This window comes from Megalops cyprinoides, chromosome 5, assembly GCF_013368585.1.
Source record: "Megalops cyprinoides isolate fMegCyp1 chromosome 5, fMegCyp1.pri, whole genome shotgun sequence".
Classification (NCBI taxonomy): domain Eukaryota; kingdom Metazoa; phylum Chordata; class Actinopteri; order Elopiformes; family Megalopidae; genus Megalops; species Megalops cyprinoides.
In genome coordinates, this window is record NC_050587.1 from 3,714,425 (window position 1) to 3,776,336 (window position 61,912).

General features: G+C 42.3%; 2 protein-coding genes across 7 annotated transcripts; one reads left to right on the forward strand and one right to left on the reverse strand.

The window, feature by feature from the left end:
• The first annotated feature begins 10,742 nt into the window (after positions 1-10,742).
• On the forward strand, positions 10,743-27,199 carry egfl7 (EGF-like-domain, multiple 7). 6 transcript variants are annotated; one of them, XM_036529153.1, is made up of 9 exons: positions 10,743-10,924; positions 17,630-17,858; positions 18,766-18,891; positions 19,501-19,613; positions 20,226-20,321; positions 21,134-21,325; positions 24,465-24,541; positions 25,375-25,537; positions 26,535-27,199. In XM_036529153.1, the coding sequence occupies exons 2-9, from the start codon at positions 17,776-17,778 to the stop codon at positions 26,552-26,554; spliced, it is 870 nt and encodes a 289-aa protein (XP_036385046.1). In that variant the 5' UTR covers positions 10,743-10,924; positions 17,630-17,775; the 3' UTR covers positions 26,555-27,199. The 6 variants fall into 6 exon arrangements, with proteins under 6 accessions (XP_036385046.1, XP_036385043.1, XP_036385045.1 ...); XM_036529150.1 differs by lacking the exon at positions 26,535-27,199 and adding an exon at positions 19,846-20,020 and having other exon boundaries at positions 25,375-25,513; XM_036529152.1 differs by lacking the exon at positions 26,535-27,199 and having other exon boundaries at positions 25,375-25,772.
• Positions 27,200-31,504: 4,305 nt separating this feature from the next.
• Positions 31,505-53,423, reverse strand: agpat2 (1-acylglycerol-3-phosphate O-acyltransferase 2 (lysophosphatidic acid acyltransferase, beta)). Its single transcript, XM_036529667.1, has 6 exons — positions 52,925-53,423; positions 43,689-43,822; positions 38,064-38,239; positions 37,234-37,329; positions 34,237-34,309; positions 31,505-31,728 (listed from the first exon to the last, which is right to left on the reverse strand). Exons 1-6 carry the CDS (start codon positions 53,098-53,100, stop codon positions 31,571-31,573), a joined length of 813 nt encoding a protein of 270 aa, XP_036385560.1. The 5' UTR covers positions 53,101-53,423; the 3' UTR covers positions 31,505-31,570.
• Between the last annotated feature and the right edge of the window lie 8,489 nt (positions 53,424-61,912).

The following is a 61,912-nucleotide window of genomic DNA, read 5'->3' on the forward strand; positions in this document are numbered from 1 at the left end:
TGTGTGTGAGAATGGGAACGCACCACACCCTGCACACATCCTGTCCCACCCTTGTCCTTTCCCTCTCTCTCTTTCTCGTCTGGGCTGTGAGACATGCCCTTGCCCCTGTGTCCCAGAGCACTCCAGCGAGGACCACCATCCCCCGGGCAGCGTGTGGCATCTCTTGGACACACATGGCTGGATAAAATCAAAACTGTGACTCAGGCTCTAATCAGAAACTTCAAACCAATCAGAGCTACTGGTTTATGTTTTGCCCAGACAATTTTTTTTTGCCACAGAGAATGTTTTTAAGCCACTAATCATACCATACGTATAATTAGCAATTACCACACAGGCCAGATTTTTTGATTTTTTTTTCATTTCTCTGCATGGCACACTCCTCTTTGCAAATGGTTACTTGGCATGGTTTACTAAAAAACTAAAAAAGTTACTGAAAGTTACATAAAGCTAAAAAATAACCTAATAGCTCATATCTTGTGTTCTCTCACTGATTGATTTTATAACTGAATAATTTTATGATGAAAACAGACTAAAGTTCATTTGTTATAATTGTGGATATAATTATAGAAAAATTATGGCTGCAACAGACAGTTTTTTGGGTCTTCTGTCAGGGTTTTAAACAGATATGTGCTTTCTCTTCTGCCGGATTTCCAGTAATCCTGTAGTTTTCTGTTGGACGACCTCAATCACAGTAATAACACAGTAGGAAACTGTTGTCAGCATGCTTCCAATTTGCATTCAGTTACAGCAATTTTCCGACAGGAACAATTACAGCCTGATGCTCACAGAGTAATTGAAAATGCATTGGATGAGTGCTACAGTTAGAGCAATTCCCCTCACGTTGTTACCCCCCACTTAACGCCTCCACCATGGAAAGCACTGTCAATTTAACCATTAGCGTGTGGCCGCAGCTGGGCTCGATGGTTGTTTTTCTTACCTGCAGTGTTCAGCTAGCCCCCAGTTTTATTGTTGGTGACCTCCAGGCCTACAGAAACAGACAGAACAATGCTGTTTCTTTTCAAACTTTGTTGACAGGCTGCCACTCACAGTGGATTACGATGATGCCATTACTGACTGTGACGAGTTTTAAGAGAGCAGTGTGGCTCGTAAATCAAGCCTGGCCGAACAGAAGGGGAGAGAGGGCGGAACAAAGAGGGCCATTTGTGAGTCTTGTTTTGCAGGCTTTTGCTACTGTGCACACATGTCCATACTCTCTTTAACAGACCTGCTCCCCTTTTGCCACTCTCTGTCTCTCTCTCTGTCAGAAGGTTTATGACTTTGTGGGAAGCAGTGAAGCACGGCCTGAGGTGAAGCATTTTGAACGCAGCAGCGATTTCCAGACACGTCCCATCTTTTTTGCACTGCCTGAAAGACCGACTCTGAGTCACAGACGCTGACTGTGCCGCATGCAGCCCTGCAGGCCACGAAGTGGAGGTCGTCACGTCTGCTGTTAGCCTGACGGGCAGGTTTATTGAAAATCTTCAAGAAGCCATCACATTCGATCTACATTTTGCTCAGAGGGCTTGGTGTAACTGTAACTGTAGCAGGTAATAGCATATATTCCAAAAAAAACAGGATGCGGGCGAAGCGAATCTTGCAGGCCCGACCCCGTGCCTTTTCTGTCAGTCAGAATTTTTCATATGCAGTTGTGGTCCCGGATATTTCGAGACGTTAGCTGGATCTGAGCGGTCACCGACACAGCTGTCTCACATTAGAGTCAGAGAAAAACTCCTTGTTGAAATGAGTGCCACGTTAACATGGGACAATGAGTGATCATACGCCATCAGAAGCAGCACGTGATAGCTACTCTGTGGCAGGCCATAGTGTTCCATGTCATGCAATCCTTATGAACTTAAATAAATCAACAGTGAAAGTCAGTCTGGATATTAAACTCTTGCAAAGATCAATGAGGCAGTGCATTCTTCACGGTTTGGTGAACTCTTCTGATTTCACTGTCTGCCGTGATTTGAAAACTACGATTAGCCCTGCATTGAATCATTCCAGCAAAAGTATAATGCCCGGCATAAAAAAATCTGATTCATGGGTAACGGAAGACAGGTTCATCCACACAGGGTCTAATGGGTCTTTGCTGAACTAAAATTTAAGACCTCTGATATACCAACTCAGAGCCATTCAAAAGTCTATACTTGCTCATCAAAACTTCTGTCTGAAAAATGTACATGTGTATCTGGAACCTTATAAAATGTGCAAGAATTAATTATATATCTAAGTACAAACCTAGTACTTTTAGCAGAATTTGAACTTATATGAGTCAAAAATGCTCATAAAAGCACTAGCCTTGATTTGCAAGAGATTGGTATCTGCAGATTAGAGCTGCAGTTGGGTCAGATTTTTAAATTAAATGTATGTCCTTGTTACAAGCAACTGATTTTTTGTTGTCATCTTGTGAGCTGCAAGTCCAAAGGCATAAAGCGTCTCTTTGCAAACTGAGAGTTTAAACCTCTGGATACACTTAGTGGAAACTGCTCACACACAGCAGAATGCCAGAGATTATTTCTGACATCCCTCTCCAGAAGTCAGAAAACCATGAATGTCTTTTACCTCAATTTAATTTCCTTCCATTCGGTGACGTTGCCCTCAGTGAAAAACCCCCAACCAGAAAAAATGTGGAGCGCAGAGTTGTGATAATAGAAATTTACTGTTAATTAAAACTGTGTACTAATTCATCTTCATACACTGCGGGATCATATGTCCGTGTTTGTGCCCATGTGTCTGTTGTACTGCGCCGCTTCAAACTGCACTCATGAAATTTGGCACAAACTTGCACGGCCGCCGTTCCAGTCCCAGGGCCCAGGGAGAGAGAATTTGATTACAATAGTAAATAAACCAATCACTGTCACATGTGTTTTTAGCTCTCAATATTCAATGGAATGTGAATAAGAGCGCTTACTCTACCCTTGATGACAGTTTCAGAGAAATATTCTTGGCAGAGAAAGAAGAAATCTTGACGATTGTCCACAAAAGACTCTTTGCACAATGTGCTCACATTATAAAAATGCACAGTTTGCAGCTAAATTGGTCAAGGGCTATTTTCATGGTTGCGGTGAGGCTTCGACCACTCTACTGCGTTGGCACAGGCTACGCTAAAAAAGCCTGCATTCAGCTCTATGCAGTGAAGGCTCAGACTGAAGTGGTGAACAAACAGCACTTTTCTGCAACTGTAAAATTAATCAACTAAACCTCCATCATGGATGGTAAACTCAGTCTGATGGAGGCCACTGCAAGGAATGTGTCCAATCCACCTGAGCACCACCTGATTCAAATACTTGTTGTATAAATTTAATTAATCTGGAGACTCTTAGAGTGAGGCTGATTTTAAGAGGACCAGGCTTTTTCTAGTACTGTGTCCCTCCTGTGCTTAGATTGTGTGACCCAATCTGTCAAAAAAAGATGCTAATATCTCTAAAAACACAGATTCAGTACTTTAGTGGACTGCAATGGTATTTAGTTAAGTGGTATTCTGAGGAGTAAATTGAAGGAGACACAATAATGTATTGCGCATAAAGAACTCAGAGACCAATAGCAGAGAAGGGAAGTGGAAAGGTGAAAAGGGTTTGGTTCTTTAGGGTGGAGTGTTCAGGCTTTTTTTCACACCATTGAATGAAATTACGTCTACCCACATAAGTGCGCAGACTGCGGGCTTGGGATGGGGGCAGTGGGACCTCCGCAGATTTGGGAGGGGGGGTGGGGAGGGGCTGGGGCTGGATCCGTAGTGTGACTGCATCATTCCCCTTGTGAGAGGTGTCTCGACGTTTCTGCAGAGGAAGGAGAGCACAGGCCTTGGGAGCCAGGACGTCCTGTTTGGCTCCTTGTGGGGGAAATCATGTCAGCACTATGGATTGGATGGGTTGGGGAGGGGGGGTGTTTGGGGCTCCAGAGAGTGGGGACACATCATTCCTTTTATCTGAGCGATGCAGATGAGGAAGCACGATGATGTGGCTAATATGTGCGCTTCCCTGTGTGTGCTGTCATCTTTATTATGATGGGGCAGTGGTTTGGAGTGGGGATTACCAGTCTGGACCCGCTGTAGTTTCAGAGGCTTTGTGAAAGGGCTGCACAATTTCAGACAAAGATTAATTGGCTATGTATGTAAAGCAAGTAATAGCTCAGAATAACAAAGCCTGCCATATCTAATATTATTATTCAGCCATATCTAATGGACTGAAGTGAGCTAGCCATCCACTCCCTGCCAAGTCCACTCCTCAGCCAGGGCTGAGAATGAGAATCTCCCTAATAAAGCCAAAGCGACTCATGTACGCTCATGTATCGACAGTCAGACAATTGTGTAACATACTTCCAGATTCCTTTGTCTGATATGACTTTGCAGACGGTGTACTGGTTACACGTTACTTGCTATTTTTCACATAGGTAGCTTAGCATTTTCCTGGAAAAATGCAAACTTGGTATTGAACCCATCACGGGGCGACAGTGGCTCAGGAGATAGAGCAGTCGACTGGGGATTGGAAAGTCCCTGGTTCGAATCTGGCTCATCCTGCCAGAGTGTCGAAGTGTCCTTGAGCAAGACACTGAACCCCCAACAGCTCCCAGTGGCCAGTTGGTAAGCCTGTATAGCAGCCTCTGCTACTGGTAGGTAGATGTGAGGCATATAACTGTAAAGTGCTTTGAGTACTCAAATGAGTAGAAAAGCGCTATATAAATGCAGTCCATTTATTTCAAGTCTTATGTCCTTAGTATTACTTCACACATAGTGACATACTTAATCTCAACAATGCCTTCTCTGCATGGCCAGGGAGAGGTGAATCATGCTCTACATGGAAACACAATACTTCACAGCATGTTTGTTAGTTTTCATGCAAAATATTTATATTTCTTGATTTCAACCCATACAAAAATGATGCATATCACAATATATTGAGAAATATGTTGTTCAGCCCAAGAATATATTTTAAATACATCTAAAATATATTAATGCAAAGCAGAAATATATTCCAATATACCAAAGTGATAATAATATACATATTTTCAACATATTGATTGAGCTAAAGAATACATTCTCAATGCATTATTTTTATATGGGAAGAGAGAAGAATCACTCTGGCTTGGACTGGATGTTTAAAGAGAAAGCAAACTTAAAATATGATTTGTTACCCTTTCTGACAAACATGAAGATATCACTGTCAGAGATTTGGGCTTGAAATTTAACACAAAGATTTTTTTAAAAACTATTCATCATTGTCACTTTTTTAGCCATTCATGATATCATACAACCCAGTCAGTGTCCATGTGTAGCAGAATTTGTTATTTTCAACATTGTCATTGACGTAATATCTCTTACTCAAATCTTTCTAAATAACTGATGTGTTCATTGAACAAAACGCTTGCACAAATAAAGCTCAATAAACACTTGTGCGTACTATTGTGTGGCTGGACAATGTACGAAAGTGTGCTCTGGGAACGCTCCGTTTTTCAGATTTGTTTCTCAGCAACAATAATATTTACAGTTTGCCCTCCCCGCACTTTTCCAAATCTCAGGCCTCCCCATTGATTGTAAATAATGTCAACCATCCACTGAACCACATTTTGAAACAGCAATTGTTCTGAGAGGAGAATTTTTTTTTTGATTAGCTGAGCAGAAGAAAGTGTGGTACTGAAGACTTCAGTGAAATGGTCACTTAAATACGCTTGTCTCCACAGGGTCACCGCTGCTGCCCTTTCCAAAATCTGTCAGGTCCTCTTTGACGCAGATCCGTTTCCTGCACAAGTGAGATTTTTATTGTTTTGAGGGACCAGACTCCAGAATCTCTCTCGGCCAGCCACTTCCTGCTTCCTCTCTGACAGGAAATGCTGCAGCAGCCTGCTGCTTTTTTTTCTGAGCCAAAATCTGGAAAACGGAGTTGAAAATTAATCTGGATCAGCCCAGCTTTGATTTCAAAGAATGAAAAGATTCAAAGATTCCTAAAAGAGAAAGGACCCCTCCAGGCACACACATACACACACCCACAAGGCCCCCTGCTCTCCCACTAGAGTAGCTTGTCACCTGCGACCCCAAGCTAATGTGTTCCCATGGTGCTGGATCACGTAGGCTGCCTCACTGTCACTATTATAATGAACAAGGGCAACAGGACATGAGGAACTAAGACGCCAGTGCAGATGTGGGAGTTATTATGAACCAGTGAGTACAATAAAATTTTAATACAGGTATATGTCAACAGGTATATGCAGTATTTCATATTGTGACAAAACAGACCATAAAAATCAGCATTACTCATCAATACTAAAACACTTTCACAAAGTACAGTATATCACGCTAGAGCAACTTTGGAATGGTCGTTGTATGTAATCACATTATTGTTTTCCTAGAAGCTCCACTGAAAGTCCCTCCACAGTCTTCACTTCAAAATGGAATCATGAATGCATTAGTTAATGTTTTGTGCTCTTTTAAGCTGTGCCATATTGAACTCTGACAATCAAAGAATTTTCTGTGCAAAAATATAAAATTGTTACCAGAGAAAAAGTGAACCATGCCTTTTGATTAATTCCATGCATTTCTAATACAGCACATTTTGACCCCGAGTCTCAGTAATGGCACTTAACTGTGATTACAAATCATTATTAAATTTGGAATTTGCAATACCCACATGGGCCAGGAGATATATAACGTGTCAGAAGGCAGCAAAGCAACCTCTTGGACAGAGATAAACAGAAAAGAAAAGTCAGACAGAAAGCACAGGAACCTACTGTCTGTCTGGAAACTTTGGAAATGCTTCACTTGATGAATGACACGTTGGTGAATAAAATGCAAATGGACGATATCTCATCTCATCTCTGGTTGGGGCAGGCCTCTCTTAAGGGTAGTCACTAATGTGCTTGGGCATCTGTGTATCAACTTTGAGAGCTGTTCCTGAAAGAGCTTCAGAGGAATCAATCTCCATAGCTGAGTGCGTTGTGAAGGTGTGTCAACAACAGACAGTAACGTCACCAGCTCGAGTTGTGATCAGAGCATGACCCATCAGTTCCCCATGGGAGGGTTCAGGACGAATCCCTTTGCACGAATGGCTAGTTTAGTCTCTTCTCGGGGACATGTGCCATGTGGTTTTGTGGGCTGTGAGTTCAGTCCCAGCCCAGACAAAACGGGTCACAAACACATCCTTCATGTGGGCTGGTAACTGTGAGAACACACACACCGGGAGGGGGACCCCAGCTCTCCTTCTCATCTCAGCACGGTGACACAAATCACACTTTTCCGGCATAGCCCCTAACGGCCAACGCTTCATAGTGTTCCTTTCAAAAGGCCGCTCAAACAACCATAAATAGATCACATCACCAGTTGTTTGAATAAGATGCAGTGGTGTATTTGTGGGCATTCAGTAGTATACACTGGAGTTCATCCACCTCTAATTAGGAAGATGTAGTGTTTCCTCACTGTTACAGGAGTCACATTCATAAATCACATTTTCAGCTGTATGACCCAAGATAATGAATTATGTAGCTAAGATAATACAAACAAGATGTGACTTTATTTCCATAGTAATTTACCAGCTGTGCTCTCCTTTTTTTCTAAATGAAAGATGGTGACATTGAGACACTAGGGCACAAGTCCCTGGTGTTCTTGTTCAAGACCGTGCTTTCCTCCCATAGCTTAAGTTCCCAAATTGTAGGCATAGGTTTTTCCTTTACAGATTTGTGGTGAACAATTGTTGGCCTAACTGAACAATGTTTCTCATCTTTAATGCAACAAAAATGTTTTCAGTCTATATGTAGACTGGAAAAGGATATGGCCACTATGTTGTTAGGCTTCCCATGAACAGAAATATGAAACAGAACAGCACAATAGACATAGTACAGTATAAAAATATACAGGAGCAGCATACACACACATCGCATCTAGAAACAACACTCAGCATGCCTGTGCCACGCACACGTGCATGTCGCACACACACACCCAGTCCTAACTGACTGTGATTGCTTTCCTGTAATGTTTTAAATCATATATTTGCTGATGTTTTACACTGAATTCACAGAGTAACAACTTCTATGCAAAACTATTCGCTATTGTTTAAACACAGTACATTCAAAGATAACAGATTTTCCTAAACATTTACCTGACTAATGAAAGTCTTAACAACAAAAAAGCCTTCAAAAGGGTCTCAAATGCACCAGTTTTACAAAACATTCTCCTCAAACCACTGACTTTCACCTTTTGGTACTGCTATGCATCCTCGGAGAGCCATTAATCATATTTCAAGTCAGAATAAATTTTATCATAATACATTAAAAGGGCTCGATTTAATTATAATTATATTCTGCAAAGTAAAATTCCATTGTGCTCAAAGGCCCAAGGCTTGCAATCTGACCTATCAAAACCAAATACTAAATACATGTGAGGCCTGGATAGTTGTAGAGTAAGATAAACATACCTTTAATAGATCTGCTGAGATGGCCTCAAGGGCTTTACAAAACATGTCACACACAAATAACTATAGTTTGGATGTTAGCGATTAGATGATTGTGGTTTTAATTAAAAAAAAAAAAATCCTATTTTAATCTTATTTGTGCATTGCCTGATAGATTTTTGGACAATATGTCAGAGAAGGTACAGAGACAAGGGAGGGAAAGAAAAGGGGAGTGACATGGTAATATTATTTAGAAATGGTGCCTGTGAGGGTTGTACTCTAATGTAGTATCCTGTGGAGAATATCTAGTGTTTGCCATTATCTTTGCAAATCCAGTTACAATCAAATGAAAACAATCTATTGGCCTTAAAAATACAAATTATGCTAACAGTAATGATGGAAGATGATATCAATAACAAAGAGAAGAATTTCTGTGTTTATGGGACACTGTGCTATTTTGACAATAATGTTATTGGCATGTAGGAGAACACTGAAGATGCCAGTTGAGTATGGGAGGGATGTCCATGTTCCTATTCCCCTGTACTTAATGAATTACCCATAGCATCTATAGAGAAACTGATAGAAGACACTACTAGTCTTGTATGATTTGCTGTGGTTCTTGTTAAATTTGGAATATTTAACAATAGTATAGAATAGTTGAAAATGTGCTTAACCACTTTAATGCCTGCAAGGGACCATAATTGCTCTTTCAGTTTCAGAATCTTGTTCAGTGTTGAGTTCTTCAGTGTTGACTTTCATAAACAGAGCTATCAGGAAGTGCTACCAAAAAATCAATGACAAATAAACAGCAACAACATTCTCCAGCATTTGTTTCTTAAAGACACAATGGCAGCAAGACACAAAATGCAAGGCAAACCATGTGCTGGGCAGAGGTGGAAGATAAGGAGCTTGAGCTTCAGTGAACATGAGAACATGAGTGTTTAGTTAATTCATCCCCAGAGACTACAACAGCCAACAGAAACATGTCAAGGTAAAATAAATAATGAGGTGGCTTATTTGACAGAGGTACAAAGTCATTTTTTATGCCTGAGAGTTATATTCTTTACTTGATAGGAGGCTGGCAAAAGCTAGCTCGCATGGCAAAATGCATGATTCTGATTTTATTTGCACCCTGCGGGAGTGACACATTCTACAGCTCTTACATTTCCAAAGATGGTTTAGCCTGTTAATCCCACCTGTAACTGTTAATCAGTAGCTAAATGGTACAGTGCATGAGATAGGCCTTCACCCTACAGTACAGATTGTTGCTTGAGATTTAGAAAACTCATATTGTGTTTTGTAGGCGTTACAACCATGTGGAGCTCCCAGGCATTGAATGCTATATGAAGAAATTAGATGCACTGCTGTGAAAATGTGAATGATATCAGTACGTAATTATTTTGGAGTTTCTAGTGGGATTGGACACAGTTTACCCAGGTAGGGAGTTTATACTCAGGATCTGGTCCTGGCAAATATCACTGTACATATTGTAAACATTACATGCAGTACTGCAAATATTGTAGGTGTGCCCTTGCAAAGACTAAAGATGTGCTTGAATGGGGGAATGTGAATATGAACATGCAGCATGTGTGGAATATTTCCTCTTTCTTTGCTTAGATGTACAAAAACAGATTTGGCTAGCCTATTAACCTCCTATTTGTTATTTATAGGAAAAAGGAAACAAGCTCAGCCACTCTCTAGCCTTAACAGGCATGAAAAAATTACAAAAATACGCAGGCACACACACACACACACACACGCACACACACACGCACGCACACACACACACACACACCCTCGATAGCAGTCACATAATTAGTGCACTTGGTCTTAAATGCTGTTGATAAACTGATCCTTTATGTTTACCTCTCTTCCAGTATTGGAAAGTGGAAAACTTCAACAATTACTTTCAAATTAACTAAATATTAATACTTTCATGAGGTGCTCGAGGTATTTATTTATTTTTCAGTAAGTAATCTATCTCTCCACATATCAGGTTGGAATTCAAATTTTATTCTGTTATCTGAAACATTTAATCATTTTCTTATACAATTTGAGAGGTTTAAGTCAAGCTGGTCTAGGAGGGAGCCCAAGGCCTTCTTTTTTGGGCTGAAAATAGCAGGACACTTTCTACAAGTATGTGTCCAACGTGGGCATGTAGGATAGGATATGCTGAAAAATGTGACTCATTAAGCAGTTTGAGCAGGATGGAGAGTGTTTGTTCTGTAAAAACCGTTTTATCAGTTCGAAACACACACAGGAATTCCGGTTTGGGATTGTCCGTCCAATTCCTGACTTCCACAGGAAGGCCAGCATAAAAAGCAACTGAAAAACGCCCAAAGGCATTTCATTTCTCTCCAGCCGGTTCACAGGGAGCATCGAGAAATTAACCGTGGGTTGTATCCTAATAAAAACTTTGGGATGAGTTTAAAAGAAATTGAAACTATGGAAGAGTTTGGTAAACCGCCCGTCAAGTGGTTGGGGCTAGTGTCTATGGCTGCAGCTCTTCATGAGACTTCAGGAGCCTCGTGCTACTTCAGAATCTGGGGGTAGGCACATTTTTTTCTGTCTAAGAAGCTGATAATACAGTATGTGCAAAAAACGTATTTATTGTACTTTTCATTAAGCGGAAGAGCATGGTAGGATATTTATAATTGTGATATTGTTATTGTTATCGTTACTTTAAATATCACTGTCAATCTCCTCCTGTTACGATGGCTACCTAACTCCGTGAGTCAATTAGCAATACTCTGTCAATAAATAGCGGTTTGTTACTATTTGTGGGACGCCGACAAACTCGAAAGGTGTCCTGCTGCTAACGTTAGCTGTTGTAGAACTGTTGTGATGTAAGGTCATAATTATATCCCCCATCTGACAGTCGTAACTAATCCCCTGTAGTTTTCTGTAAGAGTTTATTGGGTGTGTTGCATTGCAATCTCTTGCATTAGATTGAATACGCCTGTTCAGCTTTTACAATAAGCATATCTGCTTTTTGGTTTTCAGTTTTGTTATTAATATGCCTGAACCTGAACGCCCGCACCTCTCGGGGGCAGGTGCGACACTCCGTGCAGAGCAGGGAGGTCCACAGCGCCGGGAAGCTGCTACGCTCGTAGATACTGTACAAGCAGTACAGAACAGATACTGTACAAGTCCTCTCCGATGTTACAGAGAGGATTCGCTTTTGTTTAGCTATAAAAAAAACCGTACCCGAAGCTCCGTGGGCTACCCGTCGCCTATCATATAGCCTATAGCCAGTGAAGAGACATAAGACATGAGACATAAGAGAGCTGAAAAAAGAAATACTTTAAATAACTCACGTTTGCAGTTCATATTTTTGTGGAGTTGAGCTTTTTAGCTTTTTAACCTAAACTAACCTAAATATATTACATTATTGACAATGTTGACAGTGTTCACTGAGTATGCAATTATTACCGATTCTTGATGTGGTCTAACAACATGATACGCGCACCATAACCCTGTCTAGAGCGCTAATCAAAATACGGATAGTTTACCTTCGCTTGGGAATTGGCAAGTGAGACGTTACAGATGTCCAGATTTTTAAAAATATACCCTACGTTGCGATTATATCCGTAAAATAAGTGGTTTCTTCGGAACTTCAAACTCCGGGAACTACTGAAATCTTGATTTATAATGCTGGGGGAAGCACAAAATCAGGTGAAGTCCTGATTTTATTGCGTCACGATGGGTGTTTCCTTGACCTGTCGCTGTGGTCATGAGGCTTCCAGCTGGCTGGATGGTAGGAGGGCTGGATTCCCCCCCTGCGCGCTCTGACAGTTCTGCGAAAGCCGACAGAGAACAAACCTGCAACTTCGAAACAGCACAAAACGGGAGTACAAAAATCCAAAAGGAACATTAACTACAGTCGCTCCTTGGATTGAGTAGAAGGGAACACCGCATTTTAGGGTCATCTTTCCTTTGGAGCGGGTGACTTGAAAACATAAAGCATTTTTCTGGGAATTCCGCATTTTGGGTATATCGTGGGAGTCTATGTAGGCTACTTTGCCTCGCGTTGGAAACGTTGGTGAAATCAGAAAGATACTGCCAACATCACAACGCCGCTTTGGGCAAGTAAGTTTCTGAAGCATGTTTACATTGTGATTTGTCTGGCGGCATACTAACACATATATAGAGAGATGCGGTTGTGCATGGCCACACATCAGGTCAATTAAACAATCCCATGATGACGTGAAATGAGAAGGTCAAACATTACGAATACAGATACAGTTCCATAACTGTAATGATTTTGCCGCATATCAACAAAAAAAGTTGTCAGAAAAGATTTGCTGTACACAAATCTCTATTTTCGAAGAGCGTGTACTCCATTCATTCATTGTTGAATCCGGCATAGTACAACTAAAACTTACTCGCAAAAAGAGGATGGCGTATTTTAGGTATATATTTATTGTGAAATAGCGCTCTCTGTTGGCCACAGTTAGTCATGCACGCTTTCTTTTCCAGCACACGAGTTCCAGCAATGCACGCTGCTACGTAGCATACACGTAACAGTATAATTTGAAACGAGTTACTTTAAAACCGTAGATGTAACCGAATGTTTATGTAATGTAATGCTTGACGGAACCGTCTTGTACAGGACAATGGAGGGAAATTGTGGCTGTAGAAATACTGAGAAATTCCCAAACATTGAACATCTTGTAGTGAACAAGCGAGCGGCATTACATTGGGTTTGATTGACAGGGATAAACATAGCAGTTCCATATGTCAAAGTTTGAAGTGTTTATTATTTCATAGACTTCTCTGTTACCGATATTTTGAGCCAGAAGGATTAATCTTAGATTTAATCTAAGATTTAATGCTTAAAATAATTAATGAATGTCACACAGTGTTTCGTATTTTGCTTTATCGCTAGCCAAAAATAGCCTACTATTCCAAAGAAATGTGTTTTCTTGAAGTTTTATCATTGAGTTGAGGCAGCCGTGCTGTTAGTGTCATGACTGTTTCATCTGTTTCCATACTATGTTTAATGTTTTGAATAATCAGTGTTTTGTAATAATTGGATTGTGTTTACGATTTAATGCTGACAGTTCTTTGATAATGCAACAGTATTGGTTAGTTAACTTCTGTATCCAAGGGTGGATTGCAAATATCACTACTTTATTTATATCTCAAAGCTTTTTTATATTAAGATACTGGTTAATATATTAAGTACTAGAGAGGTCAGTGCTTTTGGTTTGTCTAGGCTTTATGCCTTTTCAGTCTTGCATCTTAGTCATTTTACAATGCCACTTAGAGCTGAGAATAAGTACTGTAATGTTCTGCTCTGATCTGCACTGCTTCAAGATATCTAATTGACTGACCCCTCCCACCCCGGGCTATGACCTCATCCTCTTGGTAACCCATGCATAGAAGTAGAGGTTACACGGGAGATTCTCTGCCTTCCACAGCAATCCTCACTACAGGAAGTGTAGGCTTTCACAAAAGGCTCCTCTTGGCTAATTTTATCCTCTTTCCCCTGCCTTTCGCACTGAACCCTGGAGAACGCACACGGCCAATTACCTCCGCCTTGTCAAAACAGCCACGACTTTTGTCCTCCCCTTGTCAGAGTACAAGTGTCCCCTGCTGAAAGAGGCCCTGAGACCGGGGGAGTCTGCCCGGCTTCACAAGCACGCATAATGGAACCCGATTCCACAGCCACCAGCAATTAGGCACAGATCCCCCGTGCCACACAGGGCTCTGTTCTCCAGCCCGTCCTGATAACTTTCCACAGACTTTACTCCACATAATTGCCTGTCAGCCTGGATATCTGTGTCTGATCTGGAGAGGGCTGTTTCCCTTGTGAGACACTCTCCTTTGGGAAAGGCTTTATTTGTTTGCAGTCCTTTCGGTGTGAGAGTCCTCTCCAACCGAAGGCAGAGGAACACTACCCAAGTCCTGGAACAATACCTGCTAATCCACTGCTCAATGGAGTAAAGGAGGTGGAGTGGAGGGCAGCCAAATCTTCCGTAATGGGTCAGGACTAAATTCAAATCAGAGACCACCTGCTCTACATTGTCAGCTAGTTTCGGGTCAGGATGGAGCCATCTATTTTTCTGTCTAAGCGAGAGGGAAAAGATGAGTAAGTTTATGGTGTAACATCATGCCTTTGATCCCGAGACACACCGTTATTGCATGTTCCCTGGCAGCTCATTCTCTGGGCCGTAAGGAGTATGATTCTGAATTCCCCCAAGGGCCGTCTGTATGTGTCAGCGGTAAAGCCGTCATTAGCTCCGCAGCCAGGTGTAATTAAAACAGGCATGAAAAGTCGGGCCTTTGCACAGGACGGCTATTAATCCCAATCTTGCTTTTGCTGTCGGAAAAGCGCGGCCCCGCTTGTTAAGAGTTAGCGGTGTTTCTAAACCTGCGCGTTTGCCTGGCGCTGTTCCAAGTTCCCCTTTCCCACCGACCCGCTGATGTTGAAAGCAGGAGGAGGAGAGGAGCACTGCGTTCACACTGGCTCATCCTGTGTGTGGGAGCCCATTCCTCTTCAGTCTTCACCTCCCACTCCCAGAGGAGCGGGGGGGGGGGGGGGGGGTGTGTTTTAAGAGCCCCGCCGCGTGGTGCTCAGCCACGGCCCCGCCGAGGCTGCCCCCAGCCAAGCCACAGAGCCGGTGCTGTGGTGATTTCTGAATGAACGCAAGCCGGAGGGGGGGCTGGGGGGAGGCTCCTGGTCGGCTCCAGGCAGCGGGCCAGCTGCAAATCAGAGAAACATGCAACCCGTCGGCCGGTGCTTGGCCTCGCCTTTGGGCTGAGGGGAGCGGGCGTGGGGTTCATGCAGGGGACTCCTGCAGCCTCCGACCTGGCTGCTTTTGGGGGCCCGGATTCTCTGCCCTGCCTTCATATGGTTCTGTTACTAGTCACAACAAGCAGACAGTGAGCCAGTGCACTTAGGATCTACCCTTTAGAGGAAGACACTGTAAACTGTTCCAGTGATGCAAGACTCCCCTTCATATGCATATTTTACAAGGCAGATAAATAAGATAGCAGCTGGAGAGATTTTTTCATTGAGAAACTGCTGTCTAGGGGTGGCAGTCAACCAAGTACTGTACCTCGCATGCTCCCAAGGGATGATCCCATGTCCTGAAAGCCCTTTATTTGAAAAAGCAACGGGGCACGTACTCCTTACAAATCAGTCATGTTTAATGACGAAGCAGCAGAGACCAACTATAACTTTATTTTGGAGTGCTCCCTTTGATCTAAAAAACACTCACCAGAAAGAAGAAAAAGTACATTTTCTTAGTGTCGGTTTACCCCCAGCTCTCTGGGGAGGTGAGACATGAATTCTGTAAATCTTATTTGCTGCATGGTCTTGGTGTTCGTTGTTTGTCCAGTGTTTTCATTTCTCAAATGACAGCGCTGTATGTGTGAGAAGGTTCTTGGCTTTAGGAGTGGTCATGTGTGAAACAGTACAGTTAGAACTGTAAAATATTTTCATGCTTCAGTGAAAGTTTTGTCCTTCTTCCATTTCAGATGTGAGGATGCAATTGTCTAGCACTGTGCAAAATCTGGCAACCCACAGTAGCAAATGTACACGTCAGTATTCCAGAGAGGGACATCAATGAACTGTAATGAACTGATAGCAACTCACAGACAGACAGCACAAGCGGAAGCACGCTGAAACGCAGCGGAGTAACTGTGTGAGCGAGTGAACTCAGGAGACGTTGTGAGCAGTTTGTGGGGGATGGGAGGACTTTTCATTTTCATTTTCCCTCTCCAGAGACAGTTTGATAGAGGGAGATCAATGTGCTCTCAACCATGAGCAATCGTGTCATTACACCTCTGCACGGAGCCAAAGCGGGTCAGGAGGTCAAATGAAATTGCCTGTAATCTCCGGGGACCTCTTCTCTAAACCTTGAGTAAACTGCCCATTAGCTCTGTGACGGTGCCACTTCCTGTGGCCCAGCGTAAGCCGGGCTCAGTGACTTATAAACGGCCCTCTAATGACTGACCATTACCCGAGAGCGGTTGGCTTTATGGCCGTCTGGATGGTGCTGGTTGTCAAGGCCTCTGCAGTGAGTTAATGTAGACCCTTCTGATGAGGTCAAGGCCTGTCTCTCCCTCCAAACAAACTGCACCGTCCGCCGTCTGAAACCAGCAGTGCATTTGTAGCAAGGGTAGTGAAAGGCAAGGAAAACAGACGGCCCCACCCCTCCAATCCCCTGCATCTTTACTGGGTCCTTTGTTTTGATTTTTACAGTTGCAAGTGCTCACCAGCCAATCTCATTCGAATCTGCATTTAACCTTTCATCACTTTGGAGTTGTTACAAGTAAATAAACAGATTAGTTAGTGTAAGCTGTTCAAGATGTGGGGCTGGTGGAAGGAGATGTTGACTTATGAGTCACTTTCCATAACAAAGTATGGTGCAAAATATACAGTGTATATATATATATAAATATATATATATATTTATACACACACACACACACACACACACACATACATATATATATATATATATATATATATATATTTATACACACATATGTGTATATATTCATTTCACTTCTCATTTCCAGTTGAGACTAATAGACGTCAGACTCCCACATTTTAAAAATATGAATGTCTCATTTGGTTTTTGCCTGGTGTCTGTTGCTTCTCTTGTCCTCTGGATGGATTGGCTGAGTTCTCTGTTATCCTCTGGGTTTTCACACAACTCTCTTGTGGCTCTTTTTCAGTTCAGCTCTTAAATGTGTTCTTTATCTCTGCCCCAGAGGTAATTACATACTTCTGGAATGTGGTGATACCATATGAGGGGAAAAAAGCTTTTTGGTTCAACTGGTCAGTTTGGAAAGTGTTGTATCCCTGACGCTTTCGTTAATGTATGCTCTCCCTGGATAAGGCGGTGAGAAACTGCTAGAGTACTCATCAGAGTCTTCCCTTTGACATGAGATGAGTGAGTCTCTGAGGATCCTGACTCTACTAAAGGCCTGGGCCAGTTTAGGTCAGGGAGTACCTGTCCCCCACAATGTCTCTCTGTTATACACTCGTTTGTTTCAATTGACCTGAGTCAATTGAATATAAACTCACTTGTAAGCACAACAGCACAGTGGTGATATCAGCATCACTAGCAGGTGAATCAGGTGACGTGTGGAGACATCAATAGCTGAGGTGATGAGTGCAGAGTATGAAATGAAAGGCAGAAAGCATCACGCCTGATGTCTGGGCTGCATGGTTCTTCTTGACGTCTTGGTCCTTCATTTTATTGACCCTCCATCTGTCTCTCCCTGCCTGGTTTCAGGTAGCCGAAGTCATCAGCTCCCAGTCCACGTGAGACGCAGGCCTGCCAGGGGGCGCAAACTCCGCTCTCCATCGCCCTGCCTGCCGCTCCCCCCTGTCTGCAGCGCGACCTGACCGAGACAGAGCGAGGGAACGAGTGAGGGAGAGATGTCCCGGCCGCTCCTCCTTCTCTGCTCCTCCCTGCTTGTTCTCCACGTGACGTGCACACCCCAGTACTACAGTCACCCCGGGTAACAGCCCCCGCCTCTGCTGCACACCACACCACACTGTGAGCCCCCCCACGCTAAGGGGCGCGTTCACAACCAGACCTCGCTTCCTTTCCTCGCTTCGCTTCCGTGGGAGCACGGCTCCATGTAAACCTTCCGCAATGGGTTGCAGAAATAAAAACTAATCCATGGCCAACATCGTCCACGGGGCTTGACACGTCCGGAAGTGATTGAACAAAATGGCTGACATGAATTGCCTTGTCAAATCGGGAGGATGCTCAGAGCGTTCTGTGCTCCCCCCACCCCTTATTCAGGTCCAGCTCTATGTGTCGGACTCCTTTCTGGCAATGTGTTTCAGATAAGTCAAATGGCTCCGTCTAGCCAGGTGAATGCTTGAAAGGTAATAAGGAGTAATTGCCATAATTTTCAGTCTGAAACCATGAGGGTTCCTGTCAGTTTAATTCCAATTGTGACCCCAGAAAATGGTTAATTTACTGCTGTTGGTTTTCCAGTGGTTAGGCATTTTTACTTGGCCTTGTGTGAGCGCATGCAGAACAAGCCTGTACAATGTAACAAGCACTGCTGAGTATTCACTTTATGCACATCAAAATGGGTAGGCTATAAAGTGAATGTTTACTCAACAGAGTTCAGAGGTTACTGTCTCAGTCACCCTAAAGCACCCTAAAGTGACGTTAAGTAAAAACTTTGACCCACCGCATAGTGACACATCCCGGATACTTAGTGCTGCTCGCCTGATGCTTGGGCTTTGATTCTACGTTTAACTAACACTGCCATTAGTTCTGGGTTAGAAATTGATGGTTAGTGAGGGGGTCCTGACGCCATCCTGCAGTGGAGTGCAGGAGATCACCTGGCTTGGATATGTAGGGTGTGTCCTAAACTGTGCTTCTGGGGGGGGCGGGTCTCGATGCAGGAGGCGGGTGTGTGGCAGAGATGTCCCCCATCACAGCAACGTCGTCCAATCAGAGTCCTTCATCCAGCCGATCCACAAGCCCTACATCACGCTCTGTCAGGGCCACCGCCTCTGCAGCACCTACAAGTAAGCACTCCCATCACCATGCGGTCAGCTGGTCAGACAGCATTGGGGCATGGGAGGATGGGGAAGAAGACAATGGGGTGGGCGTTCTCCCACAGGGATCTATAATTATAATGACATCATGGGTTTTGTAGGGGGATCTCGGCAGTGAGCGCTCTACGCAGAGACGGGAAGCCGTTTGTGACCACAGGCCTGTTTGTCTTGGCCAGCCCTCCATGTTTACAGCCCTTTGTGTTTATGATCCCCTGCCTCTCCCATGCACTGTGTGTCATACAGTGTAGCCATGCAGCAAACCCTTTCACCACACTGTGCAGTTCTCACTGCTTCGGGTCAGCCACTGACTGCGGGCTCCTGCCACTTTTGCCAGAATTTCTCAACCCTGGTGGACGGGGTTTCTGGGAAATCTCCTGCTGATGAATATGCCTGCTCATCCAAGAGGCTGCCAGGAAAAAAGTCAGTGGTACCTAGCCTGAGAAATCAGCAGAGCCTCTGAAAGAGCTTTTCACCATTCTGTATAACTTGCTCTCGCTCTCAGAGAGGCAGGGCAGAAACATGGCCCGCAGACCCGTCAGATTGTTGACAGTAGCACAACGTGCCTCTCTCTGTCGACAGGACGGTGTACAGAGTGTCCTACCGGCAGGTGAACCGAGTGGCCGCGGTATCACACTCATATCCAGAATGCTGTCCGGGGTGGAGGAGAGTCCACTCTCACAACTGTAACCAAGGTAAGGGCTTCCCTCACAGGTCCCAGAGCCTAAACAGGCCACAATGACTTTCAGACATTCACGAGGCACTGTGAAATGACAGATCATGCACGCTCAGGGCAGCATTCTTCTAAGGATCGAGCCAAAATGGCGAACACGGCAAACAGATGACAGGCACAGCTCATCCCTCTATCTTGCTCCTCATATCTTTCTCACCATCTTGATTCATTTACATTTACATTTTGTTGCTTAGCAGACTCCAGAAGTCAAGAACAAACAGCATCCAGCAAAATGACACAAAACGTTACACAAACAAGGAAACCATCGTCCACACACAAACAAGGCCAAGACCACAAATGCACACCTGGACCAACACAATATACCCAACAGGAGTGTACAATTCCAATACAATACCAGTGCATTCCCAGGTCTGTATGTTTGTATAACATTATACATACTCATACTGTTTGTTCACATACCCTGAACCTGACTCTGGTTCAGGTTTAAAACAATGGCAAAGAGATATTGATTTATGCATATTACAGGTTGTAGTTGTCTGGACACTGCTGTCCATTGTAGTCAGTTGGCAGGAGTAGTGTGTAGTGTGATTTTAACATCTCTCTCCACCTGCAGCGGTTTGTGCCCAGGCTTGTGTGAATGGAGGCACCTGCATGAGGCCCAATCACTGTGCCTGTCCCTTGGGCTGGATGGGACGACGCTGCCAAACAGGTAACCACCCTTTGCTGACAGACAGGAAAGATCAAATTCATTCTACTTCCCAGTTTACTGACCAAACTGAATTGAATCAATGATATCAGGGGTAGAAGAAGAATGTGCTTCACAACAGACATGTGTTATTCTATAAGAAGTGCTGGGCCCAAAAAAGTCATTCATCCAATAATAGCTGAAAAGGAAAAAAAGGTAGCACATTCCACAAATAAAGATGAAAATTATGGATTACTTACATTGTACTGCTCAGTCTTCATCAGAACATACTGTACATTTTCATCTTTATGTGCAGGATGCTCTACCTTGTTCTCTTTTGAGCTCTTTTGAGCTACCATTGGATAAATTTGGTCAATGCTTTCTTTCAGTGTGTATACGTGGATATGTTGTCTTTATTAGGACAGCCAAGGTAAACCACCAATGGCTGCATTCAGAAACAGTGTCCAATACTTTGGGCTAAACTGCTGCAAGATGAGACTTCTGACCAGTCCTCCATAGCATCAACTTGTGCTTACTATATTTTACTGTAAATATTGAAACCAAAGACCAGAGATTTAACCAAGTTACTGAGGTCTCTGAATTTCCAACATTAGCATATTTGTATAGACTTCTTTGTATTTGAACAGTGACTCAACTTACTAGCCGAAATGGGCAGCAGATGGAACAGATTGGTCTTGAGAATGTAATGTAAAGGGCTTTGGTTTTGCATGTCTGCTTTGCTGGGTAGTTGTCATGGTTCCCTTGGTGTCTGTTGAGATGTGTTTCCCTAGCGTGCTGTAACGCTCCCTCCCTCCTTCCCTCTGTCTGTCTCCCAGACATGGACGAGTGCAGTGGAGTGAACCACTGCTCCCAGTACTGCTTCAACACGGCGGGCAGCTACCGGTGCGGCTGCAGGGAGGGGTACCGCCTGGCTGGGGACGGGCGCTCCTGCGAGACCCTTCCGCCGCCTCCCACGCAGACCAGCCAGCCCAAACCAGCCGATCTCCCCCCCTCCCACAGCGATGCAGGTACAGAAGCCACCCCTCTGCCCTTTCAGTTGCAATAGCCGATGACAGAGTAGTTCACAGGCCATTCAGAGAATGAGTTTCCACAAAAGAGGAGCAGGGAGACACCCGAAATGTTTTCCGTGCTCTGTCGGAGCTGTCTCCTCATAAACCTCCAGGCTGCCCTGTCCAGACCGCAGGGGTTAGCCACTGACTGAATGATTGCTGTTAAGTGCCACTTATCTGAGGGACGGGGAGGAAGGAAAACCGCGAGGCTGCTATAAAGCGCCACTGAGCCCGTGCCAGCGAGCGCTGCAGTGTGTGAATACCAGGGCCAGGCCGGAGGGAGAGCTGCGTCCGTTTCCCAGCCTCTCTCTCTTCCCCTCCATGGGATCCCGCTGTGAGACAGCACGTTTGGCTGCGCTCTCCGGGGCTTTCCTGCTCGCATGACTGCCAGTGGCACACAGAGGGAAGCAGACGTGACCAGCATCCCCACCCAAGCATCCCCTGTGCCACCGGGTCTTCACGGCAATACCGTCTCGGGGCAGGTCACCTGGTCAACTACAGATTAAAATATCAATAATTGTTCAAATCTGAAACATGATCAAACACACGAGCGGTCCCTGCAGCTGTTGTTGTGACCCACAGGTTGGTGAGTGGGCTTTAGATACTCCCCAGGAGATCCGAGATCCCCAACCCTATAATGAGCCTTAAGAGATTATGATGGGGGGGGAATAGCCCCTTCTACAAAAGACATATGTAACTGAAAAAGCACACACCTGTCACCCATCACATCCGAGGGTCATTTACTGGGCAAAAACACACCTGGTTGTTCTAATGTCAACATGTTCTCCAATGACTGTTGTCAGGGCCTTGAAAAGAGAGAGGTTTTGTGTCTGTACGTGCTTGTGTGAGTGTTTTAGCTACAGCGCCCCCCGCTGGAGAGAAGAGGACATGACTGCCACCAGTTGCACGGTCCATTATTACTTTTGGTACGCGCTATGCCACTCACAACTCGTACCGTGAGTAATAATGCACTGTGGCTGGTAAAGTCAACAAAGGGATCACACAAGCTCAGGTACCCCAAAAATGAGCCACTCTATTCGTCTTGGGTGCTGGGCAGGGCTCCTTCACTCAGTGTCCTGTGGAGTCCTTCAGCACGTGTGTTCCTGAGAGCACATGTTTGCTGGCTCCCGTGTCTGCTAGTTCTTGGTGCTCTTGCTGGCCAAGGCATAGCTCAGGATGATGTCATCTTCATTTCTGCTCTTCAATAGCCTTAATCTACAGCAATTTTTCAAACTGAGAATTTGAACCTCGCAAATACTCTCCCAACTCCCATATACCTACTCTTTACTTTCAGTTAGAGGGATTTGGACAAAGCGTTTTCTCCCAGGGTCCTACTGTAGTCAGAACTTGAACCCACGACCCCCACCCCAACACCCCCCCATGTCAGTGCGATGCAGCAGCTTAACTGTTTCAGCTTGCCGCAAGTTATTTGTTAGATCCAGAGGTTTGGGAAGGTGCTCGCAGATATGACTGTTTAGCGTATCCTGGCAACAGGGGGAAAATAACCCCACAGTTCAGGGTGCTGGACGGAGCACAAGGAAATTCCTGCCTGAGTACTAGCATGAGCTCTCTCTCCGCTCCACACTGGAGCTGCGCTGACCCCACAGAGGTTTTCAGTTTCTCACACATGACAAACCCCTTAAGTCATACTGAGAGAGCTTTTTTCAGTCTGTCCCGGCCGCTTACTCAGGCTGTTTGCTGTATCAGCAGAAAAGCAGAAGATAATTAATCTCCTAATTTGTTTGTGAGACTGACATTGAATAGGTCTGTGAAGACACAGCTGTGGAGGGGACCATCATTGCAGAGTAACTAAAAATGAAAGGTTAGCGATTTGTTTGTGGATGTTTCTCTCACCATAAACATAGCAGAATTGCACTGTCTATAGCTACAGTATTTAAACATACTTCTATAAGTTCTAGGATGAGATTATGCAGTCTGTAATAAATCACACATGTGCTGTAAATGATACATATACAGTGTTCAATGCAGTCTACTTGATGCAATATGAGATTTAATTGTAAACACATTTTTAATTAATGGAGGAAATAAGATCATTTGAGCTGATGAGTTCTGCCTAAACACAGGAGCAAGAGTAACTACATTCAGACTGAGGTTTACTATAACAGTCTGAAGTGATCTGCCTCATTATACTGGATTGGTTGGACTGGTTCTGTTTTATCCTTGAATCTCATGTTCAGGTTTTAGGAGCAAACTGCTGTTTTGGTCAGTTCTCAGCTCTCAGCATTAGATCAGCAGATGCTTGTGGATGAAGGAAAACTCCATTGCGCATGACCATCATGCCTCCAAAAACACTGCTCTGTTTCGGATAGAGAACATGCAACAGTTCATTTCTGTAGCTAAGGAGACAATGACTCTATTTTTGTATGCCAGATGAAGCAGGTTGCTGTGTAAGGGAAGCTGGCGAGAGAGCGTAGTGAGATACTTCAGATATAAAAGCCCACTCTGGCCCTCTCCTCTGCGATTGGAAGGCTTTCTCTTGGCTGAGGAGCCTTGTTCCCATTCCAACCTCATCTGCTGGGGGTCAGCATGCCTCCCCCTAACTCCCCCCACCTCACTCACGTCTTACTAACAGCCAACATCTGGGAAAGATCTGAACACTGAGAACAGATTTCCATGACCTGCATTAGGGTCCACAACATGACCAAACACTGGCCCTGCAAGGCTGCACAGGGAGCGGGGACAGCCAGTGGCATGTGGGACCCAGCCAGAGGCCCTGCCTCAGACCTGACATGGGGCTGCGTGTTTAGAGAAAGTGTGATGGACTGTTTTTCTATTTATGACACTGTGCATTTGCCTTCTCTTTCCCATAATTCTGGGCGCTCTGTGGCCAGTGCCATGGAATATTTTGCCAGGGTTACCCTTGCGCTTTAAATTCCCCTGACTCCTCGGACGGAGGGCTTGGGGACTCCAGCTTGCCATTAATCATAGTGCGATGGAATGCTCGAGCAGCCATCTCGGGGCGATTCTCGAGTTCCGTCCTCCACACTTTTCCATGCCTCCCGTAGCTAAGCGGGAGACGCTGTCTGAGAATGCCATGGAGACTGACGAGGCTGTGCTGTGTGTTGTGTTTTACAAGGGGCACGACCGGGAGCCACAGAGAACATGACGGAGGAGGTTCAGAACCTGAAGAACCGAGTAGAGCTGTTAGAACAGGTACGTCTGAACTGGCTGTGGCTGCTCAGTACGCCTCCAAACAGAGTCTCACCACAGCACTCTCAGAGCCGGTGAAACGCCCCTACGCATTCTCATAAGCACTGCTGACATTTTATCAACAATTAACATCTGTTTCTAAAAAACAGTCCTGCTTTAAAATGTCACACACCTATAAGTTCTATTAGTTTTATGTAGTGTAAGTATAATTTCAATGTTTGTTTTTTTTTGACTGATTTATTTTGTGAGTAAAATGCAGGTACTGGAATGCTTTATGAATAATGGCCCATGTCCTGAGCATGGGGCATTTATTGCCTTGTGAAAAGTTATGTGGAGCTGTAAGCTGTAGAGGATTCCTTCCCCAGTGATAATTTTAAAGTGCAACTTTCCCTGCATGTTAGAAATGCAGAAATTCTGGTAGTGCTTCTCCCAGTTTTTAATAGTTTCACTGGTCCCATTTCAGTTTTGATAGGCTGGCAGCTGTGCTTATATGGGCATGCTCTCAGTCATATTCATGAGGGTCTGAGATAAGTCGAAGCATGTTTTCTGGAAGTTTCCGATGGAAGTGAGGCTTGTGTGTCTCATAGGTACCAAATGAGCACAGTTGTCCACACCTTGACACTCAGGCAGGCAGACAGAAAGACAGCCGCCTGTCAGATGGAAGCACAGGGCTTCTATGTTGTGAGAATATCCACCACAGTATCTGCTCTCTATAAATACACTATTGATTCAGCACGCTCAGTGGCGATCACAACACATCACCTTTCGGGTATCGACCTCAGATTTTGGGGTGCGAGGAGTCTCACCTTCACGCTGTGGCCTGTGTGTCCCTGCAGAAGCTGCAGTTGGCCCTAGCGCCCGTCAGCAGCCTCTTCCCGATGTCTCTGGATGAAGGCGTGGCCGAGAGGACGAGCTTCCTCACTCACTCCATCCAGCAGCTGGACCGCATCGACTCGCTGAGCGAGCAGGTCGGCTTCCTGGAGGAGCGCCTCGGGACCTGTGAGTGTCCGTCTGTGTGCCTGACTCCATCCTCTGTGAACATTTATCAGTCTGCTGTCTGAACATGTCTCTATCCCCCTTTTTTTTCCGCCAAGTGGCCGTCACGCACTCTCCGTGGACACCAATGTTTTTATGCCTTTACAAGCTGCGCCTGTTCTGCGCCATTTCTGTCCTCATCTTTTTTTTTTCTTGGAGGGGGGATTGACCTGACTTTTATACTGTCTGTCACACTGGGAGTGAAAGAAGCGTGTTGTTCCAGCTGCGTTTGCATAAGTTAAAAAGCATCTCGAGCAATAGCCAAAGTGGTTTTCAGAGAGCATCAAGAGCATTGTCTCCCTTCAAAGACTAAGGACTTTGTTCACACTGAAACTTGTGCAAGTACTGTTACAAACAGTTCTGCATAAGTGTCAGTCCGAATGACTTCCACTTAGCTGGAGAGGGAAGAGGGGGAGTTACATATTTGGCCATGTTAGAATGTCTGATACTGCCCTCTGTCAGCACAGCCATGACTCCCCCACTCTGTCTCTGTGTTTCCAAGCCCAGTCTGACAGTACTAGTCACAGAAGTCAGGTCTTAACCCCTTTCCCTTTACTAAATGAATTTGTCATTAAGTTTCCGAAAATAATAATCAGTGAAGCCCTTTTCCATTATCTGTGCAGGGCAGGCTATAGTTATTGAAACTTGACACAACCAGCAATTCGCTAAGATATACACTGTCTAACACTGTTGCATATCTGAGCCTGACAATAGTGGAGGGTGGTGGTATGTTTAAGTTAGGCACTAGCAGGGAGTGGTAGTTTTGATACTGGATCATGGGACTGAAGTTTGCAGGACTGAATTTTGGGAGATTTTGGCTGTTGTTCCCTACAGCAGGACGTTTTACCTACTGTAAATGGTCCAGTTAAAATGCAGCTGTTAAATGGGTCAGAGCACTGTACTTGGCTAAGAGAATAAATAATGTTCTATAGTGATGTCTTCTCTGCTGTTTTCACTCCAGGCTCCTGCAGAGACAATTAGACACACAAGACCAAGGTTGGGTTTCTGTCTGCATTCAGGTCTTTTCCAGCACGGATCGTCAAATCCGAGTCGCCTATCCCTGCAGTTTTACAACCCCTGATGGAAGACGTAAATTCCTAATACCACTCGTGTTTGTCAGAGAATGAATAATAAGAAGCAAGTCAAGGTCCTGTCTGAGCAAAATCTTAGCTTTTCCCCTCGAGCTGATTAAAACGGCCTGTAATCTGTATTTATTTTTTTTTTTGTTCAACATGCACTCGTTTTTTTTTTTTTTTAAAGATGGTGTTGATGATGATGCTGCAAATGTAACCCCGCCAGATTAGGAAAGTGACACCAGATCTGGTTTTGTCCTGTATTGTGAATTACCCCTCCCTAAGCTGTCCCGTGTGAATTGGACTTTTGTTTAGCAAGGTGGTGCGGGATGGGGGACCAGACTGGACCCAGTATTGCTCTCTGTTTCAGTGTCTTCAGTGTTTGTACTCTGCTATTTTTCTGCAGCTGGCTCTTTGTCCAAATCAAACATGGTCTTAAGAGCAAACCTGGATGTCTGTATTTATGTATTTAAGTTATAATTTCATGTGCTTGTGTAGACGTGATAGATGAATTGCGGCCGTCTTTTTGTAATAAAAACAAATTTGCCAGAAAAGCGCAAAACCTCCCCCTGTGAGTTCCTTTAATGAATTCCGTATTGGTTTAGACAGCTAAAGAAAAATCTGCCGCATTTAAAACAACACGGACATATAATAAGCCAAATGACTTACTGTACTGATATTTTAAGGTAATCCCAGCAGAGGATCATTTGAAGCACATTAGTCTTCTAATTAAAACAGCATGTGCAGGAAAAGAAGCAAACACAGAAAAAGTAGAACTCCACATTCCCATAGGAAAAATGAACTTTATTTTTTCAAGGCATTCTTAAACAGGTTTAGCCAGATTCTGTGAAATCAAGACCATTACATCTTCAATATAACCAGATACTACTATGGGTTTGATACATCACGTATGTGTGCTGTGTATGTACATGTACACATATTGGACCATACACACACAAGCCTCTGCTGTATTAGAAAAGCAGACATTTCTGACTGTTTGTCTAAAGCTACCACAAAGTCTACACTTTTAATAGCTTTGGTGAAATTCATAGAGTATTTTTGTAAATCTGACAAATTTCCAATACATTCTTTGTTTTCTTTTACTTTACCTCCCTATGAATAGAAAAAAAATGGAAAGTGCTTTTACTGTTTTTATTTTCCAGAAACAAACCACATTAAATCTAATTTTGCAGACAGCCAAGCTGACCTTTTAGTCTTTTGTGCACGGTCATATGATTTGTATTCAAATTTGTAGGCAAATGTGTCCATAGCAATGAGGTAGGCAAAACACTAATCACCGGAAGTTTCCAACAAGGAGTTGCACCACAGAGACAAGAACTTCTGCACATCACTGATTGTTTCAAGAACTAAATCAAGGACAGCCACTAGTAGCTAAAATGAATGATTTCGTAAGGGTTCACCAAGATTCAACCAGCTGAAATAGTTAAACGTTACTAATAAATAGCTACTTAATGACACCACAAATCATTTCCTCTTGTCTTCTAGGTAAAAATGACTAACTCCAGGACTTACGCTTTGGCAATGCAAATTTTTTTGTGTACTGAGCAAAATAAATACAAACAGCTAAATCTGATAGTTAGCCACATCTTTCACATGCCACACAAGCTAGTTACAGTATCTTAAGCTATATAATTACGTCTTACTCAGCCCAATTTACTCTGAAACAAACTACCTTACGGACAGACCAAAAGCACAATCAGGAACCCATCTTCAGCTTGATCATGTGTCTACTTTAATACACATGTGCATGGGTTTCGAATTCAGCCTTGAGTTAAGCCATCGCTAAAGACGGTAATAAAAATAGTAAATTAGATTCAAATACACATATTTATTTTATGAAACCAAAATAGAGGAATTTATTCAATATGGTCAATGACAAATCAACTCCTAATCTGAGGCAAAAAGAAAAAGTTACATTTTACTGAGCACAGCCATTCCTTGAGTAATACTTTCTCTGTGTTACATCACATAGAAAAATAAAGTGTCATATTCATGTTCCTGTGACTCAACTCGTGCTTAACGCTGATCAGTATGTTTTGCCCACTTTGATGGTAATGAAGATCTTAATCGCATCGAACAAACCCATGATATCCATCCAACACCTGGTGCCACAGCCTTCACTGGCATGCCAGAGCACATTGACACTATCATTGTCTCTCTAACAACAAGCTCTGGTTCACAACTCCTTCTGCTGCAGCAGGACAATGTTAGCTGTAAGCTCTCAAAAGCTAAACAAAACATAACCCTTTTTGGTGTGCGCAGAAATCGGAAAATACAATTACAGGTCATTCACTTCTTTCATCCCAAATATGTATAAATTAAAATATGTTATTATTGGTGAGTGTTGAAAGCATAGGTTACACTAAACTTCATTCAGTTTTATTACAGTTAGAACACAATACAGTTGTCGCAATTAACAATTCCAATTTCTGTGAGGAATCTGAAAACTTAAAAAAAGGTAGTTACCCCCACTTCACCAAATGGATTGTTGTAAAAATAAAAAACAAAAAAACAAAATAGGTTTAGTATTAAACTGCATTTAACAAAAGATGGCTTATGGTGTGTAGCTAAAATGTGTAAAAAGGCTCATTTGAAATGTCATAGACTTCCTTAAATTTTTAAAACTGAGAAACATTCATTTAAAGAGGATTTTTGTAAAGTGGTGTTTTTTCTATGACGAACATATTGCTAAAACTCCAAGAAACCTTCTAATTTGGATAGTAGTCAGAGTATTATAAATAATTTTTATTTTAAATAAATATTGAATTTTTTTCCCAACAGACTACCTTTCAAATGCACCATTATATTTGTTTGGTTATATTTCCTATTTTAGTTTTATAGTGTATTGACCACAATAAGACAGATAACCAAGTATCAAAAAGAACACATTTTGAAAACATTCCCTTGTGGCGGGTTGATCTCTTTCCCTCATTGCATAAAAGGTCACATCTCCTTTGTAACTTAAAACCTTTCTGCCATGTGTTTCTGTCTTTTACTTATTAATGGATTTGACTTATTTGGTGATGTGGTTCCTCTCACCTGTTCCTTTGATCAGGGCTGGGGTTCAGTAGCTGTAATGACATCTGATTAAACAGATCCAGTGCACAGGTCAAAAACGTTATGACCTATCGCCTTCGGTTTCTGACACCGGGTTGAAGAGAATTGAAATGAACTTCACTAAATGTTGGATTCCTTAATAGACGGGAATCTGTGCCAAGACCGCGAATGCATGGATAGTGTTGGCTTCTCTGTTAGCTCCACCCCCACAGCTCACACTCACAACACTTCCCAAAAGTATTGTTTTAATAGCAGGAAGGAACCGTTAGCGAAATGAACAGGGCTTATTGTCACTGCTGGAAACCCAAGTTTAACAGAGACAAAAAAGAATGATTTCCACAGCCCGGGGAAGCAGACTCTCACCTTTTCAGTCACTGGGGAAAAGCTAAACAGCAGTAACAAGACTGCTTTACTTTAACCAATGAAAACCAATAAATGAAAAGATCGTGCTTCAACCATTGTTGTTTTACACTGAAGCATCAGTATCTAAAGGCTAGACATGGCACAAGAGGAAGCTTGCACTTTGGAGTGGTAAGACTGGTACAGTGGACACTGCACTTATTGAACTTTCTTTTGACACTTGTAAGCGGGTTTATGGTTGGGGCTCTATTAAGGAGAGGGAAACAAAAGCATGACTAAGTTAAAAAAAAAAACACCAGATATATAAATAAATCTAGAAGTACACAGCCTGGAAACACTTGCTTTAAGTTACATGCAGAATCTTGCAAGATTGTTGGAAAACATCATTGTGGTACACAAACTATGCACAATATTGGAATAAACTAGCCCTGATAATGGTCGCTTTTTTCCAGTATGGTTTGGCTTAATATGTCCATATTGATCGTTCAGTTGGACTGCTTTCGTAACATAGAATGGATATAGCAGACTGACATGTCAAAAAGTTGCTGGTTGGCTTTTTTTCACCTTTAACCCCCCATACTTCACCCCCCCTCCTCTCTCTTCCTCCTATCGAACACACTCCTGTTCTCTGTTCAAAGTCAAGAAACTCTGGAATGTTGTCAGCTGTGGAGGGTGGGGCGCACTCAAGAGGATGGTGTGTGTGTGTGTGTGTGTGTGTGTGTGAGAATGTTGAGGGGACGACTGCATAAGGCGCAAAAAAGAAAGAAAACACAAATATACACTGACATTTACAACTCAAAACTAAGGCAGGGTAGATCTGGCTAGGAATGAGAACCTTGAACTATGATGGGGAAAAGCAAAAGCACGACCATTGACGGACCAAATAAAACAAACTTGGACCGAGCGGTCCAAAGGCATGCATGATGAACGCACATCCATAAAGAGTCCTGGAGTCAGGACAGGGGGCCCCCCCACCCGGCTGACCGGGGCCCGACAAGCAATAGGATTCCTCTGGAAAGGGTTTGTACAGGACAGGGCTGACTGGAGGACCGGACCCGACCAGGCTCACAGGGAGAGACAGTGGCTGAAATCTGGAGTGTGAGACCCAGTGCTTCAAACCTCCTCCCGATAACCCTGAACGTACCCCCACCCCCACCCCCACCCCCTCCAAACTCTCAGAGTCCACTGAAAGACCCAACAGGAATGGCTGAAGCGTGGCCTGTGTGTTTGCAGCTCTAGCAGGCCGGGGCCAGAGCCTGGGAACAGGAAGGATGAGAGCATTGGGGTGTTGCCGTTCTCTTCGTTACTGCCTCGTCTCGGGATTTTTGTTTGTTTTGGAGGAAGACCTACCACTGCTCTGCCCTGTGTGTCCTAGGAGCTGCTGGAGAGGGGCGGTGTGGCAGAGGGGGGGGGGGGGGGGGGGGGTGTGTGTGTTTGTGTGTGTGGGTGGGGTAGGGGTAGGGTTTGGGATGGGCAGGCAGAACGCTCAGTGACCCGACGGGCCGTTGCTCTGACTTCCTGGTGCTGAGATCTCCATGAACACAGAGCGCATGATGTTGTAGGATTTGTCGGCGAGAGCGGACACATCATCCGTCGTCATGCCCTTCGTCTCGATCTTCGGGAGGATCTTCAGAGTGATGGTGCCTGGGGCCGGGAGAGGAAACATGCAACACCGTCAGACTGCAATCCTTTATTACATACATTAATGGGGCTTTATATTACATCGTAACCCTAGAGGCCTTCCTATATTCAAATTATAATACCAGTAACACATTTATTGAAAATGCGCAAGATGAATTACTGCTGTGCATACGTATTTTTGGTTTGCAGAATTTTCTGTGTTTGATATACTGTGGATACTACTGATATTACTGACACGGACATAATTAATGAAGTAGACTGTGATTTTAATATAAGGCAAAATATATACACATACTCAGTATTTCCTTCTTTCAAAAACCACTTCTTTGTTTTTTCTTTCCATTGAAAGTCCTTACTCCACTTAAATTCCTTCACATCACAACCATTTGAGATGTTAACCTGTTCTTCTCGCTCTATATCTCCCCCTGCTGGTGGCTAATTTTAAAGAATGGCGGAACACCAGTAACATCATTCAGTTTTTGATTCCGGGTCACATGAGCACACAACGACTGTGCATATAAAGGCATTATCTGACAACTTTGTTGACTGGATTTGCAAGTGACGGAAACCATCATTGATATCTGAGTGACATTAATGTGAACGTCATTCATATAAAATCAGGAGAACTTAAATATTGGTTGGTGGTATCTATTTAGCAATATGATATATTCATATAGTAGGAACAACAACTGCTTTAAAATGGCACAGATGCAATCTCTTAGCTGTATTCCTGTAGTAAGCACGTGTGATACCATAGCAACATAACAGTTCACGTCAACCGTGACCTTTCACATCACGGCCACAATGATGAAGCAGACATTCCAGCACATGGGAATATTCACAGGCGTTTATTTTTCAGGCATTAAAAAGCTGCTGGGAATCACCATGAGACAGTGTGGTTTTGGATTTGGCAGAGAATAAATCAAGGCTTCTCAGAGAATGGGCTTATGCTGAATGAAATGACTGTACTAAAATTCCCCAGAGATGCTTGCATTTAGTATGCTTCTGTAAATGATTACTTGATTATTTTATTTTGAGAGAGTGAGAAAGGAGAGAAATGGCTAGTGTTCAAGAGTGCGCTCATATGTGAGACAATTACATCTCTCTACGCCAACTTGTTGCAAATTATTCTCTCAAATTATTATCTATTTATATCTAACTATTAATCTATGCCATCTAACTTTCCACAACATTCAGTAGCACAGAATAAACAAAGCAATATTTAAGCAGTCCCTTTTTGGAATATTGTTAAGAACTAACTTTTGCCATGTAAACTGACTGTATCTCAGAGTGAGTGGTATTTCATAATGTGTCATGTGTCATTTCAAATTCATTAAAGCACATTTTGAGCTAAATAATGCAACTTCTTATAAGCTAAATGCACTGTTTACAGCACATGGCTGTTGGAATTTGGGTTTTTATAACAAAGAGTTTTTATTACAATAGATTTACTCTGCCCATGTCACATGTCAATCAATCCTATTTTTAAACCTTGTGCACCGGCCTGTGTTAGCGATAGTAAGTGTTTAAAAAAATTTGAATTTCAAAGTAAACTGTAAACTACTCAGGCACCAGTGCAGGTAAGCACTAGATAGGCAGGGCCTATCTGGGAAAAGTATGCAAATTTTTGCAAAGGTTGAAAACGTAAGCAGTGCTGGTCACCCTGTGTGAGACACAAGTTAAATCACAGGGTTGTGTGGTGTAACTGCTGAGGAAAACACCCCTGCAAGGAGGCCTCCTTTTCTCGTGTGAAGGAGAGGAGGAAAGTACCCAAATCTTGTTATTTCCAAATGTGCCTGCACAGAAGAATGGCCCTACAGCGTTCAACCTCTGTCGAGAAACATTTCATTTATTCCCTCGTAAGTTCCCTCCGGCGGCTGCAGCTCCCAAACCACAAACCACCGTGAGCATGACGCCACGGCACCACAGCCTTTCCCTTTCTACTGTTGTTTCTGAGTGAGTGCCACTGTGCCCACAGATTTCGCACAGTCTGGCGAGGGGAACAGCCTCACTCATTTCAGGACCCTTTACTAACTGACGTGCTACACTGATAGAAAAGAAACTCAATTTAGCTGGTGGGGAAAATGAGAAACTACCAGATATTAAACACTCGAAAACAAGCTTTGCTATATGCATTTGTACTGGGGAAAATGTATTACAGCTACAGGGCGAAACGAGAATCTACTGTGGAAGTCAGCCAACACATACAGCATGAAATGCCCTAAACCGAGAGACTTTTTTAAATCTGAGTGCATGCTCAATATTATCTATCAGTTAATGGGAAACCTCATTAATGACAAGCCTTCAGAGGTTTGGTCTTGTTATTGCTTGCAAAATTGAGGTTTCACTGCAAATTACAGTATACATCAGTGTCGTCTGTTCTGAGATGCAATGAACACTGAAATTAATTTTTCTCTCTCAAAACCACAAGAAACTTAAACCCAAAAAAGAGGGGTTGTGAAGAGGACATCCTGGATGGTATTAGCAGGGGAAATAAAAGGAGATTCGTACCGGATTTAAACTGCTTTTCTTTCCGCAAGTAGAAGTTGCTGTAGGAGGAGAACACGATGGGTATGATGGGAGCCTGAAAGGAGAGAGAGGCAGAGAGAGGAGTCACATGGGGGCGCTTTCAGACACACACAGCCTGCCTTGTGGGCCAGGAGGCTGAGGGAGTCACACAGGAGCACTTTCAGAGACCCACACCGCCTGCCTCATAGAGGAACAACCCTGAGGAAAAGACCCAGCCCAAACTGATTTAAAGTAGGCTATCAGCTCTGCCACAGAACCACAACCACCAGACAACCTTGTCTGCACCCCCCCACCCCCCTTTAGCTCTAACTATATCAAGTTCTGTCTTGGGAAATAAAGACTGAAAAGCCATTCTTGGAAATTACAGACAGGAATTCCCAAGTTTAGCGGGATACATCTCCTCCATAGCTAATAATAGAGCTGGAAAAGTTCTCATGAGGACGGAGCGTCTCAGGGCTTGCTCGGCATAGCATGTGTCCCGCGGGGGGCGTCCTGCTCATAGCCAGCTCTTTGGAGATCAGCACACGTTAGTCTTGGCACGGCCCGGACTGCTTTTTGTGTGAGCTGCAGGGTTGGAGGGTTCACTTGGCCCGATTGCGTGCTGCTGCAGTCGATGATCTGTGCCGGTTGGTTCCCAAGCCCTGGGGTGAACGCACACGCTCAGACTAATGAACATCAGGGCCACTGCAGCGCTACGCTGACATTACCCCAATGTTATCCCAACACTTCGCTTCCCCCCTTTACGATCTTCAATCAGCCCTGCCGGGGCTAATGGAAACATAATGGAAGCCTAAATCACATGATCAAATGAGCAGCCGCAGGACATCACAGGCCCAGATAACCATCAGCATAGAGCCAAGAGAAACACGCCTGTCAGAAAAAAAGCCCTCCTCTCGTGCTTTGTAATGGCGACTGCTTGGTGGGCCTTACAGTTTACTGTAAAGGCGATGTCTGGAGTGGATTATGAATCAAGCAAGCACCCTTCAGCTAGAAGGTCTAAAAAGACCAACCAGATGCAAAAGTTTTTGTGAAACTGCAATGCAGCTTGCTTACTACATATACAAGAATTCCAATAATTTTACCAGGTTCACTTTGATCCTAGTCTTCAGTCCTCCTGATATCTCCCTATCAACAGCAGACCCTTTTAACAGAGGTGTGTCAATGCAGTAACCTTGTTTGAACTGCCAATATCGGGCTGAATCTTACTTTCATTAATTGATTCCACCTGCGTTTTCACACTGATGTCTGGATGGAGCATACCTCCCACCACTGCGTGTTAATTCGCTGGTATGTAGCTGTCTGGGTGGCTAAATATCCCAGAGTCCTTTGCTGTTGACAACACATGTGAAAACCCCACTTGTCATTTTAGCTATAAAATAAAATTAAATCACCAGGATGGAATTAGGAAGCCCAAACGGCACTGGTGTGATCCATCCGGCTGAAAACACATGGAAGGCAACGTGACCGAGTTTTGCTCTAATGAGATCATGGCCCCCTTGGAGAGAGGACAACCGGCCTATTCTTCCAGGCTAAACGGCTACCAATCAAAGCGAGCAGCCAGTGTTAGCATGCTGAAGGCACAAAACAAGTGCAGCAATTAAGCTCTGTAATTTAGCCCTTGCAGGGATTTCCCCACAGCCGAGTCGGAAGGCCAGAGCACACGGGGAACAACACAGAGCTGCCTTCACACTAACAGCCCTTTTTTCCTGCCGTTCCCTCCACACTGGACCCCTGTGTGTAAAGTGGACCGGGGTGATGAAGGGGCATGGGGGCCCAAGCCTGAGATAACACTGCTGATTACGGAGCCTAGACTGGGGTCCTGTTTAAGGAATGCCCCCTCCCCTGCCCGCCCAGCAGGGATTAGTCTCTCTCCTTGACTTGGGAGGGGGCGACGTTGGTGCGGTGGAATGTGGCTAGCTTTCCAGACAAGCCCAGGACAAGGCACGTATGTTCGCCTCCGTGACACGTGCGCAGCGGCGTGCCACTTAGGGCTCTGACGACACCAGCGACCGGCCTTTTGGTGCTGTGTCTATCACACACCCCATGCTTTTTTATTGTGTGAAGACCGTGACCGGCAGAGGGCGACTTTCGATCTGCTGTGCGCACACTGTCATGTGACCACAGCGCAGGGTGGGGGTAAAGTCTCAGGTGGGATTCTGCTGCTGTACACCTGAGCAGGTGAAACACTTACTCATGACAAATTAAAGACAATGCTAATTACCTTACGTAATCTGCTACTCAAATAAATAAACCACCAGTAAGAGGCAATGAAGAAGCCCTTATGGAATGCACTACACATTCATGAAGGTTACTTTTTAGAACAAAATCTAGGAAAGAATAAACACCTGCTTCAACAGACTATGTGACTTTTCTATCTCTAGATCAGTATACAAAGTAAATAAAATGTGGCTTCTTTGTACATTCAAAATCTAACACAATTAACAGCATTACAACATCTGCAGTTTAGTTACTCTTTCAGCAGCGTTACTTTTAGCTTTTTGACTGATTCAGTCCTTTTTTGTATGGATAATATAAGATTACTTGCTCCCTCTAGTGTCCTTCAATGGCACTCTAGCTATTCAACACCATGCAACATCTGTACGTTTCTACTGGAAGAAAATGGGCATGGATTTCCTCATGCCCGCAGTGTAAATTAGATTTCTGAATTATTACTGAAATATTACTGAATTTTAAATGAACCAGTGCCTGGCATCCAGCTTTAAAGAATGCGTTAAAGATTTTTAGGAATTTTAACATGTTTTTCAGCTTGTTGCAGCATCTTTGCATCTGTGTCACCTGTGCTCCCGTAATATGCATTGCATGCATATTGCTGGCCTTGTAAATTGTGCCCACCAAATGAATTACAATAATGACAGAAATACTGACAGATTCTCCAGACTAGGACTTGGGACCTTTCACACAAAAAAAAGAAGTCTTTTTTAAAGTTTTTAAAAGTCATTGTCCCGGTGACGGCCTCACCTGTGCCTGTATCGCCAGGTGGAACGCGCCCTTCTTGAACGGCAGCAGGTCGCCTTTCTGGTTGCGCGTGCCTTCAGGGAACACCCAGAGCCGGATCTGCGGGGTAGCCAACAGTGGGAGAGAACGTCACACGGCGGGAGTAACACCATCGCGTGAGAGGTGAAGCGATAAGGTGATAAGATGCAGTCCACCAGCAGCTTTCACAGCCAGCCATAACTCTACAGCCTAACACACACCATCTACATCACAGCGATTACAAACGTGTCTGATGGTTACAATACATAAATAAAACTTTGTACTGGAAATAAGAAAAAATACCTTTTTTTAAAAGTTTGATTCCATAATGGGTAATTCCTTACATGTTAACAGTCTATTTAATGGAATCATTAGCTGTAATGGATAACAAAATGTTGCGTACAATCTATCAAATAACTCAGTCCTTATCCCCACCAAAGTGATGTGAATGAATGAATTAATTATTGAACGCTGACATTAAGTATTGAATTACTGTAATTTAATCAAGCAAAGCTTTATATATGGTGGTACCCTCTAATGAAGATCTACAGTGGCACACTGGCCATCCAGAGTAGCATTTACTTGCTCACGTTTATTTCATTAATATTTCAGAAGGCATCTTATTCTCAGTTTTACTGTTTACTGCTGCTGGCCATTTGGCCCATCACTTACATCACATTACAATTGTGCAATTGGTGTATTTTAGTGGTTGAGAAACAGAACCAGTGAATGATTTGTCTGCAAGAAAGCAGTGGCAGTAAGAATACAGTCCCGCTGTTGGAGGTGTGGTATAACCTGAAGGGGGGTGGACTTACCTGGTCGTCCAGCATGGTCTTGGCGGCGTCGGCCATCACGCTCTTGGCATCGCTGGTCTTCTTGCGGTTGATGAAGATAATGCCCCCGAGCCAGCACACGATGCCCACCGTGCCCGCGTACACCAGCTCCTTCTTGGCAATCATGGTGCAGCGGTCAGGAAGGATCTCCATCAAGCCTGAATAAATGGGGACAGCCACAGTCACCCCAAAAGTCACCATACACCCCCATATACTCTGTACCCATATCCAGCGGAACTACGGAGAAAGCCATAGAGTCTTTATTCAGGTCATGTGACTATTCCCTGTGCGTATGTGACAGCTGTGCGTTTTCACCCTGGTTTCACTGCCAATGGACAGCAATTGAATGGGAACCCATCACTGCCTCATCACGAGGACCCTCCCTGTGGATAGCCCATAATAGCCCACTGCGTTTCTACAGAAATAGAAACCGAGCTCAGTGACCTGAAAAACCCATGACAGGAAAAAAAAAATTCAACCTCAAGACACAGCTGAACACTGTTTGCAAAATCTCATTTGCACACCCAAGTCCTGAAAGTGAAAAAAGGCCAGAAAGAACTGAAACTCTGAGCTACCAATGAGAGAGCCAATAAGGTGCACGTCCATGGGGGACACATGAGGAACCAAAAACACTTACAGAGGCATGTCTGTTACTTCTCATCACTGAGAGAGTCAGAGTTTTGAAGTGATTCCAGCGCTGGATGAAAGCAGCAGTCCACAGGGCAGACACCAGGTGTGTCTGAGGCTCATTAGGACACAAACATGGCTTTTCAGACAGATGGCAAACATTCCTATGTTGAAAACAAGCCAAAACTAACCCACGGTTCCCCCAGGGCCTGGGGAGGCTAGAATCCTCTAAAAAAAATCTGGTTACAATTACGAATCTTGTACAAAGAGCAGATCTGGGAGAAAACTTTGTGAGGCTGTTGTTTCCACCCCAAAGTGTTTGCACAGTATTTGTAATCAGTATTTGGAGTTGTTGTCTAAGATGGTTTGAAATCCAGCCCAGGTGATAACAGGAGGCTAATGTGTAGGACACACCTGTGAAGGACACAGCAGGTGTCAGGTAAACAGGTGCCACTGCATCAGCAGTCCTTTGGGACTCATTTCTCATTGCTGGCTCCAGGCAGAGGCAAAGGCTAAACACACTCGATCTTTGGCTGAAAAATGAGGTGGCACTATGGTGGGAATCGTGGTACAAGGCTGCATATGGGTAAGAAACACAACAGGCTTTCTCCTTATGACACTGTGGCTATTCCACGGTCAACTGAGGCAGGGAGCTCCGGCAGAAAGAAAGCAAGCAGATTCCTTTCAGTTCTAATTAACTGCCTGGATCCCTCCCACTGCATCCTGGCAGAAAGCCTAGCTGTGTCCATCACAGTGTTAACACTCACCTTCTCAAGCAGTAAATTTACCCAGAATTAGCAAGGTCACCACAATGCTCCAGAGATTTAAGAAAGTCAAGCAAAGCCAACGTCAAGACGTCTGCAGTCAACAGGTTCCCTGATTTCAACAGAGCCGTGGCCAGGAACTCAAGCCGACCATGGGAAACCCACAAGGAGGGGCATGTTCACGTGCAGTTCAAAGTTTCACTTGAGCTCTCGCTGAGGTAGAACCCAGGTGTCATTTTAACCTCTTGAATAATACCATGGTACATGTCTCCAATGTGTCTTTCCCTTACGTCATCTACCTGCCATAGGTAGGACGTGACTTTTGTGACGTGATGTTTGCCCAGATTCCAGAAGGTAAAAAGGCAGCTGATCAAAAGGCTGATCATATATTCCATGTTTATTTAATGCCTGAGACAATCTACCATGAAGCCCAACACAATACACTATCACACTAAAGTTGACTTCTTAGATATTTCATGGCTCTTGATGGTGGTAAGAAATGGAGCGAAACCGAGAAGGCATATTTCATTCTTCTTGCACAACACAAACAAGAGCAAAGCTGACATTTTCCCTTGATGTATCGCAGAGAGGCCCTAAATCATTTCCATAGACCATGAAGGCAATGTGGTTGCGATCGAATGGCTAACCGCCTTCAAAGCCAGCAGTGGCTGTGGAGGACATATGTCACAGGGTGTGAAGATGAAAGACTGATTGAACAGCCCTTCGAACACGACCCAGATCCTGGAGCTGAGAGGGTTCTTCCCTTCACACCTCTGCCTCCTTCCTCCCTCCTCTCATTTTCCCAGAGTGCTTCTTGGCGGAGGACCGCAGCGATGCTGGCTCCGGTAGGCTACACAACAGCTTGGCTTCCTTATGCTTTGTTCCAGCACCTTCCCTTTCATCCTCCATTAATACCAAATGAAGGAGGCGTTTCTCAGTGGAGCTGTCACCACCAGCCAACACCGCGGTCGCAGAGGAACTCATGATAATTAACACACAGAAGCTGGGGCTCAGTGAGGTGTTCAGTGCGTGATTTCCACAGGTTCAGCCAACTGGGCTATGGACAAACATCCTCCCTTTGCACAGCCTAGCAGAGCAATGCCAACTGCTAAGAAAGGGCACAAGTGTGCATCGGGAATTTTGCACTGATGTAATATATCTGCTGCTGGCAGGCTTGTGGTGATCTGTAGATTTGTATAATTTGCATCACTTGCCTGGACAACAAAGGCTCTAAGAAGAACATAACATGGTGTAAACTCCCAGGCCCCGAACCTTGAGCCACTACCCAACAGAATAAAACATTACAAACACACTTCCACTGCTGAGTGCTGGCAAGGGCAAATACCAGGACTATTCCAGCAGCATCCGCTTCTAGCATTGTTTTCTTATGCCAGCTTTGTACAAGCGTTCACCTCCCTGTAGACAGACATTTGTTTAACCTAAAACCTGGATATGACCTAAAACCTGCCTGGATATTAGAAAAACTAAACAACCGGAGAACTGGCATTTTGCAAGTCCCTAAAGGTTGATATTTATATTAAAATCTCAGTATGTGGCTGGCTGCCCTTTATTGTTTTTCTTAATGTAATGCCATCATTTTTGATATTTAAGGTTTAGTAAGGTTTTGTAAAATTTTTACTGTACAGGATGATTTTAGGTGCAGTGTATGTTCCTGGTAAGGAGAGGCAGTGTTTGAGACCATACATGCACAACACTAAAATGAACAGCCACAAAACAAAATTTGCTTGATTATCTGTTCGGCTTGAAATGCAGAGACCAGGGACAATACAAAACCTCAAAAGAATTGGGGTGTTCAACCTGTGTACCTCTCCCGGAGATACAGATGGCTATTTATGCAGATGGCTATTTATCCCCTATTTATGCAAAACAATGACGTGTATTGGGTAGAAAGATGTATACGTGAGGCTGAAGATTGTGCAACATATACCATATACCATATACCAACAGCATATACCTTTCACTACAGTTTAGACTCTCTTGGGTGGACTCTACACGTCATCTTATACAGTTTTAAATCTGAAAGGACAGTCAGTATGACAGTTGCGCTTACTTTCTTTTTTCTAAAGACCCAAATACAGGTTTGACCAAAAGATTTTCGTTTTTCTAAAAAGGTTGATATCTTGACAGTCTACCTCACTGATACAATCAATCAACATGCATGCCAATAAGGCCAGTTTACTTATAACTGTGTTTGTATTGCTATGAACAAGGAAAACAAAATTGTGCACTTAAACACAAAATAGAGGGTATTTGTGTAGCTAGCTAATCTAGCCTAGGGAGCAATTCCACTTTCACACACCAAAACAACGTTACTCTAAATTAGCTTACTTATTTTGACCAAAAACACATCTGACAGCACACAACAATCAAAACTTGTTTATTTGATAATTCCTCACTTTCTATTTATTACAGAAGTAAGAAGAACAATATTCACTGTAGTTCATACCATGCTTATTCCAGCCTTCTACAGAAGTGCTGTAATCTACTTTGTGTGCTCTTTGTTTACTGTATACAGACCACAACATGGAAGGGAGGGCAGTTTATCTACAGAACCCCAACCCCCCAGCACTGAGGCCAAACCACAGATGCCTTCTCAAAACCCATGAAAACCCTGTCCACAAATAATGGATTATGATCTGAAATATTTTGAGTGTAATCTGGATTATGTGAGATGATCAGATCACATAGCAACACATCCTCAAATACAGGTCATAGGAATGGATTCAGAACAATGTGTTGTGAACACACACACACACATGCGCGTGTGCGTGCGTGCATACACACACACGTGCGCACACACACAAAACACAAACACACCAGCTGACACTGTAAAAATAATTACAGTTAAAAAAGTGTAAGTGTAAAAGTAATTACAATTAAACAGAAATAGCATGAGTTTTTTTTTTTTTTTAAGTAAACCATTCCTTTCTCTCGGAAGACACAGATCCACTGAGTACAATATTTAGCTCAGGAGAGGGCATTTTTACTACATTTTTATGACTCATTAGTGATTTTTTGTTTATACCAGGTTTAGTTTCAAATCATACCCATTCATGACCCAGTTGTGCAGCTGAATTCTTTACTGGAACAACTCATACTAAACACCTCACTCTAGATTACAGTCTAGATTTCTGATGGATGTATTTATTCTCTTTTGCAATGGCATTTGTTTTTTGTTTTTTTTTTTCTTTTGCATAAAATATATTCAGCCACATGTTGAGACAATTTTTGTAAACTCAGTTCTGGAAAAAAAAAGTTTTCAACAAATGTGTTGCTCAGACTCTCTTCTGGCATGAGTGAATTTCTGATTCAATTTAACTAGTATTTAGAGCTATCGATCTCTGCTGCTTTGATCCTGTGTCAGCTGGCATTCCTTTCTCGTACTTTGCCTGAGTCAGGATTTAATCTGTGGTGTTCTGGAGTGTCACTGATAGCTGAATTTAATAAGGTTTTTTTACAATTAGAAAGCAATGGCCTTGCATTACAAGATCATTATGAACAAGCCTTAACTTTTGAAGCATGTGAGCCGCTAATAAGAAACACCATTTGTTTCAAGGATGCGTTTGCTCAATTGAACTTAGGTAGGAAACACTGCCCAAGTTAAATGTGTATGCAGCTGCAAAAAATATGGGAATAATTTATGTTAATTTATGTTGCATATAATTTATGCACAACAGGGTGTCAAATCCACATTTAAATGGCTAGGATTTTAATGCTCAAACCATTATAGAGTATTTAACATATAAACCAAGTTAATGTGAACCTGTGACTCCTCTGACTATAAGCTAACCAGAGGCTTCTGTGGTCTGAGATTCCACAACCCACACCAAGACCTCTGAAGATGAACCACCCTGCTATCACTCTGTGCTGCAGATCTCGGCTTTGCCCTGTCGCGATCAGGATGTGTATTCCCTCTTAATCAATAACGGAGATAGATGAAGGAAGGGAACCTGTACCAAGCTTTCCTGGTCTTTGTGCAAAATCTAAGTTTACCTGGAATGCATTAGGCACAACATTGCAGGGACTCTACAGGAGCAGGCTGTAGCCATGGCCCTCTGACTGGACAGGAGTGGTGCCCACGGCAGGTTATGGGTGAGACTTACAGTCGGGGGGTAGCTGTTTTTTGCGTGGGTGGGAGTTGGAAGAGGGACACAGGGGCTAGCAGTTTTGAGGGAGGGCCTGATGAAGTACGTACCCAGGACATCTAGTGAGCTTTGGTGGTTGGAGATGATTACATAGGGTCCCTCCGTCTGCAGGTGCTCCCAGCCGCTCACCTCAAACCTCAGACCCAGGAAGTACTTCACGTGCCGCACCAGGGAGCGGATCACCCTGTCAAACAGAGTCACAGCTGTTACAAACCGCCTCTGTAATACAAACCCAGAACAAGAGCCAAAGTGGTGAATAAGCCCACTGCATCTTCATTCTGTGTTCACAACTTAACAGTACCATAATACCAACACTGTTGTAAAATAAAGCATCCTCAACAAATTCTATAGAAATCTGTTTGTAAAAATGAAAAAGTTTACTCAGTATCGCATTTGCTGCATAGTTATAAAACTGAATCCAAAGGTGCAAAAATGCAAAATGTGCATAAAATGAATGCACTAGTACCATCGTTTTACTTCATTCCATTACAATGAGGAATACGCCAGATTAAATCATTCTGGTTTGGTACAGTCACTTGAAACATATTGCAGAAACCAATGGTTTTGACTGTCATCCACCCACAGAATATAAAAGCTAACAGTTCCTCTTTTATCAACAAGTTTAATAGTGGTTTTATTGGTGTTGTTACGATGAAAGGTCGTCTTAGCTCATCCACCCTTACAGATGTGGAACATTCTCGAGATACAAGGCGATAATTTGCTTATCATTCCTTTCTGATGAAAACGTTTAACCTCAATGACAAAATAAAGAACTGTAGAACACATGTAGAAAAAAGCCATCTCCAGATTTTTTTTAATCATTAGATACTGTCAGGCCTTTGAAGCACTTCCATATTTCAAACCCTCGAAGAAGAAAAAGCCTGATGAAATTATCTAGCTTGCAGTGTTTGCATCTGGAGTACTACAGTGAAGTCTGTTCCAGCAAATCCCCATGGTCCTCTCTAAATCTGTGCAGTTCAAAAATGTGATTCTTTCGACTTTCTTTCAGGTTTTAAAACACCAAGCAGGGAGTGTGATAAATTTATTACGCTAAAGTGCAGGACAGCGGATATCTGTGTGTGGCGTTTTAAAACCGCCATGTCATTTGACCTTTGAGCTGAAGACTTCCAAACTTCACAACAGAGTGATGCAACAACGCTTCCTCCCTCCCCTCCTGTGCAAACACAGACCCTTTCAAAATCCTAGCTGTTTTTTAGCACACTGATTTATCTTGAAAGATTGCACAGGCAAGTGACTTAACCACTGTGCACATGCATCAATATTTCATATCCAACTCATATCCACTCACATTTCAGCTACTGGAATGAAAAAACAAATCACAAATTATTGCAAAGATGTACAACTACCTTCAATTCTGCCCTTTAATTAGAAATTTCTTTTCTTAAAGTGACTCTTCAAACAGAAAATTTCAATGTACTGACTGGATGACTGTACAAATTATATCATAGAAATTGGGTCGTCAAATTTAATGTTAATGTATGTGTAGGTACGGCTGGATAACACACTGCAGGGTGACCTGGCTCAGGTGGTGCTGACAACTGCAGCACATCTGAAGACCACTGCATGCAATCCAGACTGAAAACTGAGTCACGGGTAACAGAATGAGAAGGCAAGATCAACTTTTGAGAATCAAAGAAGAAAACTGGTACAGCTGGTAGATATTTCTCACCAAAAGACTTAAAGCTATTATTGAAGCAAAAGGTGGCTCCACCAACATTAATGTCTGGGGGCTAAATACTTACTTCAGTATATAGCATATTTAAGTTTTTATTTTTCTTATAAATAAGTAAATAATAAACTTATACCTATTTTTCTTAAAAATATTTTCTAACATAAAACCAAACATAAAACCATTCTGTCACCAGAATGAAATTTCAATAAAATTCAATAAAATCTGAGAACTTGTCAAGGGTCTGAATACTTTTGCAAGGCACTATATATATATAATATATATATATATTATATATATATATACACACAACCATAGTCTGCAGGCTTTCTTTCCAGTCTTATTCCCCCCCCTCCCGAAAAGGAATTTAGACAGCAATGAATACTTAATGGCTGTCAACTGTGGCCTTCATCACCCTCAGTGTTTACAATCCACACAGATGTCAATTTTGCATTGATGAAGGAAATGCGCTTTTCAGTATGTGCAATGATTCATATTATTCTCGGCGTTATGAATGTTATACCTTCTTAGCTAAAAACACGAGTGACACGTCTACAGTAATAATACCACATAAAAAGTATACAATAATCAATTTTTGCAGTGGTGATCCTTTGGCTCAGAATTAAGAAATATAAATTTGCCAAAATGCATTGCTTTGTTTGGTCATTTAATTCAGCTTTAACAGTTTGGCAGACTTCTACATTCCATTGCAATCTCTTTGGTTAAAACAAACTCAATTTCAAACTTCAGTTATTGTGTTAGTGTCATTGGTAATTGTAACTGCAGTGATCAACAGCTATCTTTACATCCAGGTGCCTCACAATTGTAGGAGTGTTGATGAGGGCAACCATTAGGTCGCATAACGTGTTTTTGCCTGGATTTTAAACAATATCTTTATTCTCTTGAATGGTGAGGTGATGCTGATCTTTTCTGTTGTAGTTTGGCTCCGTCTTTTTTTCTACACTGGGGGGGATAGTGGAACAACTCTATATTCATTTTCCCTTTGTGTTTATGCATAAATAATTCTGTTCACAGCCTATATCATGCAGAGCAATTCATGCTTGGGGTTCTGTCATCGTTTGTTAAGTGCTTTCTGTAAGCTGTTGCCCATAGTCTCTTCCACTGCAAGTGGTGGTAGTTGTTTATTTAGGCCTTATTACTGTATTGGTCTTGTTGTATGTTTCACTGTCTAAGCAAACTCCTAGGAAAATCAAATGTAAAATAAATAAATAATAAAAACCACCGGGAGAGGAACACCAGGCATACATGCTGGTACAAGGTGACTGTGACATTAGACTCCGTTCCAAGTATTGTAACAGGGACAAAAAGGCCAAAGTTCCTGTTCAGCTGACCAGTGGGGTTTTTCTGCTGGTCTGGGAGATCAGTTTGTTTGGACTGGGCGTTGAGGGAGGGATAGAGAAGGGGATTTGGGCTTTTTTACAGGAGAGTAGTGGATTGTTGCTTTCCATCAGGGCTTTACTCTGCATGCCACACTGAGTCAGTCATTGCACTGTACACATTCTAGTCTGGAATTAGCTGGAATTCTGGGTTTAATTCAATTCTGGTTTGAGACAGGCTAAAGATTCAAGGCTGAAGTGCTGGAATCTGGGCAGGAGCAGTCATGCAATGCAGTGGCCTGTTGCCGGGAACACCACTATGTCACGCTGGCCCAAACCTTTCACCCACCAGTTCAGACGCATGCTCGCAGTTGTCTGTGTCACTTTCCAAGTGGTATGAACCACTGTTCAGCATCCAGAGCAGAGGCCAAAAATTGTTCGCAATCCGTTACTCAATCTACACATATGGCAAAGCCGCATGTACTCATGGAGAACTCATGGGAAGTTCCTCAGCAGAAAGACTTCTGACAAAAGGCAGAGCTACACATTTTGGAAAAAAGGGAGGAGTCAGCTCTCCCAGAGACTTGTGGGTATCTGATAATAGCCACCCTATTCTCCTGTGCTAATTCAGTATGCTCCATTAAACTCAAACCCCCAAGCAGGAGCGCACGTACACACGCACACACAGAGAGACACATGCACACACACAATCTGGACTGGATGTCGACCGCAGTGACGTGAAGATGCAAGTATTCTTTGAGTCAAAGCAGAAAGTGATTATGATGCAATACGGCACTGTCACGCTCCTTACACAACAGTATAACTGCTTGGTTTTCCTGGCTATTCAACAGGTCCACCTTCACTGGTCCCGTTTCTTTTGCTCTTTAACTCATTAATAATCATAATGTTACTGTTTCCTTAACAGACACTAGTGTCAAGGAAGACTCACTCTGATTACATTTGCATTTGAGCCACTTATGGTTATTTACTGAAGCAGTTCCACACATTTCAACACAGAAGACTCGCAGCAGAGGAATAAATTTCCATTACAGCAAACTGTCACCCTTCTAAACCACAACACCCAGAGAAAACAGTGTTCTACCTATTCACCACCATAGCCACCCCCAAACCCTACCCCCACCAATTCCTCAAAAAGTCACATAAAGAGACACTTGATCAATTCCTCAAGCAGAGAGCACAGACAAATGGTGTGTAATGTTAGGCTAACAAAGGACATTCAATCTGATCACTATCTGCTATGATTACAGGATAAGCCACTTGTGCTCTGTTAACCTCACTTTACAGACCAGGGCTGATGTCTCTGGATGAGAGGACTTCCATTACAGAGTTAGTTCTGGGTGAGCTCACAAGGGCCTACATTTTGCAACCTCCTCTTCAAAACCAACGGGACACACTCGGGTTACTATTAACAACTTACACAACACATTCAAACAGATGTTGCAAAACAGCGAGCATGTTGTAGGGGATGTACCTGAAACTGTAGGTTAATTCATACTCCTTGTGGACATTATGACAAATGTATCTGCCTGCTTTAGTGTCCACCTAAACTACCATGCCCCCTCCAAAATTTTGTGCCTGTACGTATGTGCTGACTGCAGACACACCGGGAGCCAGAAAACACAGAAACATAGAGAGGCCATCTTGATTTCTAGTGCACATGTGTGGAATGTGCACAACATGCTGGCATCAAAGACCAGTCCTCAGCAGAAAGACTGCTTACTGCTACTGAGCAAATCACCCAGGAATCAAGGACTGGGAAAGTGCTTCAGACATACAGCTCACCTGACTGGGATTACAATAATGGCAGCTGCATGTGCCATTACATAAGCCCCTTTCAAACATGCACTGAAAGCCAGAACTTATCTAACCATTACCCAGAGGAGCTCTATGTGAGAACGCAAATGTCCGAATCAGTCGGACTGCACATGAGATGCACTTCACTCTGCCGGCTCCCTAGTACAAAGTCCGTCTAATGTCAGATTGAGTCCATGTGTGAATAGAGCAGGTCATGATCCAGAGAATCCACGGCGAGCGAGTGGGCATGTTGATGACGTTTCTATCTTTCTATCATGCGACTGGCGTGAAACCGGAAGAATACAAACATCTGCTTCGTACTCTTTTCTGCTTGCCTGTATATTGCTTTCCACTCTTTTGCTGACATTGCAGATATGTCCAAATACATGCTATTTTGAGTCCAATGATCATTAAAGAGATAGCTAGCTATAGCTATACTGCCAAAACTTGTCTCTTACCATGATTAATAACGTTGGTTAGTAGTTTATTATCTGGTTAGTAGCTAGCTAAGCTGTAGCTAAGTAATAGTGATAGGTATAGTGAGACAGGTGAACTGGTGACCTAACATTACATAGCAAACACCAAAAACTTACCTTCCTGTTATAATAAATTTATAATTAATAATAAATTATGTGTACCGGTAGCACCATTTGGATGGCTATGTGCAATATTTTTTTATAGGCTACCCAAAAGTACAATAGCTATGTTCGCCTTCTCCTCCTCCATGCCACATTATGTGCCCGTACCACCGAAAGGTAAGACATTGAAAAGAAAAAACCTGAAAATACTTCAACTCACGAATACTTTTTGTGAACTCGTCAATATTTTTCACTTGTGAGAATACAAGTGGCATCTAACTGCAAAATAACACGAGGAAATCTGGACGTTTCTAAACTCGCAATGATTTCACGTGACAATGTAACATACTACAAATGTAATCATTAATGGTCGTATACTGGGTACTACACTGAAAAATAGCATGCAGTATACAGTATATACTTGTGTAGTGCACAGTATACAGTAGGCGATTTCCAATACAGCCACTTCGATTTCTTCAGTGTACTTTTTGCATCATGTCCTGCCTCCTGCACGCTCTACCCAGGCGCCATCCCTCGCCTAAACCAAACAGAGTATTTCCAGCAGGTGAGAACGCGTCTGACACGGACAATCTCCTGTTGTGTGCTACATGTGTGAAAGGGCAACTCCGGGACAATGTCCGGACCTGATTCTCCGGACACTGTCCGAAGTTCATATGTGAAAACGGCTATATACTGACTGGAATAATACTTAGGTTTTAATTTCATACCATCCATAAAATCACACCTATAATACTTAACCCAACAAACTCTCCTGACCTCAGAGATAACAACAAGCATGCAATGCATGTACCTAAAATACTATCACATTTGTTGTGTACATAACTGTTATGTAGTTACCCAGGGAAACACAAGCTGTTGCTGTTTTATTTTGTAATATTCAAGAATGCTTCTCAGGTCCCTGGGTACATGTGTGTCTGATAACAGTTTCTGAACAATAAAGGCCTGATAGTGATGAGGTTGCCAGGCATTTTTCAAAACAAATGTTTGTTTTTAGAACAAATACAAAGAAAATCAACTTTCAAACAATCATTCAATGTTGTCACATTATGTTCATCATGGCCAAACAAAGTTTCCAACATCTTCTCAGCCACCTGGACTCATCTGTGTGGACTTCAGTTGGCTAAATGTTACACAACATCTCATGGGGTGTTGATGAGACGTAAAGTCCAAAGCCCACAGATACACCACAGCCTCTATCTGAAATATGAACTTCACCTCCCACATGCATCATTACAAAGCCTTTGCCAATGTTTAGGTAGCTAGGTGCCTGATGAACTCTTGACAATTTCCTTGTAGCAAAGGGCGAGAGCAGTCACCCCACCCGGCCTCCCCTTATGAATAACTGCATCTCTCCTCAATATGTGGGTCTGTTTGTTTGAATGTTTTTCACAAATTTTAATGGGACTTATGCCATCTGCCAAGTTATACAGAACACTGAGAAAAAGTAACCACAATAACCCTGAGACCCAAGTCTTCACATACATTTACCATCCAACCTCATCTGAACACACATAATTCAGATATTGTTTCACATGGATACACTTCCTTACTTAATATTCTCCGTCATAATTGTCCTGCTGCATCAATTGAGCTGGTTTGCTGGTGACATTGTGAGCAAATAAATGTGAAAATGGATTAGGCTTTCTAGATTGCCAGATTTTATTTTCAACCATCTTGCTTACTATCAAGATAACAGAATGTAAAAACCACACTCCACCCCTGACCTGACACTCAAAATCTCTCTTATAATCTTTTATAAAAACTATGACGATGTCATGACTGAGCAGCCTCTGTGATAACTAACAGCACAATTGCTCCTCTTTAGTTCACTACATAACTGCAACTGTGTTGTCACATTCTAACATATAATGAACAGTAAACACATTATATATCCACAAAGACCAACTATCAGTGCACAGAAAAGCACCAAGCTACCAACATGTACAAAGTAGCTATTGCAATCAGCTTAATGTCCTCTCTAGTGTGCAAAGCAATCAAACAACTGACATTAGTTTCTGAAATTCTAGCTGAAGATAGAAATGTGAAGCTTGTCGCACTGTTCCTGCACATCAGCTCTGGAGAGTTTTCTCCAGGAGCAGTGATGGACACCAGAAATGTACTCAGAACAGTAATAGCTTAAACAAGCTAGTAATGTTGGCAAGATCATACCACGTTGGTGGGATTTTACAAAGCGAATCCTACATGAGTTGTCTTACCATGTCCAGAAGTACAGCTAAACATTATGTGAAGTTTGACCTTATTCTAAAAAGGGGTGCATTGTTGACAGCATGAAATCCCTGGAGTTTTACTTCTCAAAACTGTCCAACCAACTTTTTCTATCTCCAGAATATTGCTACTGCTAAAAATGGTATTATTGGTTAAATTAGTTACTGACAGACATTACACCTGAAGGGCAAAAACTGGCTGCTCTGAAGGTGATGGATTTCCTAGTGATATTTAGAGAGTCCATTTAACAACGAAAACAATGGTGAGCAGCGAGGTTTTATATTTATTTATTTATTTATTACATCTACAGGGTTTCGTTATTACGGGTGGCGATAAATGAATTTATCTATACTACCTCAAAGTCTGTATGACGTTTTCAAAAACAGTCAGTCATTACAGACATTAAAATCAAAAGAAAGTCAACTTGCTCTCAGCAATTTGGAGCACATTACCCATATTAGCTAGCTAGCACCTGCACACTTGTAGCTTGGTGCATTTTTAATTTAATTCGTGCATGGGTTAAACTGTTTTAAACTGTCCCAAAACAATGCTACCCAATGTTAACGTGACGTGTTTTTTCATCTTACAATCTTAAGAAACGCCATGCATTTGTATCTAACTTCTGGGTCAAGTTTTATAATACAAATCGCGTTTGCTAGGTTGCTAGACAAACATAATCACTGGCATCAAAGCGCCCAGTTACTGCTACAGTTAATTTGGACACCGAACGGTAATTAAATGCATGAATGAATTAAATTAAATACACACAAGCTAACAGCGTACATGTCATTAGCTAGGTAGCTATTACAGGTTTCTACCCTGATAAATAGCTTTATAGACGAATTGTCTAGCAAGTTCGATGGCTCATGTTGTCGTCTAACTGCTAGAGTCTAGCTATTTCAAAACACAGTCTTATCTGACATGTGATTCTGCACGGAGGGTCGCTTGTGATATGGAGATACATTAGCACAATGCATTCCAGATTTATTGCTTAGGTAATCGAACAGAAATGGTGGCTACAGTGCGACGCAAATGCTTGGTCATACAGAATCATTTTAAATGAAGACAGCCAACTCGTGGTACAAAGCTACCCGTCTATGACTTGTCAGATAAACTGATTTCACATTCTCGAAATGTCCACCCTCGGGCCCAGATCATCGAGCAGGAGCCATGTCTAGATGGAAAATATAACGTTAGCTAGCTAGCTAACATTGACTAGCTAATCCACATCTGTCTCACAAGCACCGCTGGACGGCACATATGTCGTCGCTACCTAGCTAACACAAATTGAGCGAAATCAGCTGAAGAGCTAGCTATGTTTCATTTAAGGATAACTGTTTATATCACCTATGTATCCTATTAGCTTGCTAGCTATCTTTAATTGGTTGGCTAGCTAGCTAGGGCTCTAGGAAAGATGAAATGAGCATGGGCTGCATAATTTTACTGCTAGCAGTAGCCAGGCAAGCCAAACGTCATGTCATTGTTAGCTAGGTAGCTACACTAACTTCACTCAGCCCAGCTACTTGACAACAAAACAAAAAGCTGCGTTTTCGGCGTTGTAGCTAGCTGGCTTGGTGCTACAATTGATCATGGCTCGTTGTTCCGGATAGAGAACTTACCTCATGTTTTCTATGTCCCTGCCTCCGCTTTTCAGAATACAAATCGGGATTGCAAACACGGCCAAACTCATCATCCAGGCCACATAGAAACACTTTTTGAAATAAAACACAAACGTGCTGCTGGTCCATAGTAGTACCGGGATCAGCAGCAGTAGTAACATCCAAAAAGCATCCATTGTGATTGACCCGATCGCAGGGGGTTCAGTGGTACCGCGTCTGTGTTTGCGCTGCTGCTACCGCGATCGGCCACACAGCTCTGGCTGACATTACAACTTCCTAGACAAACACTTGATCAACTTTGTGGCGCACAGATCGCCCTTTCCCCAAAATAGCGCAGTCCGCAAACGCCAGGAACAGTAGCGCGTGTAATCGTATGTTTGGTTAAAACTCAGAAAAGGTATCTGCGACGCACAGGCAGTCAAACTAGATATTTTATTTGACCCGTTTCAAGAGGAAATTACCACTGAGAGGGGGAGAAAAAAAACGCTTTTACTTCTATTTCCGGTTCTTGCTCCCTGTATTTCCTCTGTGCCCCAAAACTTTCACACATGTATTCCGCGCAGTTGCCACACGCTGAGACGCTTAGGGACGGAGAGGGAAGAAAGGGAGAAACAGAACTGTGTCATAAAGTACTGACACCATCAATAAGTAAACAACACGATTTATCTTTTGGATGTTATTTCAAAATACAGATTTGCCCTCTGAAATATAAACGTGTTCTGAGATGACATTTATTTCTAACATTTTTTCGTTATATGCTACTCTATTTGGGAATGAACCTACGTGTGCTTTCCTCAGACAGCTTTGGGAATCTTGGACTGAAAATATTTGCATAACATTGAATAGGTAGAGCAAATGTTCCACAATAGCTGGCCCAATGACTGAGCAAAATGTCAACACATTAGCTGTATTTACACACAATTTAGAGAGCCATCATACCCACGCACAAATCAAGGCCATGCTGCTGTATCTTCTTAAAAGACCTGTCAGCTGATGACAGTCATCTTAAATGTCTGTACAAGCTAGGGGCATTTTAGCTGCTTAGCAAATATATTTGTGATCATGTTAACTAGGACGCAGGATTGTACATGTGATTAACAAAATAATCCTAGAAATAAGCAGTACAGTATTTAATAGAAGCATGCATAAACAAACATGATGTAGGACCTTTACTAGTGCTATGTTGTTCTGTGAGGTTTGCATTTTTGCTTGCCCCTGCTCATCTTCTTATAAATCCTTACATAAGCACCCATTGTATAGGGAAAAAGTAACTGCATATTTGTCTGTGAGTCTAAAGACAGTGATGACTCACTAGAGTTATATCTACCCAGCTCTCTCTCTTGTTCTGCCATTGACACACACTGGTAAAAAGGCTTTGATTTGTTGCTCAGGGTTGGTACAATCTTGACACAATGACTGACTGAGGGCCACTCATTGAAATTACATAGTGTAGGTCTGCTCAGTATACTGCAGTCTCAAGTTTTACATATTCACATGAGCAGTTGACTGTGAAAATAACATGAAGATGATATTGTTATACAGCATTTCCCCAATTATTTTTTTTGCAGCTGTAGTTGACTGACTCAAAAAAATGTTAATACTCTCATAAATTAATTCCTCAAAAGACAGATGAAGTACTTCAACTGTTCAATTGAGTGCTATTGTTACATTTCACATGTGACAAGAACAATAGAGTGGAACCTCTGATCTCTAAGTAAAGTAAATAAGGTAATCACAATCAGTACTAAATTGAAACTGTGATCTATGATATGTAAAATTCAAACGTCATAACATGGCCCACAGGCCAAGATTGACCTTAAAAGCAAACCAAGAGAGGGTCAATCAGACAGCAGATTAGAACGGGCAATGGATAACGAGATTAACTCCATTAATCCAATAGTGTAATCCGATGCTGCCAAAACCTGAATCCTCCCAACCATTCATGTAGGAGACACAAACAGCAGTGAAAAGTAATTCCAAGGCAGAATGCTCCTCATTTTGCCTTCAAAGTAATTCAGTTTGGAGAACAACAGACAAAGGAAATCTCACAGCCACAGCATTTCAGAGCTACAATGAACTCTTTTCCCAGTCTGCATATTACATATCTATTCATAGAGGTTTATAATGTGCATGGCTATCCTCCATATAAATAAAACACACTGTAACCATGCAGCCCGAGCGGAAATTAAATATATTGTAATAAATTGAGAAATATGTTGTCAGCCCAAGAATATGTTGCAAAAATAATTAAAATACATTAACAGAAATCAGAACTATATTGCAATATACAAAAAAAAAACATATTTTAAACATATATATCTTTGAAATATATTTTTAATATATAATTTTTGTTTGGGAGGACACAGCATTGCATTGCCTAAATGGTCTTCATCCCTTTTGTGATGTGTTCAGTACAAACTGGCTCTGTGTGAAGCAAAGTGCTGAGCAATGAGGCAATCAATCAAGCAAATGACAGGATCAAAATAAAAAGAGAATCATCAAAGTGGTACTTCATTTTCCTTTTACAGGACAATGTCTTCATAATATCCACGTTTAGGAGTTAATCTTATTCTTTTGTCAGTGATAAATAAGAAAATAATAAACACAAATAAATAAATAAATGAGCTCTAGTTTTATACACACACACACACACACCCTCCACAGGTGAGAACATTCCAGATTTTATTTTTGTAGTTTTTTTTAGCATCAGTTATAGTCCCTTGTATTATTATATATCAATTATATTCATGTTCAAATTATATAGTTTGATTGCCTGGATTCAATCTTTTTAAATTGCAAATAAACTGCAGTGACAACAAACTTTCTCAATTAATTGTTAAGGATAAATTGCATTGCAGTCATGTTGAATTAAAGATTATTCAATTCTTCAAGTTTTTGTGTTTAATTCAGTTCATTAACTTTATGGATATCATCAATCAACCACTGAACCATCATTTTTAACAACTCCTTAAAATAAGAATATACTGACATATGCAGTCTAAAAAATATCATGTGCCCAATGTTCAATTTCCAAGACACAAACCAGTCATGTCTGATATTAAAAAAATTGGGCTATGTCAATTATAAAATTATAGAGAGGTATATATTTTAAAAGATTCAAATTGGTTATGATTTTGAGAGTGACATGAAAGGGTCGGACATCCCATGTAAAAGTATGTTATAAGATGTGTTTTATCAGAGTCATTTGACCTCCAAAGACAAGTAAGTGTAACAAGGCCCCAGGAGTGCATACATTGTGCACCGCTGTTAGTAAACCCAACCAAACCCAACCCGCTTTCACACTATTCACTGACAAATCATTGTATCAATAATACAGACCAGCAACAAACTGAAAAATAATGCCTCCTAAAGGCACAGCATACCACAGCATAAGTGTAATAATGTGGCTAAAATCAGATCAGCACTTATGCTTTCAGACCCTGTCAGGCAACAGTGTTGGCGATTTTGCCAGACATTTCCAGAGAATCAGGTATCTCAGAGGAGCCACAAGGGGGCACTATATGGCTAGGCTGTAACCAGGGCAACCTGCACAGCCCTGCAGAAGCAAGAGAATTTGCTGCCAACTGCACACTTAAAGAGAAACAAGCTTTAACTGTCAGGATTGACACGAAAAGTTCTCAGCTGTGAACAGCAACGGATGAACACTCCGCTTGCATGAGAATCCCTGCTGCACTTTTCTGTGTGTTTGTCTGTTTGAGCACCTCTCTGTATGTGTGTGTACACATATGTGTGCACATATTTGTGTATGCGTTTTGCACATCCTCTCTGTTAAAACTATGTGAAGCATGGTGGAGACAGGTCCACTTCAGACCAGTGAGTATTATTTAATCAGCATGTTGATGTGTTGTGATTTGTACTGGCCTATCAAACACTTGTATTGTTTCTGCTGATCTGGTTCCTCCTGCTGGTGATAATACACTATGTCACTTCTCAGAGGCACCTGGCGGGTCTGTACTTTGGTATCCATATAAAGACATTTCAGTTGTTACGATCACCTGCTACAGTCATTTGAACGTTGGTCTGCTGTCAGATTACCTGGAGTCAGCCATTCTTTGTGAAATGTTTGCTATATGCTGTTTTTAGAGGTCCAAGACAACATTACTGAAAGCCTTTTGTTTTTGTACTATTTTTTCTTTCTTTTTCTTCTGCATTTGAAAGCATGTGACACTACTTATTAGGAAGTTTATGCATTTTATGTTTTCCCAAGGAAAAGTTTAACATTGACCTCTCCAACAGCTTGAAAACACCATTCCTTTATTCCACATACAGCTGTACCTTAACTTGGGTTAGCTCTGAATAATTTGTCAATAAATTCTGTGGTGGTTAAATATTCCATCTTAACCAGTTTACACTGCCTGTCATGTATTGTCCCTGAGCAATAAAATGAAATAATCCTTAACTTATCCCTTGTTGGGGACAAATTATTACTCTTCAGGCCACCTTGTGCATTATTGTTCAACAATATTTTAAAGTGTTCTGAATGCCATCTCATTTCTAACTACCCTAACTAACAACCCTGGTATGGTCAGTCATAGCTATCATAACATGTAATTTGATTTAACTTGCTACCCTCTCCTGACTGTTTTACCACTTAATTGTCAATTAGCTCCTGTATAACATATTCACACAATTCACACAATACTGCAAATTAGACAGTTATAGCAAACTAGCTAGCTATTTATGTGAAGAATTGGAATATTTTTCAGCTGCTGGCTGTACAGATTGTGATGGAGGAAAACTTTTAAAAACATTTTTTTTTTTCATTATAAAAGACTTCCAGATGGCCCAGCTTATTAAAAGCAAACTAATTTGTAGTTTAATTTGTAGTCAAATGGAATTTCAGTATTACAGAAGCATATTGAGTTTCAATTACAACTTACAGGATGAACATTTTAACATTAACAGTTAAAGTGCTCATAACAGATATTGCCTCATGCCTAGGAATCAAATTATATCTAAAACGTTGTCTAAAAGCTACATCTAAAAACCGTTTAGTTTTAAATATTAAAATTTCAGATTTTAATTTTTTGAAATTCTTATGATTTCAAAAATGTCATTCTGAATAGAGGCTTTCAGGCTCTGAACCTTTATAAACTACTAAGGGGCGTAAGTCAAAGAGCGCGCAAATACGCACTTTTCAGCCTACGCGTGTTCTCCCCATGACTAAAGTCTATGATTTGCGCGCCATGAAGGCAGTTACGCGCTTCGGGCGGAGCAACCCCAAATTCTGGGCGTTTCTTATGTAAACGCCATTTACGCATTTACTGCCCTTGACTTACGCGCTTTTCAGCTACGCACTTCTGAGGGCTGTAGTAAGTCAAGCGCCACTACATGGCGAAACACCATATTTCCTTTTAAGTCAGCGGTAGGCCTGCTTTTAACATTATTATACATGTACAAATATAGCTCAAAGCTCATTTTTTGTAACCATATATTACATTATTGAACAGAAAAAAACGTTTTACATCACATGGTGTTGTGACCAAATAATTAGTTCAATTAGAACAAAACAGAAATAGAAATTAAGATGAGTATAAATAGCAGAGCGTTACCCATTCATTGATCAATTTAGCTAATATACTATAATGTACTTTGGAGGAGTCATGATGAGTGATTACTAATGAATTTTTAATAATAGCCTAGGCTACTCAGTATGAGTTCAAGCGTGGACATTGGAACATGCAATTTGCTGCACCTTTTCCTCAGTAGTGCATTTTTATTAACCCTTTCCCGCGTGCGGTCACACTGGTGTGATTAGCCGTTTAGCGCGTATGCTAAAACCGGTGTCATTAGAAAACTAGATTGGAAAAATTCTAGCTAATTTTAGCTTTCATGAAACATGGAAGCTAAAATATACAACATTAAAAAACACAGCAAATGCTAACTGAAAACTATGAGAAGCTTAGTAACGCTAATGAAAACATGTAACGTAACACGTGTGCTACATAGCATAAAAATAAGTTACGTGAGAAAGGGTTAATGAATCTCCACACGTCAAACATGTCTTTATACATAGGCCTCGCACATGTGTCGTTTGGTATATTTACTTTATTTTGGGGTTTATGTTATACATAGAAACAAATGCTTTCCTTTGAGGCGATTCGTAATATAGCTCATTTTTGCATTTATTTTCAAAATCAGAGTCTGGTTTATGGTTTCAATGGATTTCAATGACATTCACATGGTAAATGCGTAAGTCCACGTTCCACATTTTCACGACAGCCAAAATAAACGAGGTTTATTTATCTCTATTTATTTTATTCTATTGTTGTTTTTGATGTGTGCTGGACGGTGCTGTTGTGACACTCAAATTTCCCTCGGGATTAATAAAGTATTTTTTATTCTTATTCTTATTCTTATTCTTATTCTTAAATCACGCCTCTTTCATGAGCCCGCCTTCATTCTTTCACAGGTAAATAAACTTCACATAGGCTATTCATCTTACATTCGCTTCAGTAATCAGCATGATTAATGAACCAAATCTTACATGTCTAATTAATGTGAATGCAACCTTCACGTTATTGCTCTTGGTTTCTGGCCACATATAATCATACCCAGCGCAATAACAAAACATGATTTTTGCATCACATTTCACAACATGGCTTAATTGGGTTTGTGTCTGGCACACAGTCTGTAAATGTGCATGAAATACTTGTAGTTGTCTTGGCTCCAAGACCACATAATTATGCTTGACAAGCACATTTTTCACAGCAATCATATTTGCTTGTCAGCAACTTTTTAAAGCATTCAGTCAATTCATTCACATTTGCACATGCACTGTAGATGGGTGAAATAAGCTGTTCATAGCCACACCCAAGCTCAATCAGTGCAGTAAACCCTCGAGATGTACATAATTCAATTTTAAAAGAATAGTTTGCCTAAAATTATATAAACATTCACATGTTCAACTAATATTTATCACACAAAAGGAAACTGTCTGTCTGAGAGCATTGTGGTTGCCTGCAAAATCTTGCTTTTTTTGTTTTGTTTTTCTTAACACACATCTGCCTATACAAACTTTCATTTCCTTTATTTGAGGAAGTGGTTTTTTTCCAGCTTATTTCACTTGCATGCATTTATGTGTCTTGATAACTGTAGCAGCATCCAGTTCTGGGATCTTCTGTTTTCTTTACATGGTTGAACCTCCATTCTATTTCTCGCGAACTACCCCATGCATTCTAAAACAAACATTCATATTTAGATATGTATCCTTCATCCTTTTCTTCCAGGTTGTCATTATTTCTGTATAAGGAGTTTGAAAAGTGTTTTTGTGTTGATTTGCAGGAACTGTTGAAATTTCATTATGCTTAGCTCCTCAGCCTCTTGCTTTATACTGTCAGTGTGCATGTGGTGGATTCCACCAATCATTAGCAAAATATTTCTGCATGAAGGCATTTAGCTAAACAAGCAAGCCTCACAGATTGCTTCTGTGATGTCAGTTACAGCTCACATGCATAGCTGCATGTTCATCTTTGTCAGCAGATAAGGTACATTGTGGTCCAAAATGTTTTTTTTTGCCGAGAAGTTACTGCAGCACTACAATATTTTTTCCTAAACTAAAATATTTCAAGATATTTATACCTACGCTGTATCACAAGGGGCGGCAGTGTAGCATAGTGGTTAAGGAGCAGGACTCGTAACCGAAAGGTTGCCAGTTCAATCCCCGCTGGGACGCTGCTGTACCCTTGGGCAAGGTACTTAACCCACAATTTCCTCCGTAAAAACATCCAGCTGTATAAATGGATAACATTGTAAAGAACTGTAACCTATGTAAGTCGCTTTGGATAAAAGCATCTGCTAAATGAATAAATGTAAATGTAAATGTACATGGTTTGTTTGGTGAAATTTGCACTTTAATCTGTAATATCTCAATTATGCTGTCGAATCACAGCTGTCCGTTGTAAATCACAGACAGTGATTTACAATTATACAGTTTAAGGTGGATCTGATGGTTTTTCTGATCGTCAAATAGTGATTTCGAAAATGGAGATCATAGTACCTTGTAAGACATTCACCTAAACCTTAGTTTGGACAAATGAATTGAAATTAAGTCTGTGTCAATGTGGCTTTCTAATTTGACCAGAAACCAGGCATGGACCTGCTTAACCTACATGGCTGCCAAAAGCTTGCATATAACAATTAGCTTGCGAAAGTCACAGATTACACATCGTACTGCCTTACTAGAATGGTGCATAGCAAGCGTTTTCTGGGGGCTGAGTCCGCAAGCTTATCTATGAGGTTACTGACGAAATTTTTACTGGGCAGGTTAGCAATCTGCAAGTGATGCAACAGAAATCAATGTGTGTCCTGCCATGGCATGACAGGGAGAGAAAATCTCATGGCAGTGGTGGGGACTGTGTGGAAAACACCACTGACAATAATGAAAAGCAACTGAATTTTTTAAACCCAGTGAAAGCGCCCTCACAGAGAGGATGGCCATCAGAACGTTTGGCAGGAGGAACCTGCAAGGTGGCAGGGCTGCTAGGTTCATCAGGATCATCTGTCTCCACGGTGACTCAGGTATTTGTCCTGTCCGAGAGTGATGCTGTCTGAATATGATCAGATTCCCATTGCCCTCATCTCCTCCATGAATAATAAATAGACTATTCTTGCATGTAAAGCACACCTGAAGATAGTCTCAGCACAACAAATATTAAGTTTCCAAGCAGATGCTAACAAATTTGATCAAAATAAAAAGTGGAGCAAAACGATGTGGACTGAGTGCTGTCTTGGAGAGAACGTGAGTGTGGATAAAGATACAGTATCACTCTGCAGCAGCGTAATATGGCTGGTGAGTGCAGGGGTTTGTGTCCATGGGAACAGGTTTCGGATCTGTCATCAGACTGACAGTGACCCCAATCCGCCATGGTCTCTTTGTGCTGTTGGTAAAACAATGCCACACACATCATCACCAGTGCTTGCTCCTCTCCTTATTGGTGTCCATTTCCTGCAGAAAAGACAAGTGGG

What these genes read in the sequence shown, in the direction of transcription:
- egfl7 (XM_036529147.1), top strand. Translation starts at nt 17,776, where the DNA reads ATGTCCCGGCCGCTCCTCCTTCTCTGCTCCTCCCTGCTTGTTCTCCAC. An exon ending in CAATACCAGTGCATTCCCAG is followed by an intron (nt 20,021 to 20,225) that starts GTCTGTATGTTT and finishes CTCCACCTGCAG; the next exon opens with CGGTTTGTGCCCAGGCTTGT. An exon ending in CCCCTCCCACAGCGATGCAG is followed by an intron (nt 21,326 to 24,464) that starts GTACAGAAGCCA and finishes GTGTTTTACAAG; the next exon opens with GGGCACGACCGGGAGCCACA.
- agpat2 (XM_036529667.1), bottom strand. Translation starts at nt 53,100, where the DNA reads ATGGATGCTTTTTGGATGTTACTACTGCTGCTGATCCCGGTACTACTA. An exon ending in AAGCTCACTAGATGTCCTGG is followed by an intron (nt 38,240 to 43,688) that starts GTACGTACTTCA and finishes CCATTTATTCAG; the next exon opens with GCTTGATGGAGATCCTTCCT. An exon ending in AGAAAAGCAGTTTAAATCCG is followed by an intron (nt 31,729 to 34,236) that starts GTACGAATCTCC and finishes TCCCGGCCCCAG; the next exon opens with GCACCATCACTCTGAAGATC.